This window comes from Xenopus laevis, chromosome 4S, assembly GCF_017654675.1.
Source record: "Xenopus laevis strain J_2021 chromosome 4S, Xenopus_laevis_v10.1, whole genome shotgun sequence".
In the NCBI taxonomy this organism is placed as follows: Eukaryota; Metazoa; Chordata; class Amphibia; order Anura; family Pipidae; genus Xenopus; species Xenopus laevis.
Genome location: NC_054378.1, coordinates 863,277 through 933,687, shown reverse-complemented (window position 1 = coordinate 933,687; position 70,411 = coordinate 863,277). Strand labels below are relative to the sequence as shown.

The 70,411-nt window shown below is 39.2% G+C and overlaps 3 protein-coding genes across 4 annotated transcripts; all 3 read right to left on the bottom strand.

Annotated features, from left to right (window-relative positions):
- Positions 1-1,702: 1,702 nt before the first annotated feature.
- Positions 1,703-5,146, bottom strand: foxa4.S (forkhead box A4 S homeolog). Its single transcript, NM_001087607.1, is given in 2 exon segments — positions 1,703-3,415; positions 5,004-5,146. Coding segments are annotated over 2 exon segments (1,203 nt in total). The 5' UTR covers positions 5,073-5,146; the 3' UTR covers positions 1,703-2,281.
- A 26,513-nt stretch (positions 5,147-31,659) lies between these two features.
- On the bottom strand, positions 31,660-34,816 carry cd248.S (CD248 molecule S homeolog). The gene has a single exon (XM_018259968.2). The coding sequence runs from the start codon at positions 34,211-34,213 to the stop codon at positions 31,988-31,990; it is 2,226 nt and encodes a 741-aa protein (XP_018115457.1). The 5' UTR covers positions 34,214-34,816; the 3' UTR covers positions 31,660-31,987.
- A 22,530-nt stretch (positions 34,817-57,346) lies between these two features.
- pmt.S (phosphoethanolamine methyltransferase [provisional] S homeolog) lies at positions 57,347-70,132 on the bottom strand. Of its 2 annotated transcripts, NM_001093703.2 has the most exon segments (13): positions 57,347-58,048; positions 60,089-60,205; positions 60,352-60,483; positions 60,577-60,699; positions 62,018-62,107; positions 62,496-62,585; positions 63,363-63,551; positions 64,577-64,716; positions 65,983-66,119; positions 66,482-66,637; positions 67,839-68,013; positions 69,677-69,743; positions 69,780-70,038. In NM_001093703.2, coding segments are annotated over 12 exon segments (1,485 nt in total). In that variant the 5' UTR covers positions 69,687-69,743; positions 69,780-70,038; the 3' UTR covers positions 57,347-57,922.
- Positions 70,133-70,411: the final 279 nt, after the last annotated feature.

Genomic DNA, 70,411 nt, shown 5'->3' with positions numbered 1-70,411 from the left:
TTCAGACAAAGGTGTAACAATCACACTACCCGGCCTCTCTGCAGTGTGTTACACAACAGCCTCGTCTCGATTTTATTGCACTTTTATTACGTATGGTCGGAGAGAATAGACCCTTTAAGTGTTACCTCCCCCTATACACACAAACTTACACACACACACACACACACACCTGTTTAAACACTTTGTTTGCTCAGGATAGATGTGACCCTGTAGAAAATCTCACAGGAGGGCGACAGCACAGTTTAGGGCTGTTTGTTACAAGGTCAGAGGATAAAACAGTAACATTTAACCCCTATCCTAAAATAATGAAATGGTTCATTGCTTCTGCTGCACCAGAGACACTCCTAGAAGATCTTTTCTTCCTATATCTTTATACCATATTGTTGTGACATATATATAGAGATAACATGGAACTTTCTGTATGATCCTCCTCAAAAATCCACTTTATTAAAGGGATACTGTCATGGGAAAAAAAAATGTTTTCAAAATGAATCAGTTAATAGAGCTGCTCCAGCAAAATTCTGCACTGAAATCCTTTTCTCAAAAGAGCAAACAGATTTTTTTATATTCAATTTTGAAATCTGACATATTGTCAATTTCCCAGCTGCCCCCACCTATAGAAAATAGGCCACATTCATTTTTAGGGTTTAGTTTCCTTTAAAAGCAGTGATCCCCAACCAACAGCTCGCAAGCAGCACATTGCTCACCAACATATTGGATATTGGTCTCATCAACCTTAAAACAGGTGCTTATTTTTTCATTCCTGGCTTTAATTGCATAAAAACCATGTGACCTGCCAAACAGAGTCTCCTATAGGCTGCTAGTCTGCCAATAGCCAATAACAGCTTATGTTGCTCTCATTTAAATGTGTCTCATAGGTACAAAATGTTGAGGACCCAATATTTTGTACAACTCCCAGCATTCCCTAGATATTGTGGATTTCCGCAGTGGTTTATATTCATACCATAGCTGCAGAGCTATTCAGTTGATTGCCCTAATATAAGAAAAACATGTTGACCTCATTTAACTACATACAAAAATTCTTACAAAATGATTCCCCTCCCCTCATTGCAACATATACTCATAAACATATGTCAGTAGATAGCTTTTACATGTTTACAATTCATTTGACCAATGGAATATCTTCTTTAAATAAGGATAAAAATGTATAAACCCCGGGTCGCCATACATATTACGCTATTGCAGTGGAAAGTGATATCTTTGTCTATAAAGTCTGATATCTCTCTATGTCCCCATGCAAATTCAGCTGTGAACATAGGAGAATGCTATTCCTTGCTCCCATAAATAATGGTTCCTCCCGGCTGCCATTTTTACCATAGGAAAATAGAACCTCTGCACCAATGTACATTAAGCTATAACCAAAGAAATGTGGTAATATCTAAAGCTAATATATTATGCTTTATCCATAGGCAAATGGTAACCCCCTGAAACCCATGTAAATAAAGCTAGAATAACAATGTGATTTCCCTCTATACCCATAAAACTTTTGAGTGTGATATCAGCTGTACCTATGTATTAAGCTATTACCATAAGGGGTCTAACCCCTCCATACTCTCGCCCGGCAACAATGTGTATTTATTACTATTGGATCCCTGCTGTAAGTATTACATTATTATAGGAGAGAGGTGAAATGTTTTACAGGCTTGCTCCTTACAATAAAGGCACATAAACACAAAAAGAATTTTCATTGCACAAATTTATATATTAATATCAAGAATAGCACAAACATAAGAAAAAACAGGTTTCATGTAGAACTCACAAAAATAGAACATTTAGAACATTTAGAACGTTAAATATCATAGAGAAAACATGAAAAGTTATATACATATTTAAAACAACATAGCAAAAGTCTGCTCCATTGTATATTATATGGTATCTATATGGTATATTAACCCAAAATACATAAGAAAATTACTTTTCTAAATGTTTTGCAAATGATTTTTTACAATATGTGATGCATTATACAACACAGGCATCTTGCCTATACAACATATACAGCATAAAGTTGATATAATACATTCCTTAATATTATATGAATGTTTTAAAGCCTTTAGGTCAGACAATCAACATTATAAATAAATACAGATTTATGATTTTGTTACTGAGTGATATTCCAAGTACTGGTTTAGAATCGTAATCGCTGCGTCTCAAAAACAATTGGGGTTTTTAAGAAGCTGCTTGTCGGTAATAGAGCTGCTTTGATTAGTTAGACATGTACTTGGAATTAGAAATGTCTGTGAAGCATAACAAAAACAAATGTTTAAAGGGAGCTGAGGATCGGTCTGGAGTACATGTTGGCATAATATCCATTATCGGTGGATGATGATGATGTCTGCATGTCTAGTCCATTTTTTGAGACCAGGTTGTGATAGTCAGAGCTGTAGTTAGAGTAGTGGACAAGGTGGTCTGTGGTTGGACACATTTCCATTTTATTGGGATATGTTTGGTCCTGTTCAGAAGACATTAGTTGTGTGATAGAAAATGGATGTCTCCCAGAGAAAGGATCATGCTTCAAATGGACATCTTCTCCAACTAGGCCAAGGTAGCCATCATTAGAGAGACCTAATGGATACATGAGTTGAGATGCTGTTCCTGCTTGTTCAGATGTAGGGCTAAAGCCAACTGGAGAACCTCCAGTAGCCTGATGAATACTTGATCCTGTGGAGTCCCTACCCCCATCATTAACTGCAGCTTGCGGTGATCTTGAAGAGGAACAGTCATCAAAGCTAACTGGAGTCTCCTTTAAGCTCCCTCCAGTTTCATCTCCTGGCTTGTTTCCTTTTCTTTCTCCTTCTCCAGACTTGCTCCTTTCACACTTGAATCTCTTCTGCCTTCTTAAGTAACAACCGTTCTCAAACATATTACCAGATTTAGGGTGCAGAGTCCAATAGGAGCCTTTACCTGGCTTTTCTGGAGAGCGTGGAACTTTAATAAAACAGTCGTTAAAGGATAGTGAATGGCGTATAGAGTTCTGCCATCTTTGCTGGTTCTGCCTGTAGTAAGGGAAAAGGTCTACGATCCACTGGTAGATCTCATTTAGTGTCATCATCTTGTTGGGTGCCTGCTGTATTGCCATGGTAATAAGGGAGATGTAAGAGTATGGGGGCTTAGCATGAGAGTAATTCCTACGATAGGTACGAGGATCTCTCTGAAATTCAGACTCCCCTTGGCAATAGCCCAATGGATAAGCAGAAGTGGAAGGTGGAGGAGCAAGAGATCCCACCATTCCTTGGGTCATGGAGCCAAGAGAGCCTAGGTTTCCCTGAATACTGGCAACAGGCCCTGGTAAGCCATTACTCATATAAGTCATGCTGCTTGTTACTGTGGGAACATCCGTTGGCAAGAATGAGTTGCTTGGCAAGCCATTGGTCATGTTGTGTATTCCAGAATATATCTAGAGAGAGAACAGATAAATAGATATTAAACACAGAGTACTAATTAATTCTAACCATCAAACATATTATCCTGCAATATAAATTCATTAGTGCACCTAATATCTAATTACATTTCTCAGTTGCAATATATTCTGCTTCTTTTATTAGAACTTGATTCACTTATCATTATGCTTTATACATTTCTATAGAAGAACTATTTCACATACAAGATATGGAGTTGTCTCTGCTATTCAGCTTTAACGTGAGACGTTTTCCATGCTCACAATCACAGTCACACTACAGTTGCGTTGGGTGATTCCATTTATTTTTCTGTTTCAGTTTTGTTGTTTAAATTGGATAAGCATTCTAGTAGGAATAGATTACCCACAATGCTGGGTGGTATAATTCATTAGTACTACTAATTTGAAACATGAGCTAATGCGTTATGGGCAGTATGCTTATGAGTGATACATGGATAGTCACCAATATATATGATGTAGTCTACACTTTTCTTGTTGCACATATATATATATATATATACAGAAAAGAATTCAGACTGAGCGATTTCCTCTCAATCAGCACTTTTGTCTCTATTTCACCAGATTCCATTTGAAAGAATGTCTAAGCTCCCAATACACTTCCACCACTCAGACCGTTTGCATAACAATCGCATTAATTGCTTGATAAATGTTGTCCTCACATTCTGACCCCAAACACAGTCCCACGATGATTCGTTTTACTTTAAATAAAGTGCATCGTGTGTTAGAGGAAAATGATACTTTTCATCACCAGCTCATTCTATATCATGTCTGGAAAAAATACACCAATGGGAAATACTAATAAAATGCACCAAATAAGACCCTACTAATTACGGGCTGTGGGCTGGATAAACATTTGTATCCAGAAGCACATAATATAAATGCAATCAATCACTTTGTTCAATGCTCATATAATTCGAATACAAAACAACCAGTAATAAGTGGAGTGTTTTAAGCATGAGGTTAATGTGTAATCGCTGTTAGCCTTGGATGCTCTCATCACTATTGCACAATTGTTGTGACTATGCACCAAGTAATGCGAGTGCATGAGAATAGCCCTATTACATTGGCCAGTAGACACCTGGTTCTTTTTTAACGTTTCCATTCACCCAAAGAGACTCACAGGTTTCTCCACCAGTGCTTATAATTATTATTATTATTGTTATATCACAGTATTGGGCCTAATAAGTTGCTTCTTTTAACTTTAATGTTGAAACAGTAAAAGTGAATATTCCTCTTTCTTATTTGGATTCCTGTTATGCCCCTTCTCTATTCCATTCTGTATAATGAAGAAGGTAACTAAAAACAAATGAGTGTCATGAGAACACTGTTTAAGGAGCCACATACATTATAAATGTTTCTTAACAGTATATTAAAAAATAATTTGAACATAATATTTATCCAAAACGTACACAATGTGACCTGCGCTTGGGGTACAAATTATTTCTAATAAATATTGGATTCAACAAATTTGTTGGGTGAAGCTGGTTGTGTGTACTTAATAGATAATTTTGGCCTTACATACAAGATATATATATATCTAAGCTTGTTATGTGGGGAAGCAGCTTACCTCATTCTCTTGGTACATGGTATTCCAGTCCATAGGGTCCTTAAGTTCCAACTTGACTCTATTTAGCATGTTCTAGGGGTCCACAGTTGAGGTATGGTTTCTCCAACAAGAAGGCTCAGTGAAGAGTTCCTGAAATGTCTTCTTAGATTGAGCACTAGGAGTTTCTGAATCTGCACATCCCACCCTTGAGACATATAAAGATGGTCATTTGAATAGGCTCCTCCCTTCTCCTGTCACTCATTGACCTCTACACTGGCTAGTGGCTACCTGCAGAGCCAAATCACTTTAGGACAAAGGAAGTCAGTATTGCCCCCTACCTCCTTTCTTTCACACACACCTCCTATCCTTCTCTATTTCACTCGCACCATTCGTCTCATCAAAATGCAAATAGGATCAAGCGCTTCCACTTCCACAGAGACACGTGATCCATGGGGCCTTTTTTATTCCAAAATAGTATTGAGATAATGTTCTTCCTGTCCCTTAATGATGGACATTTGTATGTGTAACTCTTACCTTACAGACATGAAAAGTTTATTTCTAATTTAAGAAGGCATTTTAATCATTTGGACTCTACCTATTTTCATCCGTGAGACACAACTTTCTGCTCATACAAAAGAATTTCTCTTATGTTCACTAACACTGTAATTAAAGTGTAAACTGTAACTTTATATTATAGAAAAAGTAAGCACAATTTTGGCAAATGGTAAAAAGGTATTTATTTGGTATTTGCCCCAGCACTAGATGGACCCCTCGGGTGTAAATCCAAAGTAAAAAATGGCTCACATTTATTAACATAGGCAGGGGATCAGGGGAGGGTTTTCCAGGGTTCTTCTGTAATTTGAATTACAATTATTTAACTCTACTAAATATTAAATAAACCCAATAGGATTGTTTTTTCACCATTATGTATTCATTCATCAAAGAGAAAAGGTAAATAATTAAAAAAAAACAAGAGAATTTTCTTTAGCTGATATGATAGATGGCCTTGCAATCATTCCAATCTCGTTTCTTGATAATTACTATTATATTTATTAATAATACAATTAGGTTATATGAATCCACCCATGGGAAGGAGGCCATAGACACACAGATAATATTGTATGAAACTAATTTCGTACGATATTTGATGCGTGTATGGTGGGAAAAGAGCCGACCGATATGGGCAGAAGACTTGGATATCGGTCGGCTCGTCCATTGGGCTGGATGGAAAATTTTGATTGGGTGCCTTTGAAGGGACCCAAACATCAGCCATTGTTTCTGCTGAATTCTAGGTAGAATTCTATTATTTCTATGTGTATATCTGACCATTCAGCTCTACACGTGTATATTGAAACCAACGATTTTTCTTGGCAAGATCTTTTCCAAGAAAGATCGTAATTGTTACGTCTATGGCCACCTTAAGGCTTAGGACTTTCTGCACCAATTCTAGAACTCTTGACAAAGTGGGAATAATTGTGGAGTTGTTGAGGTTGATATTATCATCATTAGGTAATACAGTTAGCACCTAGTCCGTATTTTACTGGCACACTCATAAAGAAATGTTACTTAATATTATCAGAACAGAAGAAAGAGAAAATGCTTCATCGCTTTATAAGTATAATAATAATAACAATAACGGCTATTATTATTTTCCACAATAAGTGGCAGTCTATTAGGAGTTTATTGGGGATTCTTATTGTCTGCTTTCTATTTTAACGTTCACTATCCAGAATATGTATAGAATTAACCACAATTAGAGAAGTACATTATCTATTTTACCAGCCTAGCCCAATCTACACTGTATATTCCTCCAATGTGTGGGCAAATGGAATACTCTTTGGAGCTGACGGGCAATTCTTGTAGTTGCAATATCTGACTTCTGATGCACACATAGGGGCAGATTTACTAAGGGTCGAATATCGAGGGTTAATTAACCCTCGATATTCGACCAGGAACTAAAATCGTTCGACTTCGAATATCGAAGTTGAACGATTTAGCGCAAATCCTGCGATCGAACGATTAAATCCTTCGAATCGAACGATTCAAAGGATTTTAATCCAACGATCGAAGGAATATCCTTCGATCAAAAAAACGCAGGCAAGCCTATGGGGACCTTCCCCATAGACTAACATTGAGTTCGGTAGCTTTTAGCTGCCGAACTAGGGGGTCGAAGTTTTTCTTAAAGAGACAGTACTTCGATTATCGAATGGTCGAATAGTCGAACGATTTTTAGTTCGAATCGTTCGATTCGTAGTCAAAGTCGTAGTCGAAGGTCGAACTAGCCCATTCGATGGTCGAAATAGCCAAAAAAACACTTCGAAATTCGAAGTTTTTTTAATTCGAATCCTTCACTCGAGCTTTGTAAATCTGCCCCATAGAGTTGTTACTGTGCAGGACACACAGCTGGGGCACACTAAAGAGTCACACTAAAGAGTCACATTAAGAGTCAGGCAGTATTTTGCATATTGTAAGTAGGTGAGTAAGTACAAGAAGTGGAAAGGGACAGTTTTCAATACTCCTGTATCTTGGAGGAAGTTCTATTTCCTCCCTGTATTGTTCTCTTCCTCTGTGGAATTTTGCATAAGGTGCAGCAGAACAAAGCAGTAGCCCCATCAGTTTATAATGACTAGTGATACCATCCAAGCAGAAGCCTTCAGCTGAATCATCAAATTAATCTCACTCACATTTACCTAGGGTCGAATATCGAGGGTTAATTAACCCTCGATATTCGACCGTCGAAGTAAAATCCTTCAACTTCGAATATCGAAGACGAAGGATTTTGCGCTATTCCTACGATAGAACAATCGAAGGAATAATCATTCGAAACGAACGATTCGAAGGATTTTAATCCATCGATCGAAGGATATTCCTTCGATCAGGAAATTGTTAGGAAGCCTATGGGGACCTTAAACATAGACTAACATTGGCCTCGGTAGGTTTTAGGTGGCGAACTAGGGGGTCGAAGAAATTTTTAAAGAGACAGTACTTCAACTATCGAATGGTCGAATAGTCGAACGATTTTTAGTTCGAATGGTTTGATTCGAAGTCGGAGGTCATAGTCGAAGGTCGAATTAGCCATATTCGACCATTGGAAATTCTAACTATTTTTCCTCTATTCCTTCACTCGAACTAAGTAAATGGGCCCCTATATGTATAAAGCAAAATAGGAACAAAATGAATATTACAACGCAATTTTAAGGTGGCCATAGACGTGCACATTGTAGACTTATATCCCATGAACGGTTTTACGTCGCAAGCGTCGCATTCTGTACAATGAAAAATCTACAATGAAAAATCTAAGAAGGTCACTAAAAAAAATAAAATAATGTATAGCATGAGAACACTGTTTAAGTGTTATATATTATAAATGCGCCACAAAATCATTCTTAACAGTATAGTAAAAAATATGGAAGAATTTGTACCCAATAGTGATCCAAAACGTACACAATGTGACCTGGGCTTGGGGTATAAATTATTTCTAATGAATATTGGATTCCCCAAATTTATTGTGTGTACATTTTTAGACCATGCCCATTTTTGTGGCCACACCCCCTAGCCAAATCTGGCAGGTTATGAAGATTTGAACACATTTCTGTGGTTTTTATGTGTTATTACAGTTTTGCTAATGAAGGTGAATTGCCCTTTAAGATGCAAGTCACAGTTTCCCCAAGAGACCTGCTTATCTTAAATTGTTTCTCTGCTTATCTGAAATTGTGACAAACGTGCACCTGCCACGTATTCTGGGCTCTCTGCCAAAAGCCAATTAAGTTAGAAACTTTGTAGAAACAAAGAACTGCTCTTTTTTCTACACAGTGGTCCGCTCCCCTATGATGAAGGTTCAGGTCGGTGCACCTGGACCTCCTCTCACAACTGGTGAGTTTTACAGAGACCTGAGGATTATATATATATAAATAAATATATATATATATATATATTACTATTAACTATTGTTCATTGTTAGTTTTAAATTAGAAACTTTGTATCTTTTTCTGGCTGTTCAGTGCAGGAGATCAAAGAGAAAGTCGGGACATTTCAGTAACAATCTGGGACTGCGGGCTGAGCTGTCAAAATTGGGACTATCCCGTGAAAAACGGGACATTTGGGAGGTATGCTAATAGCTTGTGCTTTAAAGGCTTTTCACTTAGCCATATTTACAATGCAAATCAGCACAGACCTAAAACAGACCCAAAACGACGGTAACTCCCTGGTACCAGTGTAAATCATGGGCAGGAAAATGTGCTGATATTATTTATATTGTATGGGGTTGGGGGGAGAGGCTCCTCTTTACAAACATTCAGCCGATTCTGTGGAAAGACTTGTCACTTTATTTCAAACCAATTAACACATTGGCTGCCTCATTGCTTTGTTTCCTGGGCTAATGTGTGTGTTAATGTGTGCAAATAAACATGCAATCCCTGCATATGATCCCTGCATATAATATATATTTAATGCACAAACAGTTTCTTCTCACCATACAAAATCTCAGTATGGGGATATTGATTATACTGATCAGCATATAATCCATTTATTACACTGCTCTGGCACAATACAACATCTCACGAATCACTTACAATGTGGCACTGAGAGTTAGTAAATAAAACATGAGTGCTGACGCCTATCCCTTACAGGGACCTGAAATTGAATTTACTAAGGGTCGAAGTGAATTCAAGGGAATTTTCAAAGTAAAATAATTCGAAATTCAAAGTCATTTTTTGGATACTTCGACCATCGAATAGGATACTACGACTTCGAATTTACTTCGACTTCAATTCAAAGTAAAAAACTTCGACCATTCGATAATCTAAGTACTTTCACCAACTTAAACCTGCCGAAGTGCAATGTTAGCCTATGGGGACCTTTTACAACCATTTTCTTTACACATCGAATAAAAATCTTTCTATCAATCGCTGAAATCGTTCGATTCGATTCGTTCGAATGATTTTTTTCAACCGCAGTATTGCCAAATTTGCTGAAAAAACTTCAAATTCGATATTCGAACTTTTTTAAAACGACGGTCGAATTTCGAAGTTTTTTGTACTTCGAAATTCGACCCTTGATAAATCTGCCCCCGAGTGTCAGTATAAAGCCAGCCACGGTGCTGGGCATAAAACAGTTAAAGAGGTTGTGCACCTTTGAGTTAACTGTTAGTCTGATGTAGAGAGGGATATTTTGACAATTTGCCAATGGTTCTCATTTTTTATTATTTGTGGTTTTTAACTTATTTAGCTTTTTATTCAGCAGCTCTCCAGTTTGTAATTTTAGTAATCTGGTTGCTAGAGTCCAAATTCCCCTAGCAACCTTGCATTGATTTGAATATGAGACTGGAATATGAATGGGAGAGGGAAGTCATAGAAAGACGAGTAATAAAAAGTAGCCAGAACAATAAAATGTGTAGGTTTATAGAGCATTTGTTTTAAGACGGGGTCAGTGACCCCCGCTTTAAAGCTGGAAAGAGTCAGAAGAAAAAGGCAAATAATTAAAAATAAAATAAATAAATAATGAAGACCGATTGAAAAGTTGCTTAGAATTATCCATTGTATAACACACTAAAAATTAATTCAAAGATAAACCACCCACACGTTTTGCTTTTTTGGACCATGATTCCTAATGATTTAGTTCAGACCCAATTGTGAGCAGGAACACTTATTACATATTGTCACGTGTTCTCATGAACCTGCTCAGCTTATGTCCACTGAATCATAGGAACAAATGTCACTAACAGCTACAGATACATCAAATCAATAATAATAACAATAACAATATCATGTTTGTTGGAATGAGAAAATAGACATTTTTTTGTTTGGCCGAATTATTGCTGTTTTTTTACATAATCCCTAAAATGCATCAGTAATGTGCGCTCATATAGAACCATTGTGGCCAGTAGCAATGGTCCCCAAATAAAAAATTGGCTCCAAACAGTCAAATCTTAAGAATAAGACTAAATTGTTTGTTAGATGAAAGCAAGGAAGCAGAAGTTTATAGTAATAAATACTATACTATATAATACTACAAAATAACTATGAAATAACACAATTTTTATTATTATATAATACTACAAAGTAACTATGAAACAACACAATTTTCATTATTATCTAATACTACAAAGTAACTATGAAATAACACAATTTTTGTTATTATATAATACTACAAAATAACTATGAAATAACACAATTTTCATTATTATATAATACTACAAAATAACTATGAAATAACACAATTTTCATTATTATATAATACTACGAAATAACTATGAAATAACACAATTTTCATTATTATATAATACTACAAATTAACTATGAAATAACACAATTTTCATTATTATATAATACTACAAAATAACTATGAAATAACACAATTTTCATTATTATATAATACTACGAAATAACTATGAAATAACACAATTTTCATTATTATATAATACTACAAATTAACTATGAAATAACACAATTTTCATTATTATATAATACTACAAAATAACTATGAAATAACACAATTTTCATTAATATATAATACTACGAAATAACTATGAAATAACACAATTTTCATTATTATATAATACTACAAAGTAACTATGAAATAACACAATTTTCATTATTATATAATACTACAAAGTAACTATGAAATAACACAATTTTTATTATTATTTAATACTACAAAATAACTATGAAATAACTCAATTTTCATTATTATATAATACTACAAATTAACTATGAAATAACACAATTTTCATTATTATATAATACTACAAAATAAATATGAAATAACACAATTTTCATTATTTTATAATACTACAAATTAACTATGAAATAACACAATTTTCATTATTATATAATACTACAAAATAACTATGAAATAACACCATTTTCACTATTATCTAATACTACGAAATAACTATAAAATAACATACCTCCCAACACATTGGAAATAGAAAGAGGGACAAAAGGATTTGCTGCGCGGCGCATATTCTAAAGTGGGATTGTGTTTAAAAGTTGTAACTGTTAAATATTTTTGTTTTAATTTTTTTTTAACCATTTGAGGGGCAAGTCACATTAGTTTTAGGGTGGGCTCATGTCTAGGGCATTAGAGGATTGTCTTTATTTTGTTTCCTTGGACATGTGTAATAATAAGTGGCCACTTCAATCATTTGCACCAACATCTCTAATAAAGACTTATATATATGATCTCTATGTACCCGCCCTATTTAAATTGACCTAAGTGTAAGTGTACTAACGAAGTTTCACTAGGCACAAATGATCGTTAGCAAAAGTTTATTATGAAATGCTCACGCTGATGAATCTACATTAGTGAAAGTTCGCCATCGTTCGGCTGCCGAGACGCAACTTTGCATTTTGATGAATTAGCGTATGCGCGGCCAATTAATGTCTGACATAGTTGCACGAAGTGTGGCGAATCCTTCCCAAGCGAAAATTTGCCTTTTAGTGAATCTGCCCCTAAATATAGAATCAATTATATGGTCCCGCCCAGTGGATTTATTTAAAGGAATTATTTTCTCTCCAGTGTAGAAGTGTTTCTTAGATTTTTGTTTTCTATTCCAATAAACTTCGCATCAATTTCTCGTAACTGCACTAATGGGAATTCATCATCTATCAAGAAATGACTGATGTAGAAAGATTAAGAAGGGGAATACAGGGAGATAGCTCATAGTACAGGCAGATACATTATATAGGTACAAGGAAGGGTCGGATGTTTTATTCACCAGTAGCTCCTCCCAGCAGACAGGAGGGAGCCAATGAGATTAGAGGAGGGAAAGGGGTGTTACAGGGAGAGCTGGGAAGTGAATCAGGGGTACAGGCAGATACATTAGATAGGTACAAGGAAGGGTCGGATGTTTTATTCACCAGTAGCTCCTCCCAGCAGACAGGAGGGAGCCAATGAGATTAGAGGAGGGAAAGGGGTGTTACAGGGAGAGCTGGGAAGTGAATCAGGGGTACAGGCTGATACATTAGATAGGTACAAGGAAGGGTCGGATGTTTTATTCACCAGTAGCTCCTCCCAGCAGACAGGAGGGAGCCAATGAGATTAGAGGAGGGAAAGGGGTGTTACAGGGAGAGCTGGGAAGTGAATCAGGGGTACAGGCTGATACATTAGATAGGTATAAGAAGGGGTTGGATGGTGTTTAGCTGAGTGAGGGAATACAGGGATATGGGAGAGAGCTCATAGTACAAGTTGATCCAGGGACTGGTCCCATTGCCATTTCGGAGTCAGAAAGTAATTTCCCCCTCTGAGAGGCTTCAGATGGGTTTTTTTGCCTTCCTCTGGATCAACTGACAGTTAGGCAGGTTATATATAGACTTAAGGTTGGACTTGATGGGCGTGTGTCTTTTTTCAACCTGACTTACTATGTTACTATATTACTATGATTAATGACAGATTGAGTGTCACATACAGGACATCATTAAGTCATTTATTGGGAATTTATAGATTGCACCAAATGACATGGACAAGTATATGTAGCTGATCATGATCAGTATATGAAGACCAGGCTTACATGATGTGTATTCACATGACTTTCTTTCCCTGTATTATTCATCACGCATTTAATCACTGTATTAGGGTAAGAAGTAAGTTGTGCAAATACAAAACTGTTTTCCAAGTAAAGAGGGAAAGCAGCAGAAAATGATATAACTTTTAAGGATAATAATATTAAAATGTATTTATCTGTGCGTCTCCCTACTTTCCCAATTCATCACAGAGAAAATTCTGTTTCTACCCTAAGGGCTCTTACACGCGGACATTATTTCATGCGTTGCGCTTTTTTCCGTTCAGCCGCAGGGGAGCGCAGGAGTAGACGCATTCAATTATTTTGAAGGGACTGTACTCACACCGACGCATGTAAGTGCCAAACGTAGGTGAAATGCAACATGCTGTGTCCAACCTGCGTTTGGCGCTTACATGCGTGAGTACAACCCCCTTCACAATCATTTAGTGCGTCTACTACGGCTGAACGGAAGAAAGCGCAACCAGTGTCAGACTGGGAAGCCAGGGGCCACCAGAAAACCTAAGACTGTGGACCCACTTTCCAAACTATTATTCCTCCTCTCCTCACTCTACCTCTTCATTCTGCAAGTCTTTTACCTCTACTTACTATAATATATTATATATAAATATTCTTCCATTATTAGGCATTTTTCCCTATAATGAAACAGGGAATGGCCATGAAATAGGCCAAATGTTTGGAAGCAAGAGGGACCACTGACACCTGGGCCCATTGGGACTTTTCCTGGTATCCCGTGGGCCAGTCCAACATTGAGCACAAAGCAGGGGAGCGCAGGAAAAGCGCCTGTGTGTACGAGCCCTAAAGACACACAAAGTGCTGCTTCTAGTGCCAATGCCCCAGTTGTGTTAAATGGATCCTGTCACATGACTTGGGGCACCTGAGAAACTGACAATATGTCTAGCCCCATGTCAGATTTCAAAATTAAATATAAAAAAATCTGTTTGCTCTTTTGAGAAATGGATTTCAGTGCAGAATTCTGCTGGAGCAGCACTATTAACTGATTCATTTGAAAAAATTTTTTTTTCCAATGACAGTATCCCTTTAATAATGATGGCGGGGTATATTGGTATTGGGCCCCAGTGTAAGACCCTGTGCCTGACACCTGCCATTGACTAAAATACAGGACTCACTTTGTATATTGGAATAGAGCAAAACAAAGCTGAATTGTCATCTGGGTTAGACAGACTGTTGTATGTGAAGAAACGAGAGCTAATGAAAGCCACAATAGGGTTAAATGAAACGAAGAGGAAGTAATCCCACCCCTGTCCCACACACATCTCCCAGCTGTTTAAATGCACCCTAATTGCATGGGACTGGTGTTTAGTTCTTGTGTGCTCTCCTAATGGCTTCCCGCTGAGCAAATCAGCATTATGGGCTCTTTGTGAATAGAGAAAATTAGCAGGGACACAGGGGGTCTTTATATGTGCACACCTCTTCCAGCCACACATTCAAATGACAAGTTTGTACCAAGGACCCGACTAACACCAAATACACAGACACAGTAAAGAAAGGAAAACTGCTACACTGCATAATACCATGGCATGGGGATAGTGAATCAAGTACCCCCTATTGTTAAATATAAGGAGATATATATATATATATATATATATATATATATATATATATATATATATATATATATATATATATATATATATATATATATATACAGGACATAGAACTCTGAGGTTACTCCGAGGTTACTCCGAGGTAACTTCTAATATCCTCATATTTTCCAACAAGGGGAACTTTATTTATTATAATACACAAGTTTTAGTTGGTCATGTGACAGAAATGACATCACTACTCACCGCTTATAACTGATGACATCACTAGTCACCGTTTATAAGGATATAATTTACAAGATATTCATTGCTTTGGTGTATTATATATATAGATATAAATCCTTGGCCCACACTCTTTTGGAGGAGTTGCACTTGATGAACTTTGCTCTTTTTTCAACCTATTTTTCCTATGTAACACTGTTGGGTGCAAGTCATTTTGGTGAGTAGGTGCAATATCCAAAGGGGACCTGGGAAGTGACACCTCCTCATGGCAGATGTTAATTCCAGGGCTCAGTTACTTCCATCAACTCTTTTCACATTGAGGGAAGGAGAGTAAACCAGTAAATTTGGTGCAAGGCGCATGTATAGAGGAGCCTGTATTAAGGCAATTTGAAGGAATTTTTGCACTTTGTGTACTGCACTTACATTTGTATATGAACCCTAAGAAAGAAAAACTGAGCTGAGGAGAGCTGAGAAAGGAGTAAAGTTATAATACGCACTAAATGAGACTAGGGGGCAGAGATACTAAAGGGCAAAGTGACTAACGATGGCGAAGGCTCCCCAGCGTTACCATTTTCTGAGACTTTGCAGATTTACTAACAGGCGCAAGCGTTATTTGCACTCTATCAACAGGCGGATGGACGTTACTCCGCAAATTCACTAAGATGCGGATTTTACTGAACGTTACCTCTTTCGCCAGACTTGTGTTCGCCAGCTCAGACCAGGAGAAGTGCACTGGAGTACATGGATCTTCCTCAATCTTCTGTTACTTACATCATATTTTTTAGTGGAAAAAGTTTTTAAGTCCAAAAAACGCTGGCGTCTTTTCCTTTGTTTTGGGCAACCAGTTTCCCCCTCCATTTTCTAACATATGGAACATAAACTATACAGTGGGCTCATGTGTAGGGCAATATAACAACTCTATTGTCTTTATTAAACTTCCCTGGACTTGTGTAATGTAATGTATTTGCTGCAATGTATACGTCCATTACACTTTATCATTTCCCGCCATATGCAAATTAGCCTGAGCGAAGACCTCTAACGAAGTTGCGCTAGGCAGAATTGAATGCTAGCGCATCTTCGCTTTGATTGCCGAATTAACAATAGCGAAAATTCACCAGCGTTCGGCGCCCTGGAGGCAACTTCGTATTTTAGTGAATTAGCGTTGTGTGAGCGAATGAACGCCTGGTGAAGTGTTGCTATGGGTGCGAAGCCGTCGCTGGCGAATTTTGTCTGGTTAGTAAATTTAGCCGTAGGAGGAAGAGTGGAGAAGGGTCAGTGAAACTGCAGATTATGCTAATAATGAATTGATGTGTATTCAGACACCAACATGAGCAGGAGGGGGGCAGGAAGGATTATAAAGAAGATTTAAAGGACATTTCCTCTGTGTTCTCCAGCCTTGCCCTCCCCCCCCACGTGCATCTAAATGGTCCCAATACACATCCCTCGGCCAGGCTGAGACCCATTCAAGCCATTTAGCCTCTAAACACATTTACAAGTTATTGCAGAATATTTAATATAACGAGCAGAGAGAAATGGCTGGATTCTGAATTCACTCCCTACAACTCAATTACTAAACTCACGCACCGATGGGGCAATAACGCTTTGGCGTACCAATGTCTGCGCCTGTGCTGATTGGCTGACACTGCCTCTAAATAAAGGAGGTTATTTATTCAACTCCAAAACCGAAAATTCGTTTTTAGTGGGGAAAAAAAAATCCACAAATTTTTCAGGATTTAATATCCCCCCGAGTATAGAAAAAGTCAGAATCTCAGAACTGGCGAGGTTGTATCTACGTAAGTCGGAGACACCTCAAAGATATCCTGATCTGCGCTGCAATAATCGGAATATTTCATGGTTTTTGGTGAAAAATCATAAAAAAATTGGAGTCTTCAGGAGGAAAGTCCGAAAAATTAGTACGATTCGTTTTTTCATGATTTTTTGGGGGTTTGGAAATTTTCGGAAAAATGTATTGCTAAATCCTCGGATTTGGTCACAGTAGTTTTCAGAAAATATGAGATAAAATCAAACTTTGATAAATGAGCCTCTCAGCGTCTGAATTCTGCTGGACATGTTTGCTCATAAAGGGGCTCATTTTCATAGCCGGAATAAAACCAAAGTAATTCCCAATCGTCTTTGGCGCAGCCTCCATTTATTGTCCATTATTCTAAAATCTTCCTCTGAAAATCTTATCTTTGCTCTTCTTGCCATTAACAAATTCCAACATTAAAAGCAGCAGCTGCTTGAAAATCCGATGTAAATAACAGCATTCCTTAATGAAATAAAAACACCTTTTTATGGTAATTTTTTTACCATTGGAATTTACTTGGCACCTAATTGTTTTCCATTGACTAAAATGGGTTACGCTATAAATATAACAGTAAAATAACCAGTCGCTATAGACTCCATTTTATCCAAATAATCCAAATTTATAAAAATGATTTCCGTTTTTCTGTGTAATAATAAAACAGTCACTTGTACTTGATCCCAACTAAGATATAATTAATCCTTATTGGAAGCAAAACCAGCCTATTGACTTTATTTCATGTTTATATGATTTTCTAGTAGACTTAAGGTATGAAGATCCACATTATGGAAAGATCCGTTATCCAGAAAACCCCAGGTCCCGAACAATCTGGATAACAGGTCCCATACCTGTACCTTGTACTTGATCCCAACTAAGATATAATTAATCCTTATTGGAGGCAAAACCAGCCTATTGGCTTTATTTCATGTTTATATGATTTTTTAGTAGATTTAAGGTATGAAGATCCACAATATGGAAAGATCCCGAGCATTCTGGATAACAGGTCCCATACTTGACCCCAACTAAGATATAATTAATCCTTATTGGAGACAAAACCAACCTATTGGCTTTACTTAATGTTTATATGATTTTCTAGTAGACTTAAGGTATGAAGATCCACATTATGGAAAGATCCTGAGCATTCTGGATAACAGGTCCTATACTTGACCCCAACTAAGAAGAAGAGTGTCATACATTGGGAGTTGGGATGCTGGGAGTTTGTCTATTTGCAAAGCATCTCTCCTCTTACGTTGAGATTGTGTTGTCTCCAGATTCCCACTGAACCAGTTTGGAGGAAGACGCCTGGGATCTCTACCCTCATGGACTGGAATACAAAGAAATACGTTGGTGCCATTAATGTACCCTTTATTGCTCCATCTTTTGAGAAGTGCCATTTAAAGGAGAAGGAAAGTTTATTGCCAATAGATGAGCCACAATAGTACAAGCTAGAACATCATTTTATTCTTTAGAATGCTTTACCATACCTGACTAAACATCTCTGTTTGTTTAGGATAGCAGCTGCCATATTAGCTTGCTGTGACATCACTTCCTGCCTGAGTCTCTCCCTGCTCACTCATAGTGTGAGTCTTCTGGGTCATAAATGAGCCCTGCAGTCTGTTATAAGCCCACTTGACTATAGCTGACGGGGGGGGGGAAAGAGGGGGCGGCACCCACAGTGACACACACTCAGGAATAGAATTCATACAATAAATCAATGTATCTATCTACATACAAACTAGACCACTGTCCTCAAGGAGGTCCTAATAAATTAAATGAACCCTCTACTAATGCCCTAAACATGACTTGTATTACTAGCCCTATGTATTACACGTTCTTTATTACATTTAATTTATTTCTCTCTTTTTTTTTCTCCTGGATATTAAAATGACATTCCAAGCAAGAATTGTTAAGGCCCATTTACTCTGTAAGGCCGTTATTTTATTTTATTTGCAAAACTGCAGCACAAAAGACGTCTCAAACTGTCAGTTGTGAGTCAGCAGTAGAACAGAAGGATCACAGAGTATTAGAAAGCCTCAATGTTTCAGTTCCCTCGTGTTTAATGGGATAACATTACTCACAGTAAAAACTTGCCCGTTCAGGTTCCAGTACAGACACTAGATGTCACTTGATTGCCACAATTAAAGTGTTGTTTTCCATTGAAATGCAACTGTCACATCTCACATTAGCAGGGGCATTTTTGGGGAATCTCACTCCCCACATCAGTGTACAGACCATTCACAGCTGATTTGTCCATCTGTAGATTTCATTTATGTGTGTGGCTGTCTATCTCTATCTATTTATCCATCCATCTCTCTCTCACTCGCTGTCTCTCTCTCTCTATCTCGCTCTCTCTCTCTCTTTCTCTCAATCTGTCTGTCTTTATCTATCTATCTCTATCTATTTATCCATCCATCTCTCTATCTGTCTATCTATCTATCTATCTATCTATCTATCTATCTATCTATCTATCTATCATCTATCTGTCTGTCTGTCTGTCTGTCTGTCTATCTATCTATCTGTCTATCTATCTATCTATCTATCTATCATCTCTCTCTCTCTCTCTCTCTCTCTCTCTATCAATCTGTCTGTCTCTATCTATCTATCTATCTATCTATCTATCTATCTATCTATCTATCTATCTATCTATCTATCTATTATCTCTCTCTCTCTCTCTCTCTCTCTCTCTCTCTCTCTCTCTCTCTCTGTCTCTCTCTGTCTCTCTCTGTCTCTGTCTCTGTCTCTCTCTCTCTCTCTCTCTCTCTCTCTCTCTCTGTCTCTCTGTCTCTCTCTGTCTCTCTCTGTCTCTCTCTGTCTCTCTCTCTCTCTGTCTCTCTCTCTCTCTCTCTCTCGCTCTCTCGCTCTCTCATCTAATCTTTTGGATCTTTTTGGCTGATTTATGAATAAATGGACCCACAATGCCATTATTTTGCACTAAATGGCAGTATAACTTGCCTGCAGTGCACCAATATGGACACAAATCACACTGCATTTGTGTATCAGGTGTCACTTGTGCTACACAATATCAGTAATGTCATTAGTCAGTTACATCTCTGATAGAAGCCCTGGGATCACCACCATGGGGCAGATTCAGTAAAAAACTAAATTGTTGCCAGTTGGCCAGGCACAAATTCATTACACTACACTAATGATCTATTTGACTATTGTGGTGATTTTACACAGCTGGGAGACTGAGACAAGATCGGCTGGAGAATTATTTATTCTAAAAAAAACGAACATTCTGGTTTCTGTATTAAATTGGAAAGATATAAGTAAATGACGTCTGCAAGTTTTAGCTAGTCCTGCACATCGTATTTCCACTAATATTATGGTTCTATGTTCCCAGGATACCTGGCAACTGTCATGTATAAAAAGTAGGAACAATTAATAACTAGGGAGGCACCAAATCCAGGATTCAGTTCGGTATTTGGCCACGATTCAGCCTTTTTCAGCAGAATTCAGATTCAGCCAAATCCTTCTGCCCGGCCGAACCAAATCCGAATTCTAATTTGCATATGCAAATTAGGGACGGGGAGAGAAATCACATGACTTTTTGTCACTAAACAATGGAGTAAAAAATGTTTCCCCCTTCCCATCCTAATTTGCATATGCAAATTAGGATTTGGTTCGGTATTCGTCCCAATTTTTTGCAAAGGATTCAGGGGTTTGACTGAATCCAAAATAGTGGATTCGATGCATCCCCAGTAATAACTGCAAATATTATAATGGCCCCTAAAATAAGTCGGAGGATTTTACCTTTTTCATCAGAGCATCTCTATCTCCTGATTTCCTAGGGGTCAGTCAACACTCATGGTGCCGGTGCAAACGGCAGACACCCCCTTAAAAAACTGGATTAAACCCAGGAAACATAAGAAAATATGTGAGAAAGCTTTGCTGCTATGATTAGAGAAAAACATTTGTGCAAAGTGATGATGTAGAATTACTTTATTATCTCATTTATGTGTGCCATAGATTTAGCAATGAATTATGAATTGCTGAAGTTCTGCATTTTCGGGAGCGGTGCTGAATTTTGGCCTATGAATCAATATCCCATGACTGTTGCAGCCAGATCTTCAGCTGGAGCAGAGAGAACAGCCAACCCTATCACTGACTTTCATTCTCATTTTACAATTAGTGCTGAGTAGGAACAAATGGGATCTTTGTGCAGTACAAATATCTGATGTTTGTGTGTTGAGAGATTCAGTGAGAGTGTTAAGATGCCTCTGGATGATATAAGAGATATGAGATATGAGATATGATATAAGAGAAATATGGACGGTCCACGTGAATTGGTTGGGCTGAACGTGGAGGAGGGAGAGTGTACATTGTATTACATGGTACCATTTGTTTCATATAACGTGCCCAACAAATATCTCCTGTATGAAATAACCTAAAAATGTGTTTTTAATGTTAAGCACCTTATGTGCACTTTTTTCCCGACATGTATGGTCATTCCTTGTATGTCTAACACTATTCTGATAAATATTATTGTATCCACCTCTCTGTATCAGGTGAACCGGTCAGTTTCATAACAAATTCACACACTTTTTATTCAATACTTTTTCTCATTCAATACATTTTTATTGAGTTTTCCGTAAACATAGTAGAATTTGTTACGCAGATTGAGTACATTCATTGTACTTTAGGACTTTTCAATTACTTAGTTGCCAGTGGTTCTTAAAAATACATTTATTGCTGAAGCTGAATTGATGGTACTCATTTAACAGTTGGTGTCATGTTGCAGACGGTCTTTCCTTCTCCTCTGTGATATCTTTATCCATCAGTAGAGTCCCTCCCTATGCTGGCAAAATGTCTAAGGTGCTAACCATTTTGGACTTCTTGTTGGAGCTTGAGACTGGTCTACTATCTACACTACACCTTTATGAAGGTTTCCTTCTTAATTGTCCCAATTCTAGTAATACAACTAATGATGCATGGTTTACACATAAGAAAATTCAAAAGAGACTAGAACATGTTAAGATTAACAAAGGTCCAGGGCCAGATGGTATTCATCCCAGGGTAATTAGCGAGCTTAGCTCTGTGATTGTTGCCAAACCTCTTTACTTCATTTTTCAGGATTCATTGAGATCTGGCATAGTGCCGAGAGACTGGCGAATTGCTAATGTGGTGCCTCTACTCAAAAAAGGATCCCGTTCTCAGCCTCAAAACTATAGGCCAGTTAGTCTGACATCAGTGGTAGTAAAGCTTTTTGAAGGGTTAATAAAGGATAAGATACTGGACTTCATAGCAAATCATAATAATATGGGTGTGTGCCAGCATGGTTTTATGTGTAATAGATCTTGCCAGACTAACTTAATTTCTTTTTATGAGAAGGTGAGCAGAGACCTCGATTCTGGGATGGCAGTGGATGTGATTTACTTAGACTTTGCTAAACCAATTGATACAGTGTCACACAGAAGGTTACTGGTTAAATGAAGGAATGTTGGCCTGGAACATAGTATTTGTACATGGATAGAGAACTGGCTAAAAGATAGACTACAAAGAGTGGTAATAAATGGAACATTTTCTAATTGGACCAGTGTTGTTAGTGGAGTCTGTGGCTACTAAAGCAAATAAAGTTCTTGTATAAAAAAGGGCATTAACTCAAGGGATGAAACATAATTGTGTCTCTTTATAGGTCCCTGGTGAGGCCTCATCTGGAGTATGGGGGCAGTTTTGGACTCCAGTCCTTAAGAGGGATATAAATGAGCTGGAGAGAGTGCAGAGACTAAGTGCAACTAAACTGGTTAGAGGGAGGGAAGAGTTAAATTATGAGGGGAGACTGACAAGGTTGGGGTTGTTTTCTCTGGGGGAAAAAAGGCGCTTGTGAGGGGACATGATTAGACTTTACAAGTACATTAGAGGACATTATAGACAAAAAGCAGGGGACCTTTTTACCCAAGAGAGTTTTCACCTGCAGCAGAGTATACCCCAGCTGGATGGAGAATGATTACTACCACGTTAATATGGATTAATCTTCCATATGTTATGAAATGTCTGGAGAAAACCGCTTACCCAAAAAAGTTTGTTAGGACTTTGCAGGCAATCCCGCTGAAAAAAGGAAAAGTCACCAGCGTTTTTTTGAACTTTAATACATTTTCAGCTCACAGGATATGATGTAAGTGATTGAGGAAGATGTGGCGGCTTTATGGCACTTCTTCTCGTCTGAGGTGGTGGCGACAACTCTGGTGAATAATGTTCTGTAAAATCTGCACTTTAATGAATTTGCAGAGTAACGTCTGTTCTCCAGAGCGAAAAGTCGTCTGGCGCTAAAGTGCGAATGACCGCTATCAATGGTCTGTTTCGCTAGCGAATTGGCGTCTGCTCCTGTTAGTAAATTGGCGATGTCCCTGCGGGTGGCAACGCTTGTGAAAAGTTGCTTCGCTCTTTAGTAAATCTGCCCAATAGAATGAAAGTAAAAGGAAATATTCCCTACACACGGTCGTTTTATTCGCACTAGTCGCTGCCGTGCCGTGAGTCCCCCCCCACACAATCATCTTGGGAAGTTTAGGGGATAAATAAACACTCGTTCCTCTACATTCAGCCCCATATAGAAATAAACAGGAATAGGCATAAAAATAAACATTACAGTGGAATCAATGAGTTTCTAGGAATAAAACATGTCATGGCAGTTTGTACTTGCAGATTCTTTTGAAAGGAAATGAGATCTGGAGAAATAAATGAGTTTAATTCCTTTAATGTGTCATATTTAGGCTGAAGCCCATCACACAGAACACTATGCGCTTTGTATTCACATCACAAGTCCTCAGCTGCCGACAGTTTCCTCTGCAATCTGATCCGCTCACATTACTCAACATACTTGATATTACTCTACACTGCGGCTAGTGAGTCTCTAGAAGTGACACTCAGGTATGTGGCTTATAGGGCGACTACTAATGGGACCCAGACCCCTGCAGCGTACGCTAAGAAAAGAATGACTTAACTTTCTGCTTTTTCTTTTTACTTCTTATTTGTATTTTTTTCATGTTTCCGGATAACAGACCCCACACCTGTATTTCTCATTTATCTCATGGGGTGGAAGAAATAAGTAGAATCGAATGGTGAATGAAGAAATTGACGAGGAATGACAGATAGGTACAATGGCCGAAGTGAGATGGAGCTAGGAAATAAAGTACAGGCATGAGATCTATTATCCGGAAATCTGTTATCCTTAAAGCTTTGAATTATGGACCTGATTTTCTAGGAACAGTAACACCAAAAAACTGAAAGTGTAAAGTAAAATTTAAATGTAGTGTTGCCCAGCACTGGTATAACTAGTGTGTTTGCTTCAGAAACACTACTATAGTTTATATAAACAAGCTGCTGTGTAGCCATGGGGGCAGCCATTCAAGCACAGGATACACAGTAGATAACAGATAAGTACTACTATAGTTTATATAGACAAGCTGCTGTGTAGCCATGGGGGGCAGCCATTCAAGCACAGGATACACAGTAGATAACAGATAAGTACTACTATAGTTTATATAGACAAGCTGCTGTGTAGCCATGGGGGCAGCCATTCAAGCACAGGATACACAGTAGATAACAGATAAGTACTACTATAGTTTATATAAACAAGCTGTTGTGTAGCCATGGGGCAGCCATTCAAGCACAGGATACACAGTAGATAACAGATAAGTACTACTATAGTTGATATAAACAAGCTGCTGTGTAGCCATGGGGGCAGCCATTCAAGCACAGGATACACAGTAGATAACAGATAAGTACTACTATAGTTTATATAAACAAGCTGCTGTGTAGCCATGGGGGCAGCCATTCAAGCACAGGATACACAGTAGATAACAGATAAGTACTACTATAGTTTATATAAACAAGCTGCTGTGTAGCCATGGGGGCAGCCATACAAGCACAGGATACACAGTAGATGACAGATAAGTACTACTATAGTTTATATAAACAAGCTGCTGTGTAGCCATGGGGGCAGCCATTCAAGCACAGGATACACAGTAGATAACAGATAAGTACTGCTATAGTTAATATAAACAAGCTGCTGTGTAGCCATGGGGGCAGCCATTCAAGCACAGGATACACAGTAGATAACAGATAAGTACTACTATAGTTTATATAAACAAGCTGCTGTGTAGCCATGGGGGCAGCCATTCAAGCACAGGATACACAGTAGATAACAGAGAAGTACTACTATAGTTTATATAAACAAGCTGCTGTGTAGCCAGTTGGGTGAGATTGAAGGAATTTGGATAAAAAAATGAGCCATTTGGCAAGAGGCTTGAATGGACAGGGCTGTATTTCTATATCTCGGGTGGTAAATACTGTAGCAACAATTGAGAAGCAGCCACGGTGGAGGTCACCCTAACGTGCAGCGTTCCCTTGCCGCTCGCAGCTCTCGTGAAACTTCGGTTACTCCTCCGAATACTCCAACTTGCACAATGTGATGATCGCTTGCAGCGCTGACTGCTCCGTAAAGAAGACGCTGGTTGTAATATCAGTCCGGCTTTATTGTATCACACAGTGTGGAAACATAATAATAGTCTGTGTTCAGTTACAAAAACCTACGCGTTTCATGCCTGTATAGTCGGCACTTCCTACAGGCACGAAACGCGTAGGTTTACCCTCTTTGTTCATCCAGTATTGGGAAGTGGAGCAGTAGGAAGCGCCGACTATACAGGCACGAAACGCGTAGGTTTTTGTTTATTATGTTTCCACACTGTGTGATACAATAAAGCCGGACTGATATTACAACCAGTGTCTTCTTTACGGAGCAGTCAGCGCTGCAAGTGATCATGACATTGTGCAAGTTGGTCTTTACTGTTACTGTAGGGGGTGAAACAAGAGAATCCAACGTTTCTCTCTGCAGCTCGACTGCCAACACTGGCTGGATACAGAGGGTGAAGGTTCAGAAGTTGATGAAAGGGGAAATAAACTGTTGGCGGAAACATAATAGGAAATGATAGAGGGATCCCATTGGCTTTCACCTTTCCTGTTTCTCATTCCACATACCAGGCAGACTGCTGGGAAATTACAAGAATATTTTATTTATCAGACATTGAACCAAAAACAAAATACAAATACAGCATTTACATTTACAAGAAGAAATAAATAGAAATCCCTGATCTGCTTTCAGCGCTGTAAGGCACTCATTGGTTAAATCATATCGTACAGCATGTTCATTTCATACTTATTAAACATTGTTCTGTGTATGGTCCTTTAAAAGCCTTTGTGTTGTTATAGACACATTTGTACACAACTACACAACAATGCACTTCTCTGCAGTGTATCACTGGCTCTTACAGCTCAATCACTTGTATATAACACACTCAGTATACGGAGTCATCGGAAATAAAGTCTAGTGGTGCAGGTCTGAAAATCAGACACATCATTAGAAACACTAAAAACATATATTTATAACATACACTACCAGCCCCATTCACATGCTATGTGACATTTTTACTTTCCCCCTTGTGTCTAGTCACTATTCTGTCTGATTAGTGACTAGAGTTTTAGTTATAATACACACTTCCCAACTGTCCCATTTTAGCAGGAAGGTCCCGATTTTGACAGCTCAACGCACAGTCCCGGCTTGTTACTGAAATGTCCCCACTTTCTCCTTGATCTCCTGCACTGAACAGCCAGAAAAAGATACAACGTTTCTAAAACATAATTGTCTTTTGCAGCAGGTGTAGTTTGATACTTTTGTATTGTAACAATTGTAACAATTTAAGGTAAGCCAAAAAAAAACAATTGTAACAATTTAAGATAAACCAAGAAACAATTGTAACTATTTAATACAAGCAAAGAAACAATTGTAACAATTTAAGCTAAGCAAAGACACAATTGTAACAATTTAAGATAAGTAGGTCTCTTGGGGAAACTGGGACTTGCAGTTTAAAGGGCAATTCACCTTCATCAGCAAAAGTGTAATAACACATAAAAACCACAGAAATGTGTTCAAACTTGTATTCACATGTATTGTGAGTAAAATTGCATTTTGCACATTGCCTACTGTTAACAGGGTAGGGTATTTTTACCAATTTAATATCATTCTTAGTTTTTTGAACAATAGAATCTTACACTTATGTTTGGGATTTTTATTGATTCCAAGGTTTTTCTTTTACCTTCTGGCAACTGAATGGCTACTGACCAAGGACCCCGTGAAGGGTTTTGCTGATTTGGGCAAGTGCTGAAGGCCAATCAGTCGTATAATCCCATAAGATAATAATGTACTGGGACGGTGTATGTGCCTGTGGGTTTAGATCATTATAATGAGCAGAGAGAGGTTTCAGGTAAATTAGCGGTGAGGTGGCAACTCTAACCCTAAAGGCACTTGTTTTCTCTCTCCCTCCCCAAACAGCAGTTACACCTGTACAATTGTAAACTAGACCCATTACTTTTTAATTCAACCTCATGTCTGATAGATGTTTGAAGCTTGGGAATTTAAATGATTTTGACCGTTTTTATGGTATTTGGCCACTGATTAGATTGAAGTCTATAAAAAGTATGTCATTTAGCCCTGGCAGAGCAAGCAGTATGGCATCACCCATGACGTTTGCAGATACATTTGTTTTTCATATAGTTTCAATCTAAAGTTACTGTTGTTTGCTGAACATTCTGATTTATAAAGATAACTTCACAAATTAAAATTGCATCTAATCTGGGCCTCCTATATTCCTAGAAACCTCAGCACCCCTTTATTGGCCCCTTTTTATTAGACAGTCAAAGATATTTGAACCTCGGGCTTTTGCTGAGACACCCCCTACACAAGAGCTGGTGGTCCCACTGAAAATGCACCCCAGCTGCTATTCCAATGCCGATTTCTGGTACTTATTCATTCAAAAACATATATTTCTCTTCAATACATAGAAACCTTAATCTTGCATCTTATGCTCATTATTTTTTTATGCTGAGAACATGTTCAGCTCAAAATGATTCTTCTATTAATAAATTCTGTGCACCTTATAGTGAATGATGATCTGAATCATGGAGGTTGGTGGTTACCAAAGTTGTAATGAACATCCAAGAGTTCAAGAGAATCTTCTGGTTGGCCCAAGCCTTATTGGGCCCCATCTTGGGATTTTAACTATAAGCCTACGAAACCTCAATACCAGGGGTCCCAACTTTTTTTACCCGTGAGCCACATTCAAATGTAAAAAGAGTTGGGGAGCAACACAAACATGAAAAAGTCCCTTGGGTGCCAAATAAGGGCTGTGATTGGCTATTTGGTAGCCTCTACGTGGACTGGCAGCTACAGGAGACTCTACTTGGCTCTATATTTAGTTTTTATACAACTAAAACTTGCCTCCAAGTCTGGAATTCAAAAATAATCACCTACTTTGAGGACACTGAGAGCAACATCCAAGGGGTTGGAGAGCAACATGTTACTCACGAGCTACTGGTTGGGGATAGGGTTGCCACCTGGCCGGTATTTTAACGGCCTGGCCAGTAAACATTATGGTTGATCCCAATGTTATTAACAAGGAAAAATGATAAATACATAGGAAGGCCGGTATTTTTCTCCAGAAAAGGTGACAACCCTAGTTGGGGATCACTGATCTTTACCATTCTGCATCTGTTTCAATTTAATTGGTCAGGCTCTCTGGCCCAGACTGGCTCTTTCTGTAAGAATATATGGGGTATATTTATCAAAGAGTGAAGTTCCACCACTAGAGTGAAATTCCGCAGCTCTCCATTCATTTCTATGGGATTTTGAAAGGCATATTTATCAATGGGTGAAAGTGAAATTTCACCCTTTGATAAATACGCCTTTAAAAACCCCATAGAAATGAATGGGAAGTGGCAGAATTTCACTCTAGTGGCGGAACTTCACTCTTTGATAAATATACCCCATAGTGAGGCGCATACAGGAATAAACAGATTAACAAACTTTAAAATGATCTAGAATTATCATATTTTCTCACTGAGGGGTTTATGTTTATAAAAGGGTGAACAGAGAACCACAATATTCCCAGAAGAGACCTCCAATGTACGACACAATTAGGAAAACAGTTTTCTTTTGGCAAATTCTGTGGTTAATTGTTCTCTCTGTTATAAAATATGCCCATAGTAGATAAATCCCCCCTTGAACAATGATAAGATTTAAGGTTAACGCATGATTAAACCATTTTTCTATTATTTGTTTTGTGAATGAATGGGCCTGGTGTGAAAATATATCTTGAGTCTTTTTCTCCGCAGATTTATTCCACTACCTGGAGTTATGGGAGAATAAGAAACCCATTAACAACCAATCAGTAATTATTGGTCCATTGCAGAATCACAAATAAAAGCCACATTGTGACTGACTGCAATTGGTTAGTTAGAATTAAATAGACACATTTTGTGAATGTAGAAATCCCCCTGTGAATTGTTCCCTTGAGAAAAAGAACCAGAGACCCTTTCAAACAACTCCATTCAATTCACAACAGAACAATGGGGGGATTTAGGCTTGATGACTTCTCCATCCCCCCCTTAATTACATTTAGCGCAATACATCACTCAGTAAAATAACATATCGATATAACGGTAACCCCACTGAGAACAAGAAAACCAGGATTAAATCACATTGAACTGCATCTCAGTGCTTGGACATATTACACATTATGTACCCCGGGTTCTCTACTGACCCCCCTGCACTGCTTTTGCCATAACAACACTGGCATTTAAAGGAACAAATAGAACAAAAAATACATTTTGTAATAAATCTCGGAAATTGTTATAGGATGATATATAAGTGCAGTGAGATATGTAACATTTAAGGACAAAACAGGAAGAACAGGCAAATTAAATCTTAAAAACCATGAACAATAATATAATACCAGGGTCAGACTGGGAAAAAACCCGACGGGCCCGGCCCTCATGGGCCCCCACTGGGCCAGACCCCCTCTCCTAATTTCCTGGCCCTACAAAAAAAAAACAATTTGCAGAGCCGCGCAGCACCGTTCACACTTGCGCACCTCTGTTCGTACATGCGTGCCGTGACGCAGTAGTGGGGCCAGGAGGTCCGGACAGGCCCGGATTTGCGGCAAGGCCACATAGGCCCGGGCCTAGGGCGGCAAAAAATAGGGGCGGCATGCCGCCCAGCCACATTATGGGGATGTGTGCGTCCCCATTCAATTACACCAGCTGCACCGGCGTTTTTTCGGGGAAGTGTGGGCAGGCGCTAGGACCGCGTGGCCGCCTGGTCGGACCACACGGCCTAGGGGTGGCCAGCAAAGAAATCCGGCGCTGGGAACGGAGAGGGACCGTGGACTGTAGTCCCACTCTGTATAATACTATAACTGTTAGATCCCAGAAGGACACAGGTTTGCATAATAATGTGTGATGCTGCAACACTGGCAAACATTATGGGGCAGATTTATTAAGGGTCAATATTAAAATTTAAATTTTCTAAATTTTTTTATGGTCAAAACTCTCACTTGTGATTTGTCCAAACTCAATTCGAGTTTTAATTCAAATTTCAAGCTTTATCACACTTATCACACTTTAAAAACTCAAACAAGACTATCCAGGGACCAATTTGAACATGTTATTAGCCTTCCTGACATTCGAGTTTTTTTTGGTGAAAAAACTCGAATCTAATTTGATTGAATTGATTTGACTTTACTAGTCAGTACGAGTTTAAGAAGAATTGAAGAAATTTGATGCATTGGCACACATTTGGGCAAAGGGCACCTTCACACACTACTGTTCATTGGTTTCATCAATGACAACAAGAAAAACCTAAGAAAACAACGTGAGAGTGAAATATAGTCAAATTTATCTTGTGAGTTGACTTCATTCATTCATTTTAGGACAGTGTGTCATTTAATCCATGAAGTCATTGCATTTTGGGGAAAGGGTAAAATAAAGACAATAATTAGTGCAAACGATATAAACCAAAGGTGTTTTTAAAAGCCTAAAGTTGCAGTCACCTTACTGACCTGCCTCCTTAGAATGGTCCCACCAACGTTACAGAAACATGAAATATTATACAGCGTTGGTTTATTTCAGAGACCAAGTGACAATGGAACCATTTTAGCTTTAATTTCCTTAAAGGAAAAAATTTTTCAAAATGAATCAGTTAATAGTGCTGCTCCAGCAGAATTCTGCACTGAAATCCATTTCTCAAAAGAGCAAACAGATTTTTTTATATTTCCTTTTGAAATCTGACACGGGGCTAGACATTTGTCAATTTCCCAGCTGCCCCATGTCATGTGACTTTTGCCTGCACTTCAGGAGAGAAATGCTTTCTGGCAGGCTGCTGTTTTTCCTTCTCAATGTAACTGAATGTGTCTCAGTGGGACCTGGATTTTACTATTGAGTGCTGTTCTTAGATCTACCAGGCAGCTGTTATCTTGTGTTAGGGAGCTGCTATCTGGTTACCTTCCCATTGTTCTGTTGTTTGGCTGCTGGGGGGAAAGGGAGGGGGGTGATATCACTCCAACTTGCAGTACAGCAGTAAAGAGTGACTGAAGTTTATCAGAGCACAAGTCACATGACTTGGGGCAGCTGGGAAATTGACAAAATGTCTAGCCCCATGTCAGATTTCAAAATTTAATAAAAAAAAATCTGTTTGCTCTTTTGAGAAATGGATTCCAGTGCAGAATTCTGCTGGAGCAGCGCTATTAACTGATTCATTTTGAAAATTTTTTTTTTCCCATGACAGTATCCCTTTAAGTGCCTTATAGCCCCTGTAGAATGAAATGGATATTTACTATAGGTAACACTGGAATAAGGAGTAATTTTGAACTCGATGGAGTTACATAGGGGAAAGAACAGGAGGCAAAATGAAGAGCGGTATAAAATGGAGCTGACACACTACTTCATACATAAAACCTAGATACAGCGCTCCCAGGTTTACCCAAAACTCTGGTTTAGACAGCAGATGAGGGAAAATATTACACATTCCTCTAACTATTCTTATTTATAATGTAATATTGGTCTCCTTTCAAACAGCTGCTTGTGGACATTGTGTTTCTCCAGCTGTGGGGGCGAGGGCTTTCTGAGGTCCTCCTCCAGTCACCCAGTGATAACAGTCAGTGACACTACAGGGTTTTGTTTGTCCTCCACATCGGGTGCAGTAAACAATGGCAAGTGCCAACATAATCACCAGGAAAACACAAAGGGGGACCAGCAGTGCCACAATCAACCACCGGTTTTCCCTCTTACCCTTAGATTCCTGAGGTGGCAGAGGGGAAAATGAGGGAAGTACTGGAGATTCCACCGCAGAGTTATTGAGCTGGTGTCTTGGTGGAGCCAAACTATTGTCTATTGCTACATTCGGCCCCAATGTGCTTGGTGGATGGTTTATATTTTTGTTTTCGTCTAATGATGATGGGCCCGTGGTACTTTCCCATGTGGAACGTTCTGTATTTTCTTTAATAGGGTTAGCAGGAGTGACTGCTTCTATGACTTCAATAAGACTGACTTTGTCTGTTGAGAATTTGACGGTTGTAAGCTGGTCTGCCAGATCAGAAGAAGCTGTAGATGAGCTCATTGATGTGGTAGGGGAATCTGTTGTCTTTTCACTATCATATTTGTCTGCAACTAATGTGTTCTGTGCTGGCAAAGCTGTGATAAAGACAATGGGATCTCTCTCTATTCCAGGCTGCTTTTGTGTTGTTGGTACCACAGGGTATGTCACCTCTTCCCATTCATCTAGCGGAGTCATGGTAGTGTCTATGATAACTTCAGGCTGAACTGTGGCATCCCAACTATCTACTTGTCCTGTCAACCCATATTTACTATCTGCATTATCTCTGGACTCCCATCTATGTTTGCTTCCTCCGGTGGCTGTCTCTGATATACCCCACTGTGTCAAAAATCCTTCCCCTTCAACCTCTCCTTCATACCATTCATCCTCCTCTTCCTCACTCGTCTCCTTAGATGTGCTGAAAGGTGCACCAGGTTCATATCTAGTATCTGTGTGCCCAATAGGCTTACAAGTCACCCCATCTGCATCCAGCTCATAGCCCTCACTACAGAAACATTCAAAGCCACCCACATAGTTAACACACATCTGTTTGCATACCCTGGCAATCTGGCATTCATCTACATCCACACAACGACTAGGCTCATCTTCTAGGACGGAAAATCCAAGGTCACAAGAGCAGACATATGAACCTGGGCTATTCTGACAAGAATGCTCACATGGTCCTTCGTCACCTTCTTCACATTCATCAATATCTTCACAGTGATGCCCATCAGCAGCCAGCATGTAGCCCTCTGGGCATATGCATTGGTATCCTTTGCCCTTTTCAAGGTCTAAACAACGGTATTGACACGGACATCCATGTACTGTGTCATGATCCTCAAAGTTCATGTCATCATCCGACTCACAGGAATATCCATCCAGCTGTAGACTGTACCCTTCATGGCAAGCACAAACACCTCCCTCCCCACAAAGCTGTTGGCATTGACTACATTGGTTGGGAGTAGTGTGACAAAGTGGCTCATTTACGTTCCATCCCACAGTACCATCTTCCTTCAACATGCAGAGTACAGAAACATCTTGTTTTTGCCCGTCACATGACACAGCTGCCACTGAGCCAAAAGGAAGACGGTCAAGCCAAGTACCATGATAGCCAAAGGGCACAGAGTAGCGGACAGAACCTTCAGACAGCGCTGGGCACATTCCTTGGTAGCGGAATTTGCACACAAACCCATCAACAGGCAAAGTACAGGTACCTTCCAGCCATTTGAAATCATCCTCTGGCTTTTCATAACCCAGACCTATAGCCACACAGCGGGGGGCTGAACAGGAGCCAGGGGGCCCCAAAGATACAAGCTGAAGGGCCCAATTTGTAAAAGCAGTGTCTTGGTCTCCAGTAGTCCAGGTGAAGCCACGTAAGGGCTTTTGTGGTGCACACTGCCTAGGTTGACGCTGTAGCCCAATCCAAAACCTTAGCTGGAGCTGATCCACATCACCACGTGATTTTGACGAAGAGGTGAGAAGTTGCTCAACTAAAGCCGCTTCTTGGTCACTTTTCACAGTGGCTAAATTTCCTCCACGCTCTTTACAGGCTTTCCAGGAGCTCAGAAAACCAGTCCGTTGGTAAAACAGTGCGTAGCAAGAGTCACCTGGACCACAAAGCGCATCATGCTCCCCAATCTCACCAAAGGATGACAATGGAATGACAACAAGAAATAGAAGGATGAACTGAAAGGGGATCATTTTCTTTCTCCTGGGATCCTGCTCTCAGGTTTGTTTGTCAATGTGTCAGTATCGTAGTCTAGTCTGTTAGAAGCAACGGTTTCCAGTAATTATCCAGCAATTATCCAGCAATGCTTTGTAATATGTTCTTTGCTGAGCCTTTCGTTTATTTTTAGTTTATGAAGTTTATTTTGCCGAGTGAATTGGCCTCTTCATACAGACACTTCTGAAATATCTTGTGCGAGTGATTGTAATTTTATCCCTTTTCTCCTTCTTCCTTTCTCGGTAAAGAGGTTTTGTCTTTTCTTATCTTCTCAGCTTGTCTCCCTTCAGCCTCTGCAGTGATTTATGAACAGCTTCTTCCTCTCGTGGACTCACAATGTTTGAGGCTTTAGTCTCTCCTCTCAGTTACTTTTTCTCTCTTATGCTTTGCTCTCTCCTTCTTGATCCTTTAGACAGAGGCTTAGACTCAAATGAATGGCTCAGTCTATCTGATGTCTCCAGATTTGGGAGGGAGGTCTTTCTCTCCCACATGTTCAGCTTACCCCTTCTTCCAACCCCTTTTCATCCTTCTATGGACAAAGTTTGTTTCTATCTTTTTTTTTTCTCTTTTCCTCTCCTCTCTTTTCCGCCTGCTTTCAGACCCCTTGAGATTTAACAAATATTTCTATTCTGGCAGCAGCAGGGAACAAGGGGAGGAGGGATGAGAGAGTGAGAGGGGGATTTAGTGGAAGGAGAATCATAAGAGAAATTGATAGAGACGTCAAAGAAGGAATTAGGGGGATTCAGTGTCGGACTGGGCTGGTGGGACACCAGGAAAAAACCCGATGGGCCCTGGACCCGCTGGTCCAGACCCGGCCCCCCCACTGCTGGGCTGCTTTAGCGCTTTTACTCGCATGGGCGCATTTCAGCATTTTTTTCCATGCGCATGTGGTTTTACATGCATGTGCCTCACTGCAGTCTTTCACGCATGCGCGTTGGTGCGGTTTTTTGCGCATGCCGGGAATTAATCGCTCGGAGGGGGCCGCTGGGAACTGCCAGGAGGGCCCTTCATTGTGCAGCCCCTCGGTGGGCCCCAAAGGCTCCAGTTAGACCCTGGTGGGATTAGATATAGATAGATAAATAGATAGATGATAGATTGATAGATAGATAATAGATGGATATATATATATATATACTGTGTGTGTGTGTTTATATATTATACAGGTATGGGATCTGTTATCCAGAATGCTCGGGACCTGGGGGTTTCCGGATAAGGAGTTTTTCTGTAATTTGGATCTTCATGTGTTAAGTCTACTAAAAAATCACGTAAACATGAAATAAAGCCAATAGGCTGTTTTTGCCTCCAATAAGGATTAATTATATCTTAGTTGGGATCAAGTACAGGTATAGGACCTGTTATCCAGAATACTCGGGACCTGGGGGTTTTCCAGATCTTTCCATAATTTGGATCTTCATCCCTTAAGTTTACTAGAAAATCATATAAACATGAAATAAAGCCAATAGGCTGGTTTTGCCTCCAATAAGGATTAATTATATCTTAGTTGGGATCAAGTACAAGCGACTGTTTTATTATTACACAGAAAAAGGAAATCAGTTTTAAAATGTTGGATTATTTGATTAAAATGTCTATGGGAGACGGCCTTTCCGTAATTCGGAGCTTTCTGGATAATGAGTTTCCAGATAACGGATCCCATAGCTGTACAATATGCTGAAAATATTGCTCTTTCACAGCTCTTTGTAATACGGATGTGTTTATGGGGTGCCAAGTAAAAGTATGTAGCCCTAAAATGCCTTTAATTCTGAGCTGTCTCAGATTCTACTGTAATAGAGTTCACCCCCTGCTGTATTTTTACAGGCATTGTCACTTGTTTATTTGTGTTCCCTGGGACTAACATGTTCAGGGTACTTTTTCTTGTTGTTTATTATGCTGGATAAGGTTTATAATAGTTGGAGTATCAAGTCCTGTACATATTTATGCTGCTCATTGTTAATATTACAGGTGAAAGAAATTGTAGCCTCCTGCTTCGAGGGCCAAACAATTGGATCACTTCGGTGCAAAATCAGGTTGCTGGACGGGGAACACATCAATTATTCAATGCTGTTCCCCCCCGACAGAATTCTTACATTTCAATTGGTCGGCTGGACCAGCGGGGCCAGGGCCCACCGGGTTTTTTCCTGGTGTCCCACCAGTCCGACACTGAATCCCCCTAATTCCTTCTTTCACGACTCTATCAATTTCTCACGGGCAGATAAACTGACAGTTTGCTAAGGTAAGTGTCCATAGATATCAGATAGAAGCGTAAAAAGGTAAAAGAAAGGAAATGCCATTGAAAGTTAAATTATAGATGAATATACCAATTCATTCTTTTGTTTTTCTGCTGTAAAACCTTTTCTATGTAGAACCGATGCAACTCTTCACTTGTCCAATACAAATCGGGGCCCATTCATTAACTTTCGAGTGAAGGAATTGAAGAAAAAATACTTTGGATTTCGAAGTGTTTTTTTGGCTACTTCGACCATCGAATGGGCTACTTCGACCTTCGACTTTGAATCGAATGATTCGAACTAAAAATCGTTCGACTATTCGACCATTCGATAGTCGAAGTACTGTCTCTTTAAGAAAAAACTTCGACCCCCTAGTTCGCCATCTAAAAGCTACCGAAGTCGTTGTTAGCCTATGGGGAAGGTCCCCATAGGTTTGGCTAACTTTTTTTGGTTGAAGGATAATACTTCGATCGATGGATTAAAATCCTTCGAATCATTCGATTCGAAGGATTTAATCGCTCGATCGAATGATTATTCCTTCGATCGTTCGATCGAACTATTTGCGCAAAATCCTTTGACTTCGATATTCAAAGTCGAAGGGTTTTAATTCCCCAGTCGAATATCGAGGGTTAATTAACCCTCGATATTCGACCCTTAATACATCTGCCCCCTCATGTTTGTGGGCCGGTCTATTAAAATCCTTAAAGTAAAAGGGTTGTTTTATTATATTAAAATATGACATAAACATTAAGGGGCCGATTCACTAAGGGTCGAATATCGAGGGTTAATTATCCCTCGATATTCGACTAGGAATTAAAATCCTTCGACTTCGAATATCGAAGTCGAAGGATTGAGCGCAGATAGTTCGATCGAACGATAGAAGGATATTCCTTCGATCGAACGATTAAATCCTTTGAATTCAATGATTCGAAGGATTTAAATCCAACGATCGAAGGAATATCCTTTGATCAAAAAAAGTTAGCCAAGCCTATGGGGACCTTCCCCATAGGCTAACATTGACTTCGGTAGCTTTTAGATGGCGAACTAGGGGGTCGAAGTTTTTTTTAAAGAGACAGTACTTCGACTATCGAATGGTCGAATAGTTATATGATTTTTACTTCGAATCCTTCGATAGTCGTAGTTGAAGGTCGAAGTAGCCCATTCGATGGTTGAAGTAGCCCAAAAAAAACGTCGAAATTTGAAGTTTTATACCTTTGAATCCTTCACTCGAAGTTAGTGAATCGGCCCCCAATATTCAAGTGTTTGCAAGCGTTTTTCTTCAACAGCTCTCCAGTTTGGAATTTTATCTGACTATTAGGGTTTGTTTAGCTTGGCAACCAGTGGTTTAATGAGAGACTGGAGAATAAACAGGAGAGGGACTGACGAGAAACATAATAAGAAACTCAAAGTAACAATAATAATAGAATCGTAAGCTCACAGAGCAATTGCTTTTTTGGCTGCTGGGGTGACTTGGCACAAGATGCAGAACAGAAAGGCAAATAATACAAAAACTATAACCAAAACTGAATGAAAAGCAATTGAAAAGTTGTTAGTAATGGGACATTCTATAACATAAAAGTAATGGTAAAGAATGGAGTGTACGGGCTCTATGTCATGTAATGAAGAAGGGTTACATATGGCTAACGGGCCTCTAGTCGGATCATTATACAAAAGGCGAATGTTCTCTCTCAGCTATTGCCGCCATTATTGAAATGTTAGTCCAATTGTGCACGACCCACATCAGGTTTAAGAAACAGAAAACAATATTTGAAGAAGGAGCTGAAATGAAGAGGAAAGCGGTTGTGGAATTTGCCTCTAAGGCAGAATTAAACTTGATCCTAAACGATTGTTTCAGTTGTGGAAGTCGGCAGAGAATATACAGGCCGGTAATTGATTCCAGATGGAAATAACTAGAGCACTTACCAGACTATTCCAGGGCACACAGGACACATTGAAGCTTCTCTGTCACCCCAACATTGTGTAATTGTGTGTAAGGGATAAACTGATCCAATGATTGTCCAGTCCATTTCAATGAGCATTGCCTGCTAGTGTTTTGTCTGCTTAAAGGAAAACTATACCCCCCAAACAATGTAGGTCTCTATTAAAAGATACTGAGTAAAACAGCTCATATGTAAAACCCTGCTTCATGTAAATAAACCATTATCATAATAATATACTTTTTTAGTAGTATGTGCCATTGGGTAATCATAAATAGAAAATTGCCATTTTAAAAAATAAGGGCTGCCCCTGAGATCGTAAGATTCACTGTGCACACATACAAACCACATGTAAGGTCACATGAGCCAATTAACAGACAGAGTTCTGCCTTTTGCTTCCTCACTTCTTCCTGTTACAGTTAGTGTTGTAGTATTTCTGGTCAGGTGATCTCTGAGGCAGCACAGATAGAGTCACGAAATGGGGGTTCAAGGCAAGAGATGTAAAAGGGCAATATTTACTTAAATATATATTCCAGTTTGGTAAGATTCTTTAATATGTCATTCAATTTGATATAAACTATCGGTTCTTAAGTATTCATTTTGGGGGTATAGTTTTCCTTTAAAGGATCCAGCCATAGCCAAAGACTTATATTAAATGGAGTCTGTCCTGATTTTTATGATGTCGTTTTTATTTCTAAATTACACTGCGAATAATTGACTGTACAATATAAAATGTCATTCCTGAAGCAGCAAGTGTATTTAGTTGTAATATTGGTGTGTAGGTGCATCTCAGCTCATTTTGCCTGGTCATGTGATTTCAGAAAGAGCCAGCACTTTAGGATGGAACTGCTTTCTGGCAGGCTGTTGTTTCTCCTACTCAATGTAGCTGAATGTGTCTCAGTGGGACCTGGATTTTACTAATGAGTGTTGTTCTTAGATCTACCAGGCAGCTGTTATCTTGTGTTAGGGAGCTGCTATCTGGTTACCTTCCCAACTTAGGTAGATAAGTGTGAATCTGTCAGGTGTGTTTAGCTTGGAGTGTGAGTGCCAGTGTATGTGTGTGTGTGTCAATACCACAAAAAATGGTATAAAATATGGAAGAACTTCAAATGAGGGGATGTAAAATGGAGGTGTCACTGTATAAATCCATGTGTAACTACTAGAGGGAATAACATTGTACAAGCCACTGACTAGTAATTGTTAAGAAAGTAGAAAAGAGCAAGTGGCAACCGAGGAGTTTGTGTCACTAGTAGAACGACAATGTTATACATGTGCAACACTCACTACTTTATATATTTATAGAAATGATGTTGTTTGTGTGGAAACCAAAATATGGACACAAGTCATTTGTTTAATATGTTTTCTATTTTCTGCAGACGCCCATGAGCCAGTGGAGCCTGAAGCCTGACTTGTACCAGAGCAAAATCAATAAACCCAAAAAGCTTCATTTAGGATCCCATGACAACTGCCACATTTATATAAACACACACACACAAACACACACACACACACGACTAATGAAAGGTCATTATATAATCATTCTTTTTATAATGACATATTCAACAAAAATTTTCCAAGTAGCTTCCTAACAAACGTCTTTAACAACTGGTTAAGATCATTAACTGTGTCAGAGACAGACAGTATTAACCAAAAACCTAATTGTTATGACACACTCAGAAGCCTCCACCAAGTTCCCTTCCCTCTGTGGCCAATATTTCTATTACCTTCAAGCTTCTCACTATGGGGCAAATTCACTAAGATGCGAAGTTGTGCCAGGCGCAACTTCGCCGCACTTCGCCGCACTTCGCCAGGCGTAGTTTCGCCAGTGCTCCGCAAATTCACTAAAATCCGAAGTTGCGCACAGGGGTAGCGTAAGGTTGCAGAGTTGCGCTAGCGTTGATTCGCTATATAAAGCGAAGTTACACTAGCGAAGGCTAATTTGCATACGGCGCGAAATTCAAATTTCAATGGAGGAATACGTATCAGCACTACAAATGCCTGGGAAACCTTCAAATCTGCAAATAAATTTTTTTATTTTGCCCTACACATGTGCCCACTGTCTAGGTAAGTTGCCATGAGTCAGGAAATGTAGGGGGGGAGGAAGGGGAGCCCCAAAAAATTTTCGATCTTTTTCAGCCTATCACCCATCATGTAGAAAACACGCCAGCGTTTTTTGGGACTTAGAAAAAATTGACTTTTTTTGAAACAATCCCTATCTACTCTATTGCGCTTCGCCAGGTCTGAGGTGGCGAAGGAAGTCTAGCGTAAAAGGTAGCGTTCAGTACACTGCGCAAGTTAGTGAATTTGCGTAGTTTCGTCGCTAGCAAAGATTCGCCTGGCGTAAGGTTGCGAAGTAACACTAGCGAAACTACGCCAGCGTTCGTTAGTGAATTTGCGCAGTAGCGAAAATGCCAAATGCTAGCGAATTAACGCTAGCGTTCGGCGCTTCATGGCTTAGTGATTTTGCCCCTATGCGAGAGATGTCCTACACAGGATGACAGACCAAGATATTTCTAATCCTCTAAATCATATATGGAAAGGAGCTAATACCACACACTCTACATCCTCTATTCACAAACTTATTAGGGTAACCCCAGATCCCTTGTTAAATGATACCCCCTTTGGGAAATGGTCAGAAGCTACAGAATATCAACCATCACCGCAACTGACGTTGTTAAACTTCATTCTCATTCTATGAGAACAATACCATGTAGCCAATACCAGATCATGGCCCTACAAATACTACACCAATCCTACGTGACCCCCCTAAAGAGATACAAAATGGGCATATTACCCAACCCAACATGTCTGAGATGCTCTGGATCAGATGCCACACTAATGCATTGGATATGGTCTTGATTAATACACTTTGGTTAGACGTATACAAATACTGGCAGTCATTAACCAAGCAAACATTTGAACCAAATTATAATGCCATATTCTCAGTACAATCCTATACAAAACTCTGGCCTTTTACTCCTCTATAAACTTCCCATGTTATCAAAAAACATTATAAATATTGACAATCTGTGCTCAGAGAGGCTGGCAAGGACCAAGGCTTTTTGCCTGTAGTATTCACCTTAGAGTCATATAAGGGCAGGGGCACACGAAGCTACTGGGGGAGATTTAAGTTGGCCTTAGAAGTAACAATTACGATCTTTCTTGGAAAAGATGTTTGTTTCAATACACACGTGTAGAGCTGAATAGTCAGATATAGAAACAATAGAATTCTACCTGTATCTGATGATTCAGCACTAACAATGGCCCATGTTTGGTTCCCTTCAAAGGCACCCGATCAAAATGTTCCGTCCAGTCCGATTGACGAGCCGACTGATATCCAAGTCTTCTGCCTGTTTCGGTCGGCTCTTTTCCCATCACCGAATATGGTATGAAATTAGTTTTGTACAATATTATCTGTGCGTCTAAGGCCTCCTATAGTTACCCAGCGACAAATCTCCTCTTCTTTGGGGCAACTAATCTCCCGAACTGCCTCCCGCCGGCTAGAATGTAAATCAGCTGCAGGATGCCACTCGGAGCGCTTCGATTTCCAAAGTCGCATGAAGTTTTCTCGTGAGGCAACTTCGGAAAACGAACTGCTCCGAGTGCCATCCTGCTGCCGATTTACATTCTAGCCGGCGGGAGGCAGTTTGGGGAGATTAGTCGCCCTGAAGAAGAGGAGATTTGTTGCTGGGCAACTAATCTCCCCAAATCTGAGCGTGTGTCTCTGCCCTAAACTGGCCATACACTGATAGCTCACCAAAAATGTTGATCTTGCCCCATTTGGCCACCAATGCATTGAATCAAATCATCAGCGGTTCTGTAGTTTGTCCCAGGCCAACAATCAGATGATAGGAGTAGGGATGCACATTTTGGATTCGGCCGAACACCTGAATCATTCTCAAAAGATTCAGCCGAATACCGAACTGAATCTGAATCCTAATTTACATATGCAAATTAGGGGTGGGAAGGAGAAAACATTTTTACTTGTTTGGTGACAAAACATTTCCCTCCTCGTCCCTAATTTGCATATGCAAATTAGGATTTGTTTCTGCTGGGCAGAAGGGTTCAGCCGAAGGAAGGATTATTGGGAGTTTAAATCCCCCGGCTGGGATTGGATTTCAACAACTGCACATTGATTTTTCTTGATTTAACCTTACCTGAGAATTGTCTTATTGACAGTCTGGGCCTGTGCATGTTCTCCTTCTTCCCTACCAACATAAATATGATGAGGGAGCTCTAGAAAAATCAAGGCCACATTAACGTAATGGTTTGGTCCAGAGCAAAGATCAACTGGAAAATTCCCACGGCCCAACAAATATCTGGCAGTAAAACAAGCCTTTCCCTTCTTAAACACCCACAGATTTGTGTATATTACAACTGTCGGCTTTTTCTGCCTCCAAAAAAAAAGTAATTATTATAAAAAATATATTGCTGAACCAGAAATAATGTAATTCGTTCTTAATTTTAGCATTAAGGGACATTGAAGGTTAACTTCCTAGCGCAGTGAATGTTAAAGGGATACTGACATGGGAGAAAATGTTTTTTTTCCAAAACACATCAGTTAATAGTGCTGCTCCAGCAGAATTCTGCACTGAAATCCATTTCTCAAAAGAGCAAACAGATTTTTTTATATTCAATTTTGAAATCTGACATGGGGCTAGACATATTGTCAATTTCCCAGCTGCCCCCAGTCATGTGACTTGTGCTCTGATAAACTTCAGTCACTCTTTACTGCTGAGTAGAAGGGTGAATTATATGTCAGAGAGGTAACAAAGGTTTTGAGATTACATGATAATAGATTCCATGTAACGGATGTCAGCAATCCAAGAGATGGATGAGACTGGTAAACCCTGCTGTGCATAGTCTATAGAGGTCTTGGTGCAACAGTGCATATATACCGTATATACTCGAGTATAAGCCGCCCCGAGTATAAGCCGAGGTACCTAATTTTACCTCCAAAAACTGGGAAAGCTTATTGACTCGAGTATAAGCCTAGGGTTAGAAATGCAGCAGCTTCTGGTAAGTTTCAATCAAAAAATTGAGGGTTTCTGCTCCTATTGGAGGTGCCGGCGTCTCGTTTTTGGATGCCGGCGACCATTCTTGGACGCCGGCGACTATTCTTAGGCGCCGGCGACCGTTTTTGCGCTTGACCCGAGTATAAGCCGAGGTGGAGTTTTTCAGCATATTTTGGGGGCTGAAACACTCGGCTTATACTCGAGTATATACGGTATATATATATATATATATATATATATATATATATATATATATATATAAATATATATTTTGTGAGACCCACTAAAACTTATACAGCAGCTTCTGTTGGACATATAAGGAAATCAGTAAGGCAAAAATAGGCAACAATGAATTCCATGTTCTGTACAATAACACTGGGTGTCTATCTAGTGATAATTAGGCTAAATATTTACATGTAGTTACGTTAGCCTTGACTGCAGTTTGTAAGGCAATGTATTGTGTCCTATGTGGATACTCTGGAATCTCCGACAGTGAGTAACAAAAGCCATGGGACGGCCAAGCTCTACCTCAACTCATTCCTGTCTGGCTGACGTTGGGAGTTGTAGTACAACACAAACATGGAGCTACTTGTCCTCTTTATGTTCTATATATCATAATAATGACTGGCTAAATATAAAATGATTGATTAATCATAATACAGAATGATTTGTTCAGACTTCCTAGCGCTGTATTTAGGAGAAATATGTCACTTGTTGCCGACATTTGGAAGCGCGTGTATCAAAGGTCGAATTTCGAATTCATGTGAGTTTTTAGAATTCATGTGACTCCCCTAAACTCTCATATATTCAAAATTCGACCAATTGAAATTTATAAAAAAAAAACACAAAATGTTTAAAAACGAATCAAATTTGAAGTTGAATTTTGAAGTTGAGAAAACTGGAATGTCAGGAAGGCAGCAAACAACTCCAAATTGATCCCTGGACGTCTCCCATTGACTCAAACAGCAATTCGGCAGTTTTTAGGCGGCGAATAGACGAATTTGAGTTCTTAAAGGGCCAGAGTATGATACATCTCAAAAATCAAATATATATTTCTTTTAAAAACTCAAATCAAATTTGAATTACTCTCTAGTCGAATTTGACCATTTTGACCATAAAAAATACAAAAATTTGAATTTTGCAATCGGCCCTTGTTAAATCTGCCCCTTGATGAGTCCGCGACCCTGTACTGCACTACTTTACTTGACTGCAATACCAGTTAAAATACTTGGTGACAGAGAAGTTTTTTATTTAGAGAAGCTAAAAATAGGTTTCCTTGTTCAGTAGCTTTTATTATATATTCTGTATATGTCACTTAATCTCCTTTTTGGGCAGCTGAGCCTCCTGTGTTATCCTATATATCCATATGGTGTAAGGGTTAAAGGGCCTAGACTGGAGTCCTGGGAAGTGGTGAGACCCAAGAGAAGATGTTTGATATGGAAGGAATGTTAAACTTCCGTTCTTGATGATTTAACCCCACAGAGAGAAGACGGGCTTTGCAATTGTCTATCGTCCAGGAGAGACGGGTCGGTGGGAGGCCTTTCATGGTTTAACAGAAAAAGAAGAGGGATAAAAAGACCAGACAAACAATGAGAATATAAAGTATTTGGAGAATGAAACTACATGAAACCCCAATGGAAATAGCAAAATGTATATAATAAAATGGAAAAGGATAGAAGAAAAGTTATATCCAGAATGAAGCCGCATATATTAAGTGGAACAGTGGAAAAATGGAAGGAAGAAAATGCACTTTTATTTCCACATACTATTAGGTTCTAGGAGTAAATAGCCCAATACAGGTATGGGATCCATTATCCGGAAAAATATGGAATGACCTTTTCCCATAGACTCCATTTTATGCAAATAATCCAAATTTAAAAAAAAATCTTTCCTTTTTCTGTGTAATAATAAAACAGTCGCTTGTACTTGATTCCAACTAAAATATAATTAATCCTTATTGGAGGCAAAACCAGCCTATTGGCTTTATTTCATGTTTAAGTGAATTTCTAGTAGACTTAAGGTATGAAGATCCACATTACGGAAAGATCCGTTATTCAGAAAACCCAGAGCATTCTGGATAACAGGTCCCATACTTGTACTTGATCCCAACTAAAGGTGGCCATACATGGAGAGATCCGCTCGTTTGGCGATGTCGCCAAACGAGCGGATCTCCCTCCGATATGCCCACCTTGAGGTGGGCAATATCGGGCTGATCCGATCGTGGGCCCTAGGGCCCAACGTTCGGATCCTAACGATGCCTAACTGGCGGTCGGATCGCGGGACCGCATCAACGAATATATGCAGCCGCGATCCGACGGGATTTTCTGTCCCATCAGATCTCGATGGGTGAAACCCGTCGGGGGACCCCATACACGGGCCAATAAGCTGCCGACACGGTCTGTCTCCAGCTTTTATCGGCCCGTGCATGGCCACCTTAAATTATAATGAATTCTTATTGGAAGGATTAAAGGATTATCTAGTACAGTGCTGTCCAATTTATATGGTACCGAGGGCCGGAATTTTTCCAATCGACATGGTGGAGGGCCGATAATGGAAGCCAGTGTTAGCCATTCCCTGGGGTCACGGGCCGCCAGTTGCACAGCTCTGATCTAGTAGATTTAAGGTATAAATATTCAAATGACAGAAAGATCCATTATACAGAAGTATTCTGGATAACACCAAGCAATGCTAAATCCTACACCACCAAGTGGCCAATAAATGAATATTTAGCCAAAACCCAGAACCCTAACCTAAGGATTTCTGCTAAAAATGCCGGAGCTGATATATTAATTTTATTGCTGCCAACAAAGACCAAAGACAAATGTGAGACATTTTCAGTTCACCCCGGAGCACATATCTGTATCTGTCTGCCCCAACCAAGGCCACATTTATTTGCTTCTCGGTAGACTCTGTTCCCTTTGAGACACACAATTTAATAATGTACATGGAAAACAGGACAGTGATGCTGAATCCCTTCTCTTTATAAGAAATGGACAGTGAAATCTAGTTTAGATTCAGACCAGTTTATTTAAAAAAATAACAGCGATTTCTTTAAGAGAATAAAACCTGTTGCTTTTTGTTTTGTTCAAGAACCTTCTGGCGTCCAATTCTTTAGTTTAGTCACGCAGCACAAGTGAGGTGTAGTTGCACAACGCCTCAGAGAAACCCCTTGAGTAAGGTTACATCATATGATTTTATATGTTTACATCCCTATTAAATAAGGGGTTAAGGACGGCCATTGTTTAAAGGCACAAAAAGTCGGCACAACCACCTTTTCACCACCTACAATTGTAGGCAAAGAAAATGTGTTGGATCCCACTAGCCTATATGTCTGTACCACTAGCCTATACTGTATGTCTGTATAATGGATCCCATAGCTGCACATGAGGAAGGGTCAAACATCTACATTAGTCATTGATTAGAAAAGTCGTGTGTAATAACAAGCAGTTCTTTTATCAAAGAACAAATAGGGATTGAGTAATGAATAGTATTGAGTAATGAATAGTATTGAGTAATGAATAGTATTGAGCAATGAATAGTATTGAGCAATGAATAGTATTGAGTAATGAATAGTATTGAGTAATGAATAGTATTGAGCAATGAATAGTATTGAGCAATGAATAGTATTGAGCAATGAATAGTATTGAGCAATGAATAGTATTGAGCAATGAATAGTATTGAGCAATGAATAGTATTGAGCAATGAATAGTATTGAGCAATGAATAGTATTGAGCAATGAATAGTATTGAGCAATGAATATGTATTGAGCAATGAATAGTATTGAGCAATGAATAGTATTGAGCAATGAATAGTATTGAGCAATGAAGTATTGAGCAATGAATAGTATTGAGCAATGAATAGTATTGAGCAATGAATAGTATTGAGCAATGAATAGTATTGAGCAATGAATAGTATTGAGCAATGAATAGTATTGAGCAATGAATAGTATTGAGCAAAATGAAATGAATAGTATTGAGCAATGAATAGTATTGAGCAATGAATAGTATTGAGCAATGAATAGTATTGAGCAATGAATAGTATTGAGCAATGAAAGTATTGAGCAATTGAATAGTATTGAGCAATGAATAGGTATTGAGCAATGAATAGTATTGAGCAATGAATAGTATTGAGCAATGAATAGTATTGAGCAATGAATAGTATTGAGCAATGAATAGTATTGAGCATGAATAGTATTGAGCCAATGAATAGTATTGAGCAATGAATAGTATTGAGTAATGAATAGTATTGAGCAATGAATAGTATTGAGCAATGAATAGTATTGAGCAATGAATAGTATTGAGGCAATGAATAGTATTGAGTAATGAATAGTATTGAGCAATGAATAGTATTGAGCAATGAATAGTATTGAGCAATGAAATTGAGCATGAAAGTATTGAGCAATGAATAGTATTGAGCAATGAATAGTATTGAGCAATGAATAGTATTGAGCAATGAATAGTATTGAGCAATGAATAGTATTGAGCAATGAATAGTATTGAGCAATGAATAGTATTGAGCAATGAATAGTATTGAGCAATGAATAGTATTGAGTAATGAATAGTATTGAGTAATGAATAGTATTGAGTAATGAATAGTATTGAGCAATGAATAGTATTGAGCAATGAATAGTATTGAGCAATGAATAGTATTGAGTAATGAATAGTATTGAGTAATGAATAGTATTGAGCAATGAATAGTATTGAGCAATGAATAGTATTGAGCAATGAATAGTATTGAGTAATGAATAGTATTGAGTAATGAATAGTATTGAGTAATGAATAGTATTGAGTAATGAATAGTATTGAGCAATGAATAGTATTGAGCAATGAATAGTATTGAGTAATGAATAGTATTGAGTAATGAATAGTATTGAGCAATGAATAGTATTGAGCAATGAATAGTATTGAGCAATGAATAGTATTGAGTAATGAATAGTATTGAGTAATGAATAGTATTGAGTAATGTGGATGAGTGTTTGATAAATCTGCCCCGTAACCTGAACGCAATGAAATCCTACAGAAAAAGAATAAAGCGTAATGGCCGCAAGGTCTTTTGATTAGTCCAGTCTTCTAAGCTAAACCGGCTTTTCCTGAAAAACCTCGATCCGTTCCCAGTTGCTTTAAAACTGTCAAAACACATGGGAGCTGTTGGGAGTATTATGAGATAATTTATTGTGATATTATAATAGCGGAGAAGTTTTGAGTAATCACCAAGGCATTCTGGCTCTGGCCAATATACTGGGATATATGAGCTGCTAATAGTTACATAGTTACATAGTTAAATTGGGTTGAAAAAAGCCAAAGTCCATCAGGTCCAACCCCTCCAAATGAAAACCCAGCCCCATACACACACCCCCCCCTACTGTCACATAAATGATATATCCCCATATCTATACTAACTATAGAGTTTAGTATCACAATAGCCTTTGTATTATGTCTGTCCAAGAAATCATCCAAGTCCCTCTTATAGTCATTAACTGAATCATCACCCGGCAGTGCATTCCCCAACCTCACTGTCCTCACTGTGATCAACCCCCTACTCTGTTCCTTTAAATGAAACTTCTTTTCCTCTAGTCTGAAGGGGAGGCCTCTGGTACGTGATTCTCTTTATGGGTAAAAAGGTCCCCTGCTATTTGTCTATAATGTCCTCTAATGTACTTGTAAAGTCTAATCATGTCCCCTCACAAGCGCCTTTTTTCCCCCAGAGAAAACAACCCCCAACCTTGACAGTCTACAGCCGCACATGTAAAGTTCAGAACTTTTGTAGCAACTAAAAGCCAACTGTCTGGCTAACAAGCAAACTTACTAATAGAAGCCCATTAAATAAGATCAGAACTTGGCTAATGGTGCGTCTGTTCTCCAGGGACATGCTGGACATGCTGCTGAGCCACGGCAACAAAGACACCAAACCAGTAAAGTGGCCAACTGGAAATACACGGGGCAATAAAAGCTGCCGACACACCGAGTCTACCGCTTATTGGCCAGGGTGGGGGGCCCTCCAACCGGCTTTTCTGATTGATATCTGCCCGAGAGTCGGGCCAATGTTGATGGAACAGGGGTAAAAATCTCATGGGATCGTGGGCCACATCTCTTCCTTGATTTGGTCACGCGTTCCGACCGGCCATATGATCTGATTGTTGGGGCCTAGGGTCTACAATCGTGTCAGCTCAATATCACCCACCTCAAGGTGGACATATTGGGGAGAGATCCGCTCATTGGGCAAAATTGACAAACAAGCAGATGTCTATGTGTATGGCCACCTTTACGTAACTAGAGGTTACCAAGCTCCTGTGCAGTTTATGGTCAATAGTATCCGTAATTATTAGATACGTTTATAGTTCATTGTCTATAGTTACCCATATATTTACCCTTATATGTACCCCTATATTTACCTTATATATTTACCATTGATTTTACCCTTATAGTTACCATTGATTTTACCCTTATATTTACCATTGATTTTACCCTTATAGTTACCCTTATATTTACCATTGATTTTACCCTTATAGTTACCCTTATATTTACAATTGATTTTACCCTTATAGTTACCTTATATATTTACCATTGATTTTACCCTTATAGTTACCCTTATATTTACCATTGATTTTACTCTTATAGTTACCCTTATAGTTACCATTGATTTTACCCTTATAGTTACCCTTATATTTACCATTGATTTTACCCTTATAGTTACCCTTATACCATGCCAAAGAGAGACATGACAATGTTTTCCTTCTCTTTCATGTGTAGTTGGTATAAAATAATTTGTACTTACAGGGTCTTTAGCCCAGGGCTCCTGCGTGTTCTGAAACTGCCCCAATTTGTCCCCAGGGACATGACCCTCATCTTTATTTGTATTGCCTTGATTTTAATGTAAACTAGATGTTAACCCATGGCTTGTGCTCGTTTTTGCTTGTTTTGTAGGTCGGCCTGACTGGGACATAAAGGGTTAGAGATGCAGATGAAGAGTAATGTGCGTATTCAATACATATGAGAAGAACGTTTGTTTGTGCAGCAGCGGTTGTGTAAAATGCCTTTATTGGAAATTCATGGCAAACAACCTGCTCTGCAACGTTTCAGGCCCTTATTGAGGCCTTTGTTCAAGCTCTATCACTATATATAAAACACAAGCCCATTATGGATGGAGAGTTGGAGACTGAGACAAGATGACTTTCATTTTGCATTGAATCACCACATTAAAGCCAGGAATTGTGCAGAGAATATAAATATATATATAGTCCAGCCTGAATATAGATGTTTGTGAGGCCAGTGGTTGTTTTCCTCATATTTGACATTTTGAAACAAAAATAAAAGTTGGCCTTTAAAGAATCAGACAATAATATTTATACCCAATATTATTAAGGAACAACCACTACAATAGAAAATATCTAATATTTCCAATTTCAGTAGTGATGTAGGGGTTAAGGGGCCGTACACAATAAGATCCGCTCGTTTGGTGAGGTTGATAAACGAGCGGATCTTTCCTCAATACGACCACCAATAGCAGCGCCATATTGGGTTAATCCAATCATTCGGCCCTAGGGTTAAACGATCACATGACAAGGAAGGAAGTGGGCGCTGACGGGTTGAGGACAATATTAATTAGCTTGTGTTTTCCTTCATCGCCAGAAAAATCCAACCTCCCCGATCGAGATCTGCCCAAGAGCCGTTGGAAGCCCCACACACCGGCAGATAAGTGAAAAGACTGATTTCGGCAGCTTTACTCTGCCCCTGAATGGTCACCTTTAGACTGACAAATCCACTGACCAATAGGGTTCAAGGTCCCACCTTTTAGCCAAATTGCACAGAACCTTGATTCCAGTTTTAATGCTGAACTTCCCAATAGGGAACTGAAGGGATTGAATTATAGTAACACGTGTGGTTCTTTCATTGTTTGAAATATTTGATTTGGTTTTCACAATAAACCATAAAAATCAATATGATAACAAATAGAAGGCAGAATAAAAGTGTGGTTGTTAATTAATGAAGCCCCGTGATTGGCCAATTCAGATATTTTCATCTTCCTGTTTCAATGTGACATAGTTATGGCTTATGAATGAACTCATCATAGTGGCCCAATGACCACATACATTCAGGTACCTTAGATATCATGGGAAACATTGTTTAAATGTAACAATTCATATTAATTAGTGTGTTTGTGTTTTTGTATGAAAAATACTGTGTCTAACAAAGAATCAACTGTAAAAACCCACAGACAGAACTGTCCACACCCAAATCTAAAGCACATTGAGTCCCACCCTGACTAAAGGGAGGAGGTGACCCCAGATGTCTGGGTGGTGCGACTACTAAACCGTGAAAATTGATTAACCCCTTACTAGAAAGACTGTAATGAAGATAGAATTCATGCCTAATTGTGATCGCAGCAATAGCGACTGTCAGCAGTGGAGCAAGAGAGAAGCTTTGGGTGGTTTCCAGTAAAGTATATAAAAAATCATGAAAACCCTATAGAAAAGGATTAGTAGGATCAAAGCAAGTCTGACACGGTGATTATGAACGGCAGCAGGGTCAAAAAACAAAAAATGTTCCATGACTAGCTAAGTTTTTTTTTTTAAACCCCCCCCCCACCCATCGCCATGGATTTCCATAGGAAATCCGGTGACGGAGCTAGGGGGGTGACGGGTAGGGGGGCCGAGGAATTGCACAGAAGTGACATCACTTCCACCGAGTGACGTCACTTGTAAAGGGCGATGACATCACGTCCAACATGTGACCTCACGCGAACGACGTGTCTAGGGAGGCATCAGAATTAAATAAAGCCCTGAGCACAGGAGTATGTTGTGTGACTGCTGGTTAAGTATTAGAGAGACTGGAAGTATCACACATGTGGACATACGCACTGAGCCTCCAGTGATGTCATATGGACCCTCCCAATAGGCTACACCCACATTATTCAGGGCCGCTGATCCCCAGGCGAAGTAGGGTTGCCACCTTTTAGCCCAGTGGAGGGGGTGGGGCCTGATGTGGAGGGGCGGGCAGTGACATTGGGGGTGGGGCTATGACTTGGCAATTGGCCGATCGATGGATTTCCTAATTTGGAAAACCAGCCAGGCAGTTTTGACCCGGGCAGTCCTTCAAAATACCGGCCAGATGGGAACCCTAGGGGGGAGGCACATTTGGACGTTGGCATCACTGGCACATGAAGAGATGCCAAAGTATTTCTGAGACAAACCCAGAGATTGGATGTGAAACGTGTAAGAATGGGTCACCCACGGGACTCTAATAAGCCTCCGAGTTCCCACTAGAGTCATAGAAACATCTGCATTTGGGCTAAATTATTTACATCATTAACAAAGGTCTTTTAGCCAAAGGAATAATGGAAAAAAGGAGCTTTGTGTTCCTCCTTCTCCTCATCTCTGGGACAGACTTCTCTATCTCCAACAGACAGACAGAGTCAACTAGAGAAAGTCTGGACTTCCAGCAACTATCAAACCCGCGTGCATTTACAGTTCTCACGTGTAACTTCCACTGGGTCATCACAACATACCAAAGTATCACACACACAACACATGGAGTAACACATGGAGTAACACATGGAGTAACACATGGAGTAACACATGGAGTAACACATGGAGTAACACAAAGAGTAACACAAAGAGTAACACAAAGAGTAACACAAAGAGTAACACAAAGAGTAACACAAAGAGTAACACATGGAGTAACACAAAGAGTAACACAAAGAGTAACACAAAGAGTAACACAAAGAGTAACACAAAGAGTAACACATCTAGTAACACATGGAGTAACACATGGAGTAACACATGGAGTAACACAAAGAGTAACACATGGAGTAACACATGGAGTAACACAAAGAGTAACACAAAGAGTAACACAAGGAGTAACACATGGAGTAACAGATGGAGTTGCTGTGAGGCAGGAAATTCCCACAATGTGTTTCTTAAAGTGAAGAGAAGGAACAGGGGTCCCAGTGAGAAACATCTCAGTGATGGAAAAACGTGACAGTGAGGATTTTCGGTTATTCAAATGGCTCCAATGAGAGGCGCCGGGTGCTGAGCAAATGTTTAGTAATAACAAAAGAAGCTCCAGCATTTTGTTTCTGGATATTTATAACCCGGCAAATTCCTCAGAGGCGAAACCATAACAAAGTGATGCGGAAGAGAATTAAAATCCCGCTGATCTTCTGAGTATGAACCGAAACGCTAATAGAAACGCAGTTATTCCTGGCGGCGGTCACACAAAACTCCCATTCATTAAAGGTATTTGCTCCAGTATTAACTCCTTGTATTTACATACACAGCCATGGGATCCATATCCAGAAAGTTCCGAATTATGGAAAGCCCGTCTCCCATACCTTCCATTTTATCCAAATAATCCACATTTTTAAGAAAAAGTTTTACCCGACTGGATGCTGCAGTTTCATTCTCTACTAATAGACCCGGTTATAGAGATAAACTCAGACAGAAGGATCAGTTCATTTAACTGCGCAGCTCCCCAATCATCAATGAGACCTGAGCATTGTCTCACCCCCACTATAATGTTCTCTACCCCCCCTAAATTATATTCACTTGTTCTCACTGCCCCCCAGTGCTGGCAACCTGGGACACATACAGGGGGGAGAGTGTTATTGGCACAATATATGAATCATATAAGAACAATAGAAGAATAATAATAGAAGAATACTAATTCTTTACAGCAGAGGTTATGGGGAGACATGTGGGCGAATGATAAAAGTTGATGAGAAATGACACAAAGTGCTGAAATGTCTGAGGAATAAACTGCTGAAATAACATCAGACACAAGTATTGGATTTAACTCTCATGTAGTTCCACCCTCAGGGCCGTATAAAAGCTGCGCTCCCCTGCGTTACGGTTGCATGCGTTCAGCCGCAGGAGTAGACGCAATGAATTCCTTTCAATGGGGCTGTACTCACACAGACGCACGTAAGCGCCGAACGCAGGTTGAGACGCAGCATGTTGCATTTTTCCTGCGTTCGGCGCTTACGTGCGTGCGTCTGTGTGAGGACAGCCCCATTGAAAGGAATTCATTGCATCTACTCCTGCGGCTGAGCGCATGAAACCGTAACGCAGGGGAGCGCAGCTTCAAATGTCTTAGGACTCCAACTTCCCCTCTCCATAAATTCCCCACAACATGATTACGTTTTCCTTCATTTCCGTTTTACAGCTGATGTTTCCAGATACTTTGAGGTTCATCAAAGGAATGTGATTATATAGTGAATAAAGTACCCCCTCTTGTTAAATATAAGGATATTAGAAGTTACCGAGGAGTTTCATGACCATATAAAAGTACGAGGCTGAAGGCCGAGTTATACAGGTCATGGAACTCCGAGGTGACTTCTAATATCCTCATATTTTACAACTGGGGGTACTTTATTTATTATAATACACAAGTTTCAATGAGTCATGTGACAGAAATGACATCAGAACTCACCGTTTATAACTGATGACATCACTACTCACCGTTAATTAGGATATAATTTACAAGAAATATGTGAATATACGCATGAATACTTTACATGCCGCCATTACTCTCCCATCTGAAAGGAATCATCGCAGCTTTAGACAAGAGCATGTTGTGTTTTTTATTGTTCAATCTAAACAAACACAAGAGAATTCTGCTGCTGTTACTTCTTTCTTTATAAATATATTAGTGGAGTAATAATGATCTGTAAATAACATTCTTCTCATTTCACATCGTATACAACGGGGTATTCTTGGTTTCTATCTCCCCCAATACCTGATCTGTCCCAGGGAATAAAGATACACAGTCCGTTCCTTCTTGTACGACAGGAATGTGCAGCCCTGGACTACATGCGACTACAACTCCCATCATTCCACTTCAGCTTCTCAGCTTGGAAAGGAAATAACTTTAATTGAGCAATAATTGTTTGAAGGAAATAATGGTTCCTTCCATGTTGTAATAATTACCCTATACAGCTGGCAGCTCCCCAGTGATTGGTCGGTCACTCCCATTACATATCTCCCAACATTTTGGAAATGGAAATAGGGACATGTTATGACCACACCCATGTTTGTGGCCAAACCCCCTAATTATCATGCCAATTTTACAAAATTTGTCAGGTTATGAAAGTTTGAACACATTTCTGTGGTTTTTATGAGTTATTACAGTTTTGCTAATGAAGGTGAATTGCCCTTTAACCTGCAAGTCACAGTTTCCCCAAGAGACCTGCTTATCTTACAATTGTTTCTTTGCTTATCTTAAATTGTTACAAAAGTAACAATTTGCATCTGCCACGCATTCTGGGTTCTCTGCCAAAAGCCAATTAAGTTAGAAACTTTGCATCTGCTCTAAAACATTCAAAAAGTTAACTCAAAGGTGAACTACTCCTTTAAGAATCATTCCAAGGTCCAAAAGATGTGTGTGTGTGTGTCCAGCACTCTGTATATAATGTAAATCTTTATCCTTTGCACATTCTCCAACTTTTTAGTGACTTTCTCAAGGATAAGGGTAGGACTACAAGGACGTTTTCTGCGACAAAACGCCGGCGTCAAATCGAATGCGATGGAAATTAGGTAAGAGATAGAAATGTGGGTTGAAGTCCCATCTTTGATCCGACGAGACAGCGCCTGCATCCGACAGTCGTGCCGCGTCGGATCAACGATGCGACTTCAACCGACAATGCATTCACTTACCTTATTTCGGTCGCATGCGATTTGACGCCGGTGTTTTGTCGTAGAAACCGTCCGTGTAGTCCTCCCCTAATACAACAGTTCAACAAATTTAAAATGCACAACAATGACATCATAGTGCTAATGCATAATAATCCAATCAAATAATTGCATTTCAACTCACTCCAATTTTACACATTGCTATAAAACAAGTTATACAATCTCACCACAACCATTTTTTTTTTTTTAAAACACTCACTAGGGTGACACCTATCGGCGAGAATGTAGATCACAATTATAATTGATATGAAACCTGCTTTCCAGAGATTTTACTTTAAATTTGCTACAAATTCATTTGAAAATTAAATAAACCCAACCAGCTAGTTCTGCCAGCAATATGGATGAATGCAGCTTAATTACCATCAAGTATAAGGTACGGTTTTATTATTACACAGAAAAAGGCCATTTTTAAAAATGTTTAATTAGTCTATGGGAGGCGGCCTTCATGTAATTAAGAGCTTTCAGGATAAGGACTTTAAGGTTACCATAATATTATACTAAATTGAATTTTAAATGGACACTTAATTGGAGTATTTTAATAATTGGTATGAGGGTGACACCTACTGGTGAGATCGCGTATCATTTTTATAGCAATGTACACTTTCTTATTGAGTTTAAATGGAAACATTTGATTGGATTATTACACATTAAGGGGCCCATTTACTTAGCTCGAGTGAAGGAATAGAATAAAAAAAACTTTGAATTTGTAATGTTTTTTTTGGCTACTTCGACCATCGAATGGGCTAATTCGACCTTTGAATCGAACGATTCAAACTAAAAATCGTTTGACTAATCGATAGTCGAAGTACTGTCTCTTTAAAAAAAAAAACTTTGACCCCCTAGTTCGCCACCTAAAACCTACCGAAGTCAATGTTAGTCTATGGGGAAGGTCCCCATAGGCTTTAGAACAATTTTTTGGTTGTAGAAAAATCGTTCGATCGATGGATTAAAATCCTTCGAATCAAACGATTCGAAGGATTTAATCGTTCGATCTAACGATTTTTCGTTCGATCATTTGATCAAACTATTTGCGCTAAATCCTTCGACGGATTTCAATTCGGCAATTGAATATCGAGGGTTAATTAACCCTCGATATTCGACCATAAGTAAATTTGCCCCTAGGACTATAATGTCATTTTGTCACTTTTTGTATTGTTAAGGGAATTTAAATTTTCTAATAATGAAAAAAAAAAAGATGAAGGTTTTATTCCTGACACAGGGACCTTCTTCAGGAATCACAGATGACAAATATACAGATTTATTTTATTAATGGCTGCTAATACCGTGAGTTTGAATATATGTGGGGATGATTCGTTTAGGGACTTTAAAATAATTCAAAAAGCCAGAAAATACATTAAAAATGACAACTGAAGCTTTCCTATTGGGTTATGCTGATAAGCATCCATCTACATACTGGAGTATTTAGGGTATTCTATGAAAATAGACATTTTTGAATCACCATATCATTTGCCTAAATAGATATCCATGCAGAAACCCCCAAATAAATGCACAGAAATCATGTCACTTCTATTCTTGTAATAGATATTGCACTGGATTTCTACATTATTACAACCCTAGTGTCCATATGAACAAAATGTATTTATATTGTAATGTAGAACATGGAAATTGCGGTTTTAAATCTGGTTTCCAAAAATGTTTTTGAATGTAGTTGTGAGAACTGTATTATTTGTGCAGCCTATTGAATGAATAAAGAGAATCCAGTGAGTATTACAGGCCAGAATAAGAGAACACACAGGAACCACCTGTATTTAGTGACAGCAATTCAGTGGTTTGAGCACAAAGAACTAAACAGGAGGTAGTGCAGTTAGGAAAGGATTTCCAGAGGCTTTTCTGCATAGAACAGGCCCCAGCGCTGGTCTCCTAAACTACAACGATGTTGCTTTTCTTTCCAGCCATCAATAATGTACTTGTAATCTTCTTCTGAGAAATTCTGCAGAGGGGTGAATAAAGGCAGGGAGGGAGAAGGATAAAAGAGTTTGATATAAATCTTTTAGAGTGGTCATTTATCATCAGAATTTATCTCTTTTTTTGAAAAAAGCAAACTATGAAGTGTACAAAAAGTCAGTGACCCTTTCTATGTATCCCACCTGGAGACCGCATTGGCCCAAATACCGTATATACTCGAGTATAAGCCGTCCCGAGTATAAGCAGAGGTACCTAATTTTACCTCCAAAAACTGGGAAAGCTTATTGACTCGAGTATAAGCCTAGGGTGAGAAATATAGCAGCTTCTGGTTTCAATCAAAAAACTTGTTTTTGGACGCCGACGACCATTCTTGGACGCCAGTGACTATTCTTGGACGCCGGAGACCAATTTTGCGCTTGACCCGAGTATAAGCCAAGGTAGAGTTTTTCAGCATATTTTGGGGGCTGAAAAACTCGGCTTATACTCGAGTATATACAGAACCTTTTGTGATTCCAAATCATTAATATTCCACCGTCCCACTCTGTAGTCACATTTGTCATTTAAAGGGGTCGTTCACCTGCCAAACACTTTTTTTCAGTTTAGTTTAAAATTATTTTTTAAAAAACTACTTTTTTCCATTGCTTCATATTTTTTTATTGTTTTTCCCAAAATTGAAGTTTAAGGTTTAATGTTGGTGTCTGTTATTTCAGTCTGGCAGCTCTGTGATCCAGCAGCAAATTCTGAGCTGATAAAATTGGATACATTTAGTGACTATATGAGTTGATACATTTCTCGGCAGTATCAGTGGAATTTTAGCAAAATTATATCAATTCTAACAGATGCCTTAAATGAAAATCAAGGATTCTTCTCAGCAGGGACAAAGATAACAAACGTATCAACTAAGGGGCAATGAATTGAAAATCTGAATTCTGAAATTTATGGTTAAATTTGTCAAATTCGACTAGGGAGTTATCTAAACTCGATCCAAGTTTTTTTTTTAAAAAATTCGAATTTGATTTTCGAGATTTATCAGACCTTTAAGAATTTGACTATTCGTCAAATAAAACCCACCGAATTGCTGTTCAAGTCAATGGGAGAGGTCCAGAAGGGATCAATTTGGAGATGTTTGCAGCCTTCCTGACAGAGTTTTTTTTTGGGAGAAAAATAGAGCTTGACCGAATTGTATTCGAGTTTTTGGGTCATTTAAATTTGTCCGAGATGGAAAAAAAAAAAATCAAAAAAAAAATCAATTTTAATAATTTTAGACTAATCAAATTTCGACTTTATGGGAGTTTAAAAAAGAAAAAAAACTCACATGAATTCAAAATTCGACCCTTGATAAATGTGCCTCCTCATGTATCAATTTAGAACATTTAAGGGCAGAGACACACTCTCAGATTCAGAGAGATTAGTCGCCCAGAGCCAAATCTCCTCTTCTTCGGGGCAACTAATCTCCCCTAACTGCCTCCCCTGACTTCCCGCAGGCTATAATGTAAATTGCTGGTGGAATGGCACTTAGACCAATTTGTTTTCCGAAGTCGCCCGAAGTTTCCTTATGAGGCATTTTCGTGCGACTTCAGAAAACGAACGCTCAGAGTGCCATCCCGCAAGCAATTTACATTCTAGCTGGTGGGAGGCAGTTCGGGGAGATTAATCGCCCTGAAGAGGAGACTTGTCACCGGGCAAATAATCTCCCCAAATCGCAGCCTCTGTCTCTGTCCTAAGGAGTCGGCGACCCCCTCCCACAGCTGCTTTAGAAGGTGTAAAATAAAACTTTACACTTCAGTATTAGAAAAACTATCACAATAGAAAACAGAAAGTAATTGCAAAAAGTTGTTATTTCTGTGGAACAATCTGAAAACGACTGAGCTAGAAAAAATGTTTGAAGATGAACAAGGCCTTTAATAGTGATATCAGATCTGGACTGGGATTCCTAATAGTCCCTGGCATTCCAATTACAGAGAGAGCCAAACAGCCCATTAAATAGTGATTATCTAAGGAATCTTACAGCAGCCAGAGATTTGCTAGTTGGGGCAATAATAGCACACAGGGTTAATAGAGTTACCTCAATGAATTGCTGCTTGATATCCCGAGTTCGACTAAGTTCTGTATTTAGAACGTTCACAAACTGCTCTGTTCGGTCCTGAGCTTGAACATTCACAAAACCAGCCTTCTCAAGGAACTATTGTGAGATAGAAATAATGAAGAAAACGACAGTTAGACAATGCATGTAGTACAAGCGCAAATCAATTAGTGGTCAGTCTCTTGTATTAACCAATATGTGATGTTCCACATAGAACGGTCAGGCATTGGGAGTATCAGTAATACCTGTCCATACTCCTGAGGTGTATAGAGAATATAACCTCTCTGCTTTACATATTCCTGGAAAACTGGAGCCCAGGGTCTTTCTCCGCAGCAGTAGTCTGTGATCAGTAGTTTCCCACCAGGTTTTATCCAGGACTGGAACAGAAAAATGTGTCAGAGGCCAGTGTTCATCATCCCCATCAGTAGAACAACCCTGACTCGTTTCAAACTATCTTTCTCCCTACTCACATAGAATCTTCTGAAAAGGGCCTCTTTATCGTTGATATGGAGAATAGTGTCTCTGCTGTACACCACATCAAATGAACCCTCTGAAAAACACCTTCTTGTGGCATCCCCAATTTCAAACTGTACCTGGAGGAGAAGAAATACATAGAATTCATATACACATATCAGACATTGTGTATTCTAGTTGACATACATTTGCTAAACGTTTAGATAAAGATGTTTTATTGCAAATACATGATTTATTAATGCTTCAGCTTCTGGGCACCTAAAACCACCCATGGTCCCTGTATCCAAATACTTCCATTTGCTGACAATCTTTTTTTTTCCCTGAACAGGATTTTCAAAAAAATAAGAAGCTCAGTACCTAAAATAACCCAATAAGAATTTTATTCTAAATGACACTGTTTACACTGCAAATAATTCTCTCTACAATATAAAATGTCATTCCTGAAGCAGCAAGTGTATTTAGTTGTAATATTGGTGTGTAGGTGCATCTCAGCTCATTTTGCCTGGTCATGTGCTTTCAGAAAGAGCCAGTACTGCATTATGGAACTGCTTTCTGGCAGGCTGTTGTTTCTCCTACTCAATGTAACTGAATGTGTCTCAGTGGGACCTGGATTTTACTATTGAGTGCTGTTCTTAGATCTACCAGGCAGCTGTTATCTTGTGTTAGGGAGCTGCTATCTGGTTACCTTCCCATTGTTCTGTTGTTTGGCTGCTGGGGGGGGGTGATATCAGTCCAACTTGCAGTACAGCAGTAAAGAGTGACTGAAGTTTATCAGAGCACAAGTCACATGACTGGGGGCAGCTGGGAAACTGACAATATGTCTAGCCCCATGTCAGATTTCAAAATTAAATATAAAAAAATCTGTTTGCTCTTTTGAGAAATGGATTTCAGTGCAGAATTCTGCTGGAGCTGCACTATTAACTGATGCGTTTGGAAAAAAACCATATACCTGTATATCGCTTTAAGAACTCATACATGGTTTCAGGAACTGAATGGTCGACCACAGAGGCTCAAGCATTAATAAATCAGCCCTTAAGTCTGGGGAAGTATCTTGACAAGCCAAAAAACTATGCACTCAGGACCTATACACACAGTGGGGGTCATTTATCTACACTGGGCAAATTTGCCCATGGACAACCAATCAAATTGCTGCATTCATTGTTTTACTTGCAACTAATAACCGATTGGTTGTTATACGTAACTGCCCATGGGCATATTTTCCCACTGTTGATAAATGAGCCAGTTAATTGTACAAAACCAGCTGTTTGATACTGCCTAAATAGGCCAATCTTTTGACAAGAGTTATAGGGGATTTAACATGTGCTGCCCCTTTGGTACTGAGTGTGAGAGTAAAGCACTTTCTATCTCCCCTGCAGGTTACTGGCAATGAGCAGGACGGCAGCCCATACTGTAAAGAACATCTAGTGATTTACCCACCAGAGGAGTCTTCTCTGTGAAGGCTCTTTCCATGGCGATCTCCACCATGTTAGACGACAGGTCCATGCCAAGGACTTCCACCCCATATGTCTGAAAGAGAAAAAAGGACGGGGTTATTGACTGTGTATGCCTTGCTCCTATACAAATAAATATTTATAATATAAGCGTAATTCTTAGATTAACACAGAAGCAGCGGGAGTTAAAATAGGAAAGTAATTTATAACTAACTGGATAAACATACAGTATTCCCAACAGAAAACAGGCTCATGAATGAACTTGGGGCATGTCTCACAGAAGATCATTGTTGGCCTTTATTGGTGCACAAAGACATGTGTTAGCATGAACTAAACATCTTACAGTTTCTGAAAGTTACATTGAAAAGCATTTCCTAAGCTTAAAGTAAATACTGTTTTGATGAATATTGTAAGATAGAGTTCTGACAAAATCACCAATTCCCCAAGTAATAAAATAATTCTACCTTGGCCATATAGAAGTCTCCTCCACCGATGCCACAACCCACATCAATGACACGCTGTCCCGGACGCAGGTTCAGCATGGAGATGAATTCCTTCATTTTTATTGTACAAAAGAGAAGGAATAAAGGCAAAGTCAGGTTTAACCATGATGTTGATGCCAACTGAACAAATTGCAGTTTAGAAGGCGCACACCCAAAAACAAATGCTGAGGTGCCAATACCTAGGGGGGCCGCCCACAAGAAGCCTCCTGACATGTATCAACTCAAAAAATTTAAGGATTGCACACTCAGTCTTATAAATACAAAAAATTATTTTATTAGACACTTACATAATAGCAGGTCGCCCTACGCGTTTCGACCACATGAGTGGTCTTCATCAGGGGCCAAATATTATACAATTACAAAAAAGTATAAAAAGGCATGATGTTAATGCCAACTGAAGGATAACTAACTACTGCAGCAGAAATCAGACAAACTAATTGTATTTTTATTTGTCTGACATCAGACATGCAGAACTTAAAGAGATACTGACACCAGAAATTGAACCTTTTTTTCACATCTACCATAAAATTGACTTTGCACGCTTCTTATAATTTTGCCATAAAGTATTTGCCCAGTGTATTTACATTACCTATCTGACTCCCTGCGATCGCTTATGAGGGGGCTGCCATATTTGTGCAGCAGGAGTCAGTTAGTATTAGAATCTCTAACGGACAGGCTAAGATGAGACAGTCAAGTTGGCAAAACAGTCAGGTTTAGGAACTTCAACTAACAATTACTTACAAAAACAACAGTAATTGCACTATATGGTAAGCATTCGAATTATTAAAAATAACGTGGATGTGAATCTGTTGTCACCTAATATGTCACCTTAGTGGTTTCCAGTCCTCCCGTGCTCACAAATCCCTCCCCAAATATCTTCTCATATCTGAGGATTCCTCTTCGGGAGTACTGCTGATTATCCAGAAACTGCTGGAACGTGTTGTAGCCCTTATGGCCATCTGGAACTCGCGGGACCCTCTGAAGCAACCAGCACACCTGGTTCTGATTTTTCTTTATCTGAGCAATGGAGATAGTGGTAATGGAATTAATTATAAAAGTCAAGGAGAAGGAAATATTGAAGGGGTTGTGTTTATCGGCTGTGTAACCCAAGTCATTGCTCTTTTGAGTGGCTGCCCCTATTGCTACACAGCAGCTTATTTATATAAACTATAATTCGTTTTTGATGTTACAGTTCCTATAACTCTTCCCTCCCTCTAACCAGTTTAGTTGCACTTAGTCTCTGCACTCTCTCCAGCTCATTTATATCCCTCTTAAGGACTTAAGTACAAAACTGCCCCCATACTCCAGATGAGGCCTCACCAGGGACCTATAAAGAGACACAATTATGTTTCATCCCTTGAGTTAATGCCCTTTTTTATACAAGAACTTTATTTGCTTTAGTAGCCACAGAATGACACTGCCCAGAATTAGACAACTAGTTATCTACAAAGACCCCAAGATCCTTCTCATTTAAGGAAACTCCCAACACACTGCCATTTAGTGTAGAACTTGCATTTATATTATTTTTGCCAAAGTGCATAACCTGCATTTATCAACATTGAACCTCATTTTCCAGTTTGCTGCCCAGTTTTCCAGTTTAGACAAATCACTGTGCAAAGTGGCAGCATCCTGCATGGAACCTATAGTTCTGCACAATTTAGTCTCATCTGCACAAATAGAAACAGTACTTTCAATGGCACCTCCAGGTCATTAATAAACAAGTTGAAAAGCAAGGGACCTAGTACAGAGCCCTGCGGTACTCCACTAACAACACTGGTCCAATTAGAAAATGTTCCATTTACCACCACTCTTTGTAGTCTATCTTTTAGCCAGTTCTCTATCCAGGTACAAATACTATGTTCCAGGCCAACATTCCTTCATTTAACCAGTAACCTTCTGTGTGGCACTGTATCAAATGCTTTAGCAACGTCCAAAGAATTGACAGAGATAAAATACAAACAGAAAAAAAGCAGCATTGGGAAAGCAGTGAGGAAGAGGCAGCATTTCTATTAGAAGCACAGACTCACAGCGGGATCACCCACCTTTATATACGTCTGTACAGATCTCGACATCACAATCTCAAAACCAGAGTCTCCTGAAACGGATGTAGCAGATGTCAGGAGGAGATTATACTGAGCTGGGGTGCGGTATACTGTGGGGTTAAATGTTCTCTCTTTGTCCCCTAAAATGAAAAGGATTCCCATTAATATACTTTAGGCATAAAATAAAACAAAAAAACAAAAGCAAACACGAGTGTTTATAAAGCTGTATAAATTATTTTACACCATTAAGTGGTAAAAATGGTGTAAAATAAAGTACAGGTAGGGAATCTGTTCTCTGGAAACCCATTATCCAATATGCTCCGAATTATGGAAAGGCCGTCTCCCATAGACTCCATTAAAACTTATAAACTTCAGTTTAAAAACGGATTTCCTTTTTCTGTGTAATAATAAAACAGTAGGTTGTACTTGATCCCAACTAAGATATAATTAATCCTTATTGGAGGCAAAACCAGTCTATTGGCTTTATTTCATGTTTATATGATTTTCTAGTAGACTTAAAGCATGAAGATCTAAATTACGGAAAAAACAGTTATCCGGAAATCCCCAGGTTCCAAGCAATCTGGATAACAGATCCCACACTGTACCTGTACTATTTATTAAGAAATTTTATCCTCCTTATTTTTAATTCAAAGGGGATGTTCTCCTTAGAAAATTGTGTAATAAACAACACCTTCCCAGATCATAATTTTTTAGAATATGCTGTCAGCATAAATAACGGTGCCTCCCCTCAGACGGGGGTCAGCGACACCCTGCTTGTGTGATCAGCAGGAAAGCATGTTATTAGCTGTGCCCTTACTCTCCAGCTTTATTTGCAGAACATTGATCCAGTTGGCTGAATGCTACCAGCCAATCTTATCAAAGATCTGAAAATTTGGCAGAATGGAGGTGAGCAGCTTGAGGCCTGGACTTCTGTCTTCATTTGTATCACAGGGTCTGGCACAGGATTAACAATGGAGCAGGGAAGAGAGAAACGCTCACAACTCTGCATTACTTCAGTGGTGGATCTTGTAAGAGTTATTTTAATTTTTTTTATTGTTTTTGGAAAATATATTTCACGGACGTGGTTGGTTCAAACGTGGACAGTTGTCCGAAGGTGAACACCCACTTTAACACCGTCCTACACCGCACAATACAATGGTAATAGTGGTGAGATTTCTGAAGTTGTGCGTTTTGATTTACTCCAGAAATGTTTTACATTTTACACAACCTACAAGCTGGTGTAGCTCTTTAAAGTCAGTGGTGTTGAAGAAAGGTCCTTGAGTGAAAGAAGTAAACACAACCACTATATTGTTTTTTGTTTAGGTGTGCTCCCTTGTCTCTAGTTGCACATCATAAGTAGACATAAAGGTGACACGTATCTCTCATGCATTTGGTAATGAACTGACCGGACTGGAAGAAGCAGGACTCTCTAAAGAACAGATAGCCTCCTGGTTTGAGCCATGCCAACAACTTTTGTGTGAGGGCTACCAACTCTGCGTCTGTCAGGTACATGAAGAGCCAGTTGGAAAAAATGAAGTCAAAACTGATGAAGAGAATAAAAAGGAAACATCACAGTAATCGTCCAACTTCAAAATCATTATAAATCCATTTCCAGAACTTCAGCCTCACAATACTTCAACATTACTTCAATATTTCACATTACTATCAATATTACTATCAATATTACTTCAATAGTTCACATTACTATCATACAGCAAACATTGTACACAAACAGGACCCAATACATTTAAAAAAGGCAAGTGTTTTGAAATTCCTATTTCGGTTGTGGTTGAACGGTTTAAGCAGAACATTGTGCAACATTTTCCATTGTACATTGATAAAATCTAAATCTTTATGCCCAGAGATCATAACGTCTCGCTGGACATGATTTTAATATAATCTTACCTTTCTTTGGGCAGGTCAAGGTTAGTGACATCAGCTTGCAAGAAGGTGATGTTACCACGGAAACCGTTATCCTCGCGATTCTTTTCTATAAAATTGGGCATGAAGTCCACCGCAGTCACATGGCTGGCGAGCTTAGCGAGATGCCCCGTGTAACGGCTGAATGGGAGAATAGAGTAATAACATAAATGTAGGGAATCAATACGATCACCACTGCAGACTGTGTTAAAAATCATTTTAAAAAAAGGGGACATACTTTTTAGTGGCAGCACACAATTAAAGGGAAAGTTACCTTTAGATTAACTTTTATTGACGCATAACCACAGGCTGTATCACCAAGGAATTCAAAGATTCAGGGATCCCTACAGCGAATTTATTGCCTGAGCTCATACTAGTGCACTTCTACTAATGACTACTTTACATCTATAGTGACTTCAGCATCGGTTATGCAAAATGCATGGCGTCTGGGGTTAAAGGAGAACTTAACCCTAAAAATTAATGTGGCTAAAAATGTCGTATTTTCTATAGTGAACTTATTGCACGAGGCTAAAGTTTGAGCTTGTCAATAGCAGCAATGATCCAGGACTTCAAACTTGTCACAGGGGGTCACCATCTTGGAAAGTGTCTGTGACACTCACATGCTCAGTGGGCTCTGATTGGCTGTTGAGAAGCTAAGCTTAGGGCTCGTCACTAATTATCCAGCAGAAAATGAGCTTCCCTGGCTGTAATATAAGCTGATGCTACAGGTTTGCTGATTATTCAATTCTGATGCTAATTGCACTGGCTTCTGTGCTGCCATGTAGTAATTATGTGTATTAATGACTAATCAGCCTTATATTGTGACATTTCTATTCTATGTGTACTGTATATTGTGAGTGGCTCCCTAAGCTCAGTAAGTGACAGCAGCACAGAGCATGTGAATCAGTGAATCAGCAGAAAAGAAGATGGGGAGCTACTGGGGCATCTTTGGAGACACAGATCTTTACTGCTAAAGGGCTGTGGTTGCCTTGGGCTGGTAAAGAAGCACAAAACTTCATGTACAACATTTATACCTACTTCTTTAGTTAAGACTTTACTTCGCCTTTAAGGGATTAGCATACGTTAAGCCTGGTAAAATCATTTAAACATTAAATCCAGCCAATAGGATTGTTTTGCCACCAATATGGATTTATACAGGTTGGGATTAAGTACAAGGTACTGTTTTATTAGTAAAGAGAAAAAGTAAATAATCAATGTTTTTTTAGAAATGAACTCTATGGGAGATGACCTTCCAGTAATTTGGAGAGTTCTGGATAACAAGTGCCTGGATAAGGGATTAAAATCCCATAAGAATGAATTTTGATTTAAATCACTGTCTTACCCCATCCCAGCCCCCAACTCCAACACAGAGAGCCCATCCAAGCAGGGCAATAATAGGATGATTTCAGGCTTCTCTTCAAGGGATAAGAGCTCAGCACTGGAGTCCAACATCATCTCTTCCACTGTGGCATTTTGAGAATGTTCCTCCCAAAACTGTGTCATAACTTGACGAGTAACTGGATAAAAGAACAAAAGAAAATGGTCTGGCTCCATGGAACATATTGTCAACTGACATCTGAAAGAACTTCACAGAAAACCTGAGACAAAATATGACAACTGTCATATTTTGTCTCAGGTTTTCTGTGAAGTTCTGGTGATCAGTAGAAGTCAGAATTAGTGATGAACTAGGAATTTCCAGAGTATCAGAACCTTCACCCAAGTCAACCTGAACTTTTTAGAGATTTGTTAGACCCAGGCCTTGAGCTCTCCTGTGACATCAGAGATAGGAACTGAGCAATTATCAATAGAGGCATCAGCAGGGCCACCATTAGAAATCATGGGGGCCTGTAAAACAAAATTGTCTGGGCCTCACCCACCCCAGATCCCGCCCACTCCACAGTTAAAAGACCACACAGAAATCAGCACTAAAAACTGTAAAACGCCCCACACAAGTTATAAAAAGCCATTGATGGTAAACAAAAAAAAACATACGTTTTTTTTTAAAAAAAAAAACCATTGGTGCCAGGGCCCCCCATAAAAGCTGGGTCCTTTGGCGGCTTCTGGAATTTTACGCCTCTGGGTCCTTTTGCGGCTTCGGGGCTTCAACTTTGGTTCCTTTTGTGGCTTCAACTTTGGCTTCTTCCATGGCTTCGGGTCTTTTCGTAGCTTCGGGGACTTAAACTTTGGGTCCTTTCGTGGCTCCTGGACTTTTCACTGCTTCAGGTCTTCTTGTGGCTTCAGGTCTTTTTGCGGCTTTGGGTCTTCAACTTCTGCTCCTTTCGTGGCTTCGGGTCTTTTCACGGCTTTGGCTCCTTTCACGGCTTTTGGACATTTGGTGGCTTTGGGATATTTGGTGGCTTTTGGTCCTTTATCGGCTTCTGGTCCTTTCGTGGCTTCGGGACTTCAACTTTGGCTCCTTTTGTGGTTTTGGGTCTTTTCACGATTTTGGCTCCTTTTACTAACTGGGGGCCCGTAAAATATGGGTGCCAGGGGCCTATAGATTATTAAAATAAACATTGGTGGCCAGGGGATTAAAAAAAAAAACAACACACACACACACACACACACACAAGTAGAGAAAACAGAGACCTCCCCAAACAGCAGCTGATCCAGTAGAACAGAAGTGACAGTGGGGATGAAGCAAATACTGACAGTTAGGGGCATGTTTACTAACATTGGAGATAAATATCTGGAGAGATTTCTGGAGATGTTGCCCATAGCAACCAATCAGATCTTTGCTTTTGTTTTCTAACTTGGCTGTGGCTGTTTAAATCTAATTGCTGATTGGTTGCCATGGGCAACATCTCCAGAAATCTCTCCAGATATTTATCTCCAATGTTAGTAAACATGCCCCATAGTAACTAAAGGCCGGCTCATGTCACGTATATATGGGCTACACATGGCTCTGGGATTGCAGTATATCTATATCTATCTATCTATATATCTATATATATAATACACACAGTGTATAAAGGGTTGGATCATCACTGATGAGATTGTGAGTGACAAGCCAACACATGACACAAATAATAATGAGACAAATAATGAAATAAATAAATGAGACAAATAATAATGAGACAAATAATGAAATAAATAAATGAGACAAATAATGAAATAAAGAGATAAATAGAGAGATAAATAGAGAGATAAATAGAGAGATCAGTGAAAGACAAGACTTACCCTCTCCCATGTTTTCTATTCCAGTCTCCAGACAAGAAGTAGTTAAATATGAGTATAAATATGAGTATAAATATGAGTATAAATATGAGTATAAATATGAGTAAGTCTCCAGCAGCAGAGAGAGAATTGTATTTATATTTATTTATATAGAAGTGAATTGTTTGTATAATATGAAGAGTATAAATATAAAATAAAAGACTATAATAAGCTCCTCCCCTCCTCCAGGCTGTACCAGTGTAGAACCGTGTGTATCACTGTGTGAGTGGAACTGTGAGTAGAACCGTGTGAATAGCGACTCTGCTGCGATTGAAGCTCCGGCTGTATCTGTCGTCGCTCCTGCCCCGAGGCCTCATTAGAGAAGCGGCGACACAAACACCAACTTCAAGGTCTTTATAAAGTAAAACGAGCGCCGCCTCTTTTATTCCAGCCAACGTGTAGCGACGTTCTGTCACTTAACCCCGCCCCCGAGACTGCCGATAGCAGACCACGCCCACGCGCCTGCTGATTGGCTAATAATTGGTAAGAAGACCGAGGCGAGGCGGATCCTGCAGATTAGAGAGGCCTCTGTTACTGTGCGAGGGGGTCGGGGAAGCAGTGAGGCGTCGCTGAGTTGATCAGGGGAAGGTGTTAGTGATATAAATGACGTTTGTTCGACTTACACTTCTTCTATACAAATTCCTGTCACCCATAGACGTCACTTCCTGTCAGTGGAAAATCGTGTGTGAAGTATTGAGA

Bases quoted from the DNA above. Each gene is read 5' to 3' on its own strand.
- cd248.S (XM_018259968.2), bottom strand. From the start codon at position 34,213: ATGATCCCCTTTCAGTTCATCCTTCTATTTCTTGTTGTCATTCCATTG.
- pmt.S (XM_018259642.2), bottom strand. From the start codon at position 66,582: ATGCCCAATTTTATAGAAAAGAATCGCGAGGATAACGGTTTCCGTGGT. The intron at 64,717-65,982 runs GTCAGTTCATTA...TTTTCATTTTAG, and splicing joins GTCCTGCTTCTTCCAGTCCG to GGGACAAAGAGAGAACATTT. The intron at 60,484-60,576 runs GTGAGTAGGGAG...TTTCTGTTCCAG, and splicing joins CCCTTTTCAGAAGATTCTAT to TCCTGGATAAAACCTGGTGG.